This window comes from Trichogramma pretiosum, unplaced genomic scaffold (genome assembly GCF_000599845.2).
Source record: "Trichogramma pretiosum strain Unisexual culture from Peru unplaced genomic scaffold, Tpre_2.0 scaffold53, whole genome shotgun sequence".
In the NCBI taxonomy this organism is placed as follows: Eukaryota; Metazoa; Arthropoda; class Insecta; order Hymenoptera; family Trichogrammatidae; genus Trichogramma; species Trichogramma pretiosum.
In genome coordinates this window covers 466,599-538,687 of record NW_019641626.1, presented here as the reverse complement: position 1 = coordinate 538,687, position 72,089 = coordinate 466,599, and the positions used below count along the sequence as shown (strand labels likewise).

Here is a 72,089-nt window from a genome sequence, read left to right as displayed (position 1 = left end):
ATATCAAATTTACAGCAAATCGGTAAATTATTAATTTGATGACAATGAGGAATTGAATAATTTTCAAAAGGTACAATTATTAATTATTAATTAATTGTCAAGCTTTTGAACTGATTGGAGAGGTTAGTGAAGATGTTTTAAAAAGTGAAGCAGTCTAACATAGCAGCACACGTATAGCTCTATGAAGCGCTCGATTACTAAGGAAACAGAACTAATCTTGAATTCGCTTATCCAAGTTATCCACTCTTTAGATAAACTTGCTTTCGGCGCGAAACATCAAACGTAAGCGCAGAACTATATACCGAGGAGCAGAGAGCTAAGTTTCACCGTGACTCGAGCTTTTTGAGGTGTAATTCAATTTGCTGCCAAGCGTGTACAGCACCGAACCTTTCAAAAACATCACTAGTAGCCCAACTACTTGCACTTAATTCATCGCGCAACTGTATAGGCGAGCTCCAAGTATAAGCGTCGGAAAAATCTCGTGGGGAAAAGAAATACGCTGGGTAAAAAATATAGGTTTATGGTGTAATTCGGTGGTATGCATTTAATCATTGTTACGAAGCAATTAAGCAAGGACATTCTCTCTGAGTCTGTGTGCAGCTCTCCCGTTCTGTGGCATCGGACTTTCCGTTCAATATTTATCCGACCACCGCGAACAAGTGGCTTGGCCCCGCTCGATGCAGAAAGCAGCAGCAGCAGCAGCAGCAGCAGCAAACGCTGTTACGGCCGCTGCACCAGTGCAAGAGATAGAAGCGTGGCCTTTTGCTCCTCTATCTGTATAGCAAGAGCTACCTGTCCGTGTGCTAGCCCCCCGTGCCTTGTCTGTGTAAGCTCTTGTTGTTTGTTTCCAGCGATTGTTTCCGAGCAAATAGTTGCCTCTGTCCACGCGCACAGCCCCCGTTCACATACACACGGACACACAGACACACACACACATTCGCGCGCAGTGCAGTGTGTTTGCCTGTTTATCCTTGCACAAGGAGGCCAAGTCCTCGTTATGTACACTGCACCCACGCAACATATACATCGGTTTAGTATTGCGGTGCTCGAGATGGCCTATGAAAGTCGTACCATTCATTAATCAGACACAATATGTGCGAGAGCTGCAATGCGTTTTATTTATCAACGAGCCAAATCCAATTAGGTAAAAAAGTTTCGCTGATTAATTTTAGACAATCAACCCCACCCGATCATTGTGATTGCGAGTTATTATTCGGAAAATAAACTGTAGTTGAATTTCAAAGCGCCAACAAACGACTTGGATCGACGAGTATTAAGTCGGGAGTCTGTATTGCACAAGCTCCTGAAACAAGGTGTAACTACATCGCGTCTACGTACTTGGGGCCAAGTCCGATCGGCTTGAATAGCCTCTGTATCCTCTTCCAATAAGAGCAAACATTCCTTTGGTTCTGACCCAGCAGAAAAGGATAAAGAGAAAGAAAAAAAATGTAAAGTTCGTTTAAACACTCTTATCTCCTCCACGCGAGCGCAAGACTGGAGTGAGCCAAATAAGAGTTACGCCCCTACTACCATACGGACTTTTCCAAATTTTTAGCTCTAGTCCACCAGAGCTGCTCTTGCTGGGCTGATTTGACGTGAAAACTTTAGTGGTAGAGACTGCATAAACATATATACAGCGCTACACGTACACCTGGAGTTATGTATAGGTATGTACAAAGCTAGATAAGACATTCAAACTGTATACCGTGGCTTAAGTCCGTAGGCGGATAGCAGCTGGAAGCTTGCGGCTACTTGCACCGCTTCTCTCTCTCTCTCTCTCTCTCTCTCTCTATCCCTCACTCACTTTCTGCTTTGCCTGGTCCTATCTATCTTTTACGAGGCTTTTCTTATTGGTACGTTGCATGGCTCAGCCTAGACCAGGGTACGTGTGTGTGTATATATGGCTGAATTTATGTCAAATCTAATTAAATCCGCAATTATTTAGTTATATGATAAACATTTTGTTAAACACGTTAGAAAAGATCCCAAGTACCAGAATAAAAAATATTTTAGCTGATGTTTTAAATAATTTCGAAAACATAACAGAAATACAAAATTAAAACAAAACAGAAAAAATTAGCTTTTATTTGTAGAATTTTTACTGCATTTGAATTTTTTTAAGGCTTTTGTCTCATCCTCGATTGAAAAATGATGAGAAATACCTCATGACATAAATACAAAATTAAAACAAAATAGAAAAAATTAGCTTTTCTCTCTAGAATTTTTATTGCGTTTGAATTTTTTTAATGCTTTTTATCTTATCCCGAATTGAAAAATGATGAGAAATACCTCATGACCATAAAAGGGAATGTTTCAATTATTTTAATGATGAACGCTTGAATCGAATTATGTTGAATTAAAAAATTTATTGTCCTTTTAAACTTTAGCAAAATTTGAGAATAAAGTTGCTAGACTTGGACTTGTTAAAATGATTATATGAGTATCTGAAATTCTCCTAAAAATAGCGATTTTCTAATGCTACAAACAACATGCTTATGAAATATCATCTAAAAAGGTTTGAGCTTTGATATAAAATTGTCCATATACATACCAAACTTAGACACATATACACCTATGTGCACACTTTGTAACTACGTACATACATACATCCGTACGTACGTACACAAACACAGAGAGAAGCTTCAAGCCTCGAATTTCGGACGCGTATCGTCTTAAGAGCTCAATTTTACCTCACAACTCGCTTCCCCTTCGTTTTCTTCATCTTCTTCTTCCTCTTCTTCGTCTAGCTTCCACTCTGCTTTTACTTCTTTCACTCACCCGTATATATATTTTTTTTCGTTTTTTTTTTCAACTTCGCATTCTGTACGGCCTGGCCTCCTTTCTTTAGTAGCGAAATCTTCACCTTAAGCTCTCGCTCATTTTCAAGTGTGTTTTTGCGTGCATGTATGTGTGAGCTTTAACATATATATATGTACACACGCACTCACGTAAAAGCTCGCGCGCCGGACTTAGCCATCCAAAGGTGTGTGAGGTATAATATCTTGGACGCGTGTGTGAGTAGAGATAGAAGAGAAGAGAAGAGAGAGAGAGAGAGAGAGAGAGCGTGCATCGCAACAGCTATTTAAAGTGCAGGTCTTAAATTTTTAACGATGAAACTTTAAGGGCTGCTTTGCTGTTCGCTACTGCCTTCTTTCTCTCTCTCTCTCTCTCTCTCTCTCTCTCTCACCAATGCAGCTTAAATGTAAATTAATGTTATTTACTCTCTGACGCTAGCATGAATGCGTTACACCTTTAACTGTCGCTATATACTGCCTGTAGTTAGTGTTCCCTTATTTTGTTGTTGTTTTATCATTCAAATTTTAGATTTTACCTCGAGTTGCTAATACTAATCTAGAAACTTATATTGTACACGTACTAATTATATACGCATTGTAACCGTATAATGACCTCTTTTTTCATTATTAGACGAGCGATTTTCTTACTTAATGTGTAGAGCCGGGATAATACATCCCTACTTTGACGCGCAAGTCATATAAATTGTGATTGTCTGAGACCTTGAGGACTGCTTTTATACATACAAAATTTATATGTATGGAGGAGTAAGGAGACACTAAAGGATCGGGAGATTGTTTGCATAATATAATTCAAACTTTGAACGATCCATTAGCATATGCATACATCCGCACGTGGATGCAAGAATAAGTTGTTGAATAGACGCGTCGCTAAAATATCAAGACAAAGAGTTACTTAATCGCGATTTCTATAAACTTTGTTAATCTTGAGACATCTTTTTTACGTATTAAAAAAATGTAGAAAAATCTGAATGAAAAAAGAAAAAAAAATTGGACTGCATTGAAAGTGGTTCAGACAATTTTTTAACGCGTTGACTTTTTAATATCTTGGTTGACGATTTGAAATATGGCGTAGGAAGGAGATTCGACCAAGATCATAGAAAACATTTCAAAATCAAAATTTATTTCACTATATCAACTATATGTAAAAGGTCAGACATTATCTATTTCGAAATTTACGTTTTTGTTTATACTATTTCTGTGATTTTGAAATATCGAAAGAGGAGAAAAATTAAACTGTCGTAATAAGCGTCGGTGGTCCAGCCCGCCATGAGAAAAATCGAACTGGGCGATCATGATACTCGGTAAAAAATCATCTACTTATTGCAGCATTTTTCATTTGTTCAAGCACACTTAAAATATATCCTTTAGCCAGTATAAAAAATGAGGAAAAATTCGTGTAATCCCTGCGCGTATCTTCTCACGAGTACATCTTTATGACTGATTACGTGAAAAACTTGAGCACGGCCACTCGGTGGAGAAAAAATTATTTTCCTTGTCGAGGCAATAGTTTTAAAAAAGCACAACGTAGGCGATAAAAAAAAAGTGAAGACAAGTATCAACGAGCTGGGCAGGGAAAAATAAATTTAAAAAATGCGAACAATGAATTCCCGCAAATAAAGAAACTTTGGAGTTTCTGCCTAAGTACTGACCTGCTGTGTTATACATCGCGACGAACAGCCTGCGCGCGCGCGCGCCCCAAAAGAATAACGAAGTTTATCCTCGGTACTTTTAAAAATGTGTAAATAAAACGTGTCTCTTGGACCAGTGTACTTGCGCTTGTATGCCTCGCACGCACGTACACATACGTACGCTTTTTTACTTATCTCTCTTTCTCTCTCTCTCTCTCTCTCTTTTTCTCTCGTTCAAAAGCTACGCGAAGAACCGCGTATACGCGCACAAATGATTCTGCCACTCTCTATTTCTGCAGTGGAGAGGACGAACGACCATTAGGAACTATATAAATGTGTATGTGTATGTGTTGAACGTATATGTCCAAACGACCTGGTTCTCGTGCGAAGCGCGAAAAATCACGAGGCACGTACCCTTATACACATTAAGTAACGCTTCGTTCCCTTTTTCTTCTTCTTCTTCTTCTTTTTCTTCTTCTTCTTTGCTCCCTATAACGTATATCAGCTCCGTTCTGCGTCTTGATGACTTTGTTTAGCGGAAACACTTTTATTGCTATCTGTTTGAATTTTTTTCTTCTCTGGTTTGTTTGCTGGCTTGCTTACATAGAAAAAAAAACGAGAGGAAAGGATAAAGAATATTTTTCATTGGGATAAGAGTCGTGTAAATTCACGTGTACTTTATGTGTATTTGAAGAGACGTGATCATTTGTTCAGAGGGATCGAGACGCTGGCAATGACCGCACAACGGATATATCCCAGCAAGTCGTCTTGAATGAATCAGTGAGGATGAGGTGTGATCTTATTTAAGAACGCGAAACTCTTTAGTCGATCTATGGCGGTACAAAGACGGACGCAGGTTTTATCGTTACGCTCCGTATGCTCCGTCGTCGGAATGAGACATGTGTAATTGTTATCAATTTTTACCCTTGCGGCTGAGGTAAAGTGATAATTAAATTGGATTTTGTGACGCACGCATACTCATTTTCGTACTGTTTGTGTTCTTTCTGCTTGAAGTCGTTGACTGCTTGCATTGACCCTTCGCTGGTTCACGTCTTGATGAAGGCTGGATCGTGTAGAAACACTTGTGCAGTTACAGTAAATTATTCGCCCATCACGCTCGTAAAATAACACAATCTTTCGAGTTCCATTGCTGACTATCTACCTGAGCAAAAGTACAGCCTTGGACAAGACTTTTTGTTGAAGAACTATAAGCATTCGTATTTCTAAAGAGTCAAAATCAAAGAGTATTCTAAGTTTCTACTGGTAGCAAAGAATGAACGAATGGCAAGATGAGTCCTTTCTGCTATTCTTTTTCAAGAGGTTTTATACACCTCAACTTCACCCCCACCTAAGCAGTAGCTGCATTCATCGCAAAGTTGATAATTGACACGTGTCTTGGACTACTGACCTCGTGTTTCTCTTTTCCTGAAATCTGCAAATTTGCCTCGGTTACCGTAGTTTTATGGCTTTTCTCGCATGCTCATTCGTGCTCGCGGCAATGCGCCATCATTCCACAGCCGTGGGAATGATATTTTCGCAATAGTTTTATTAGCAAAAGCCGAAAGAAAATTGATGAATATTGGCCAATCAATTCCATATTGTTTTCACTGGCCACGCGAGTCAGCGATATTATGTTGTTTTCCACCTGTTGTTCACACTATATCCTAATAAATGCATAGTGGCTCGCGAGCTGCTTCTCGCAGTTTTATTAGTTTTTATCGTCATTGCAGGAGCAGTCCAAAGTTCAAATTTTTCCTCTGGCTGCAATTGGAATAATTTATTATTATTGCCAGCAAGCAGCTGCCAGAAAGAAGCGACCTGTCTCTTTTAGTTTCTAAAATAATAATTAGGCAATCATCTGTATACGGAGCGCGAGTAAAGTGTCATTTTAGCGAAACGTTCTCCTCTTTCCCTCAATAAGACTTAACTGGGGCATAACAGAATAGCGAGTGAAACGGAACAGTTGCTGTAACTCGCTTCCTAAGTGGCGCTATTTCGCAATACTACATATCGGTGGCACCCATCCTTCGCCCCAACTACTTCCAGTTAGGTCGAGAGTTAATTTCCTTTGTCTTACTTGATGCGTTGCTAAGGAAGAAATTGAAAGTAATTTAAACTTCCAGATGTATAGATTCTTGGTGGAAAAGAGCGAGAGAGAAAGACAAATCTTCCACGATCAATCGGGTTTCTCCACTTCTCAATTTTTTATTCAATTAAGAAAGTTTTTATATGCCCCGGGAAAAATGAGGGAAATTATACCACCGGTGAAATGATTCGCGGAAAAATAATTTACGACTGCCCAACAAAAATAAAGTTGTAGCAAAACAAAAGGGAAGAAAATTAGAGTGGGCAAGTTTTGCGAAATTATATACCAGAGAAATTCATCGATAAACATATTCTCGTTTGACTATGTACACAACGTCTGAAGCTATTACTTTCCAGCAGAGAGAGTATGTGCTTTAAAAAATAAAGCCGCAATTCTCTTCGATTATTATCTCGACTGAGTTTAACAAACTTTACGTGGGAGAGAAAATTCGTAAATACACTCGTATCAGTTATGAATATTTTTACATCTTTTACATCTGTATTGCTGCTTTTTTCTCTGTTTCGCGGAAAAGTTTCTTGATTCCGTGACGAAATAGTTCAAGAGAAAAGTTTACACTGGCGTCTTATATAACTTAAAATGCGCAGCACGCACTCTAACTGAAATGGTCACACGACAAGTGTATATGCAGATATAGGTACAAAAACACGTACATGCATGCATGTATAAAGTACGCATTTGTTTAAGTAAGGCCTCATCTTGCTCGAACAAAACAGGGGAAATTTTCAAAACGAGATTAAAAAACTCAACTATTTTCAAACTTTAATTTTACCTTATGCTCTATTCTAGATACATTGTGGCTTTGAACTGATTTACTTTTTTCTCTGCCTCTCTTGTACACACACAAACTTTTTTCACATGCAGCTCACGTGTCATGTTGCATATTCGTTAAATTTTGTTGTTGTTACTTTTTATCACACTAAAAGCTCTTACACTTCGCGCGCACTTTGTTAAGTAAACTGCTAGTGCACACGAAGAAAAAAAAATACCACCTTTAAAATTGCTGTTTATAAAGATTTTGAAGCGAGAAAAAAAATACAGGTTTGTAATAGATTTGTTGGAAGTAATTTCAGTCAAAAGCTAAACTTTGTTATATTTAATAAACAGAGAACGGATGTCGATAATTTCTTCATTTGTAAATCTTCACGTGCGAATTTCATCGCCGTGAACGCGATGCTGAATATAAAGTACCATCTTCAGGTAATCGAATTGAGATATCATAATAATATTATAAGATATTATTGATTTACGTTAACACGATCGATGCGTACGAAACCTTTCAACGTGGAAAATTGACGAATTTCAAAGATTATCGTGTCAGTCAGGTGCACTGAACTAGGTCATATTTCCGGATAAGCTCTCTGCAATGAAATAAAAAGTTCATTAAAGCGATCTTGGATTCACGAAACGAAAGCTATGCTCTGCATATTAAATGAAATATTTTTACGGTCATATAGTACACGCACGAACCTTTGACGTAAATATTTAGAAAGCCAGATAGATAGAGAGAAAGAGTGCGAGAAAAAGAATGAGAGCTTTTCAAGCAAAAGAAAGCCCGCAACGCTTACCTTGCAATGCTCCATTTTTGTTTTTTTTTTTTTTGCTTCTTACTTTGTCTAAAAAGTTAAGTTTTTTTCTCCACCCGGAGCTTGTCCCGAAAAAAATTTCGGTTTGTATACGTACATAAACACATGCACACATATTTTACACGAGCAAGTATGAGTACATACCGAAGTAGAAAAAAAACATTTAAACAGGGAAATACACAGATGTGCCGTCGTTGCATCTACTTTATCTACTAGCATACATGTATAGTTATCTGCGTAAAACACGGGCCAAGCTACTAACACGGTGAAAGAGCAGCACTACGTGTACGCTCGTAGTCACTTTGCTCGAGCTTTAATTTTTGTTAAGTTGACGCGTACACAACGCTCCAAATGAGGCAGTAATTTACTTTTATTCGAGTATGTAATTTTTTTGTCCTACGCTCCACTACCGGAAAGATCCACGAATCTTGTGTTTTTGTCAGCGAGCTAATTTGAATCAAGGGTCCTCCAAAGCAATACATTTTCTTTTTTCGGGAAAATTGATTTAAATTGTTGCTTTTGACACGTAGCGTAGTATTCCGTAATATACGGGTAAATACATATTTAGCACGATCGATGCAGTGTTGTAATTCTATTATACATACACAGAGAACACAGCTCTGCTATATAGCTTGCCGTGGCGATTTATCGTTTTAACAGCAAAGCAAAATTGTCATCGTTGGCTATCTATAATGCGTTAAATCGTCAGTTCAACAGCTGAAACTGTTTGCCACCTTACCTGGAGTGAAGGTAGGATCCTAGCAAGGAATTAAAAAATCTGTTATACCTGCTGCATCGGCTTTTTCTTTCTCGAAGTAATAGCTTCTTTCATAATATGTTGCTTAAAGCCAGAGAAATAAAAAGAAATTCATCGAAATGAAAGCAGTAGTAGCAATAGCAGCACATACCAAGCGAGTCGCTCGCGCGCGCGCGCGATAATGGAAAAAAGTTAAGAGTGAGATGAAACGAGCGTCAGAGCAGAGCCGAGCAGAGCAGAGCAGAACAAGGAAAGAGAGGAAGAAGAGAATAGAGCAAGGGAATGAGAGAGGAACGTGATTTGACCGTAAATTTGACCCACAAACTTGCAGGGAAGCTTTAAACGTGCAGTGGAAATAGAATGCCTCGTTTTCCAAGGCCTCTTTCTCTCTCTCGCTCTTTCTCCTCTCCTTTTCTCGACAGCAGCAGCAGCAGCAGCAGTACCTATGCGAGTCCTTTTGCGCGAGGGCAGACAGACAAATACGCGCGTATACACCACTGCAGTCACGGTAAACTATGCCCTCCGCGCATAGAGCACACGAGGAGCCAAGAGCAAAGTCACATGGAAAAATCACGAGCTCGGGCTTTGTTCTCGCAACGGGATACTACTCGAGAGTGCATATAGCGCGAATTGCGAGCGTCGGGCGCGAATATAATTTCTCTCCCCTTTCGCAGCTAAAGCCCCTCTCCATCGCCTCTTTGTTCGGCGCGGCATGAGTGTTGCTCGGGCGCATATTTACACGCAGGCAGCTCCAGTTGGCTTTATATAGATAAGATGCCTCGAGCACGTTTCATTTGTTTATCGTTTGCAGGACAGCAGCGCATATGCCCTCCGATTATACCGAGGTTGAGAGAGGGAACGAGAGAGTTGGATTTTTGTCACCCAACGGTGCTTCGTTCTCCAGCTATAACCTATACCTATGCTCACTGTAAAATGTATATATACATCGTGTGTGTATGTATGTATACGCCAGAGTTTGTCTCTGCGCACGTTGTGAAATGGCTTTTGTCCTGTGGCGCATGTGGTGCTGCTGCCCTTACCGCAAAGCTGCTGCTACTGCTGCTACTCGCTTCTCTTTCTCTTTCCAGCGCTTCCTACGCCACTGATGAAGAACAAAAAGTACTGGACACACGCATACACACACCCACACTTGCGCAGGCTCTGTCGAGATTTGTCTGCGAAGCTTCACTTCTCACTTTTCGATATTTATCGTTTGGAAACTCTTTGGCGGCTAGCGGTTCGGCTGTTTTGTAATTTATTAGTTGACCTTTTTGCGATCGGACATAGCTGTCATATTTTCTCCACTGAAGATGACAAAGTTATTCTAGCACGCCGAGCGGGTCATTAAAACGCCACTTGCTTTCGTTCTAATTTCCTCGGGGTGAAAACTACTTTTTTTCATGCAACGTGTTTGTGCGCGTGCACACAAGTGAATTAGATCAATATAGAGTCAGACGCGCGCACGAGTTAGCGTCGATCGATTCTTTAATCAAACTGAAATATTGAACGGCCATTTAACGATTCTGTGAGCTTTGAATCATGCAAAGCTCTAGTTCGTGTAAGCCAAATTAACACGTAATTGCAAGTGCATGTAATAACTATTTAAAGGCTAAATAAATGAGTTAAAAGTTGTATCGTATTACCACACCAAGAGTTGCACTACTTTTTTTTCAAATTTTTTTTATTCATGTCCACAATTAAAGTGATATAGTAACATTAGCTACTGTAAAATAATTTATAGAAATGAACATGAAAACGAATGCAAGTCTGGATAAAATGGAGTGAAAGAGGGTACAGCGATGCCAGGCCAAAAATCAAAATTTCATACCCTGTTTTCTGTAACTTACACTGTATACTTCTTCACCATTCTCCGTGGTATCCTTCTCTTAATAAAAAAATATTTTCTTCAAGTCAATTTTATTACGTGACTATCAATAGCAAATAGGTGTAACGCGATTTTCAAAAGCAATTACAAATGCTTGAAAGAAAAAAAAAAACGTAACTGCATGAAAAGTACAACTAAAGACAGTACTTTCCATCAAAAAGAATAGATGAATCTGGCCAGATATTGCAAATAATTTGACTTCTACCAGCTTTAATAATTTTCTTTGTGCAATATGTGTAAATGTCAGTCGCGTGCTCGCGGAGCTCGTCGGACAAAGGGATAAAGGTTGAGCGAGTGTCAAGCGACAGCACGGGACGTTGCTGATGCGAAGTGGGAGGAAAAGCTCGGGCTTTCACGCGGTTTCGGTATCGGGCCGACAGGACGCTTGTCGCCGAGTATACGAATCGCGGATAAAGATAATACTTTTTGACAGAGGCACACGCATAAACCTTTGCTGTACACTTATATTTGTATAAATACGTCATGATACACGTACAGCTACTCGTAGACTTTCGAAACAGCTTTGAAAATTTAGCATTCAGCGCGGAAGTTGGCGGAGCTTGCCTAGTGCACGCGGCGCAGCGTGTAGATTCATTATCCGATTAGATAATCCAGGCGCGCTCGGCAATTTGTCCTTATCCGCGCCTTTCGCGCAGCCGCCGAGCTTCTACTGTTACGCGCGCCCGTAACAAGCCGCTAATGAAAGTGCATAATTAGTACGTCGTCGACGTCGTCGTCATCGCCTCCTCGTCACAAGTATAAGATGAACTTTCCAAAGGCGCGCTCGGGCGGCCATATAAGCCATAATTGCACCATTCCCAAACCAGCCCCGGGCGAGCGACTACAATGATGCGCGTAAATAAATCAAGCGGCCCGCGCTTTCAGCCAGTTGCTTATCCCACCGATTACGGATGCTGTTATTCTGCCGATTCGCTTTGTGTGTGCATTACGATTGTGCGTCGCTCGAAGGAATCTCGATTTTCGTTGCCGCAAGCCTTGATTCGATACGCAACTTTTTCATTCGCCCGACGAGTTACGTCGAGCCGTAAGTCTGAGCGCGTTTGGGAAATATTTGTCGAGAAGCAAAAATAAGAGGAGCAAAAAGTTCACCCTGTGAGCACGGCTCCTTCTTTTTACATTGAGATATGTGGTGTGCGCGTGTGAGCTCGGCCAATAATTTTTTTTTTTCTTTCTTAGTCGTCATCGCGTCAACGTCGACGGCAAAGGGTTTATTTAAAGAACAGAGCAGCTGTGAGCTGCACATCATCTGCTTCCGAGTACACTGTTGTATATGCTACACCTATACCCTGCCTGAATGCCTCATGTACCTTTTTGTCAGCTTTTTTCCCTCTTTTCTCTCTCTCTCTCTCTCTCTCTCTCTCTCTCTCTCTCTCTCTCTCTCTTTCTTTTTCCACCCTATCTTCGTTTTTTCTTATATGCTTGACTATACGTGCGTCGTAGAAAGTGTAAATGCGCCTTTGACACATCCTACAGACCGATGTATCGTATGTATCGAGGTCGTACGACCAAACTATTTTTGTATTTTTATTTGGCAATTTTTTTTTTGCTCAGTCGCGCACTTTTCGCATTGACAAAACTTTAGCCATTCTTCGCTTGCAGTACACCTTGCGCCGAACATGTTTTTTTCGCAGCGTGAGCAATACTGCCTGAAACCGTCGAAAACAACCAATAATATTATTTACCGTAACATTTTTATTCTTCGAACGTGTCGAATAACTGAATGCGTTTATATGCTTCTGAGAGCGAAAGGGAGACAGGTATTAATTGCATTCAACGGTTTCAATTATATTAAAAAAAAATAACAAATCTGAAAATAAGAACAAAAAAAAAACGACGAATGCAATTATAACGACGACAAAAGATGATTTATTGCTTAAAATAATGTGAATGAAAAAGCGGGAGAGAAAACAGCATTTATTGCTGAAAAAACAACGCGAGATGTTAACAAGATCAACTTTCGAAAGTAAATCTCCGAGTCTCAAACGACAAGTTGATCGTAATTCAAACAAGAATGACAACTAGGATGTTACGTTTGATACTCGAATCATTTTAGTCGAACGATATTAGATCTTTGTGAGCTTTTGTATGATTTTTGAAAGCAGCTAGTCCTGCTCGTAGATTTGGAATAAATTACTTTTCATTTAGATCATCGATATTGTCCCGATCATCCAGATTCAAACAGTCGGATGAGCAGTCAAAGACCCACACACACACATACACACACGTATTTAGCACTAACACTCGTAATTTTCTGGTTTGTTGAGGGCTTGCGCATAGTGTGCTCTGGCTGAGCGTGGAAGCCAACAATCACGGGCGCCAAGTCGAAATATCACTCGGGCGACGTCATACAAGTTAACGGCGCGTCCAAGCCGTCGAAACCAGCTGCTCGGCCGCTGATGCGGTACGTCAACGAAGAGCCGCCAAGTCATTAATTCGTTTGATCATATCTACTGCACAGTGAGTGTATATAGCGAACAGTAGTGCGACTGATTCTCCATGTTCTCTCTACTCTACATTTGACCTCCCTATCTTGTTACCTGTATTCCAAATCCTGTTCAATTTTTACTCACGTTGACCAATGTTTTTATACAATTCGGGCATTTTATTTATTATGAACAGAAGCTGCTAAACGTTCATAAATGTAGGGGAAGGAAAAATTGTTTAATCTACTTTTAGTCTATTAGTGTCGACAAAAGTGTGACTTTTTGACGCGAGCTGGGTATAAAATTCGATGCTCAAGTTTTTGACTAGTATCTTGAATGGACTCGATTTTCGAATATTATACTTTTAGCACGTATCGCGTGCAGTCTACTCTATCAATCTACACACATACACACACACACACACACACACACACACACACACACACACACACACACACACACACACACACACACACACACACACACACACACACACACACACACACACACACACACACACACACACACACACACACACACACACACACACACACACACACACACACACACACACACACACACACACACACACACACACACACACACACACACACACACACACACACACACACACACACACACACACACACACACACACACACACACACACACACACACACACACACACACACACACACACACACACACACACACACACACACACACACACACACACAGAAATTTATATGAAAGCCAAAGATCTTTCGATTATTCATCGTATCCATTAATTATCTCGGGCTGGCGGCTTGGTCGGAGTCGGCGCACGTGCGGGGCAATCGAGTTCGTCTATCTCTGTCTAGCGCTGCACTTTGCGGCCGTACATATACTTGGGCGCGTTGTTGTTGATCAGTAATGGCGCGCGCGCGGCGGCGGCGGCGGCCTTGTGTGATTTATGTTCTATGAGTATACACTCGGCCACGCATACACACCCACACACACACACATCACGAGGACTGCAAGCTCACAGGAGAATTTAAGTCGCTTCGCGCGATCGCGCTAATTGATTTAACCACCTCTCTCTCCCTATACTTCTGTCCCGCTTCGCCGTTATAATGCATAACGCGACCAAGTTTTCGTGCGCAAATTCCTCGTGTAATAAATGAATTCAATGCGATATTTACAGGCAAAAAATATTTTCAACCCCTCCGGGCGTCGTGATTTATATATCCGTGCGCGATCCCTTGTTCTCGTGCGAACTCGGCAATTTATCATAATTCGTTATTTGTGTACACGTGTCATTGTTGTTGTATGTTTACTCAAGGCCATTTTATTAATCAGAGTAATTGCCATGGCCCGCCGAGAGCTTCGATACTGGTGTCGCTGCGTAACAGCTACTACATCATTCGGAATTTCGTCTCGTTCAGTTTTGCTCAGGTCAATGCGCGACAGTCGTCGATAGCATCGAACTCGACTGCATCCATTTTTTGGTCACAAGCAAAATAACGTATACAACATGCGTATCGAACATATACAATATACGGTCGAAGTAGCTCGAAACACGAGACTATTCTTTTACGACGACGATGAGGCAGCAATCGAGGTGCAGTAGTCATGAACGGCCAGGCTCGTCACGCCGAAGAATAGCCGACCTACTTAGACTGCTCCTGAGACTATGATATTAAATTTATGTCTACAATATAAGGCTCACGCTGTACTAGCGCGTGGCTGAACAGCGCGGAGCTGTCGAGGAGGGGGGGTGGGTTGGAGGCGCCGCAGCAAAGTGAGAGAGAGACTCGGGAAAATTAATATTCCGCACGAAGCGGGCGAAAACTTGAACTGCAAGGCATTTCCAACACGTGTAAAAGCCATTACAAAATAACAACGAGAAAACATCGTGCGCGCGTCGGTTCAAGTTCGGGTGTGCGTGTGGCTCTGCGTATAACGTGTATACGTATATAAGTGCAGTGCAGCACTTTTGGCCTCGCACTGCAGCTTAATGATGGATATTTTATCATAAGCGCGTGTGCGCGCATTATTATATTCATTATAATACGTAGAGAGAGAGAGAGAGAGAAAAGTACATGGAATTTTACAGTGCTAAGCCGCCTTATGGCCATATAGAGGCCTGCAGTTGGTGTAAATTTTTGTCAACGTTATGTATACACGCAGAGCTAATACACGTGCACGTTTGAATGCGAGCGAAAATTCAAAAGATGTAACGTAGGAAATGTAAGAGCAGATAATACGGGGAGCTAGCCTAATCAGTATTCGCGTTTACGTATGAAATAGACGTGGACAGTCATACACGAGTCACAGTCGTATACGTATATAAATAAATAATATGTGCCGTTGGCGCGAGCTGTACGTAGCCATATATAATGCATGGCCGACACGGGGAAATAATTAGGGCGATAGGGCCAGCTCGGCAGCATTGTGGCGCATACATACGCATCCAGGATCATAAATTTGGCGAAAAGTTGCGGCTGCCACGAGCTCGTCCAAGGGCAGTTTTCTGCGCATTAAATACGTTTCTAGCTGGACGCGCGCGTGGGTTTATAATACGCGCATAAAAGCTCGGGCCGTGGCTCGCTTTCGCACACATTCAGCAAATATAAATATAGCCCGCCGCGAAGGTATTCATATACGGACGAGGCCAGTTGAAAATGTCGCTCGCAAACGTATGCACACCTATATGCAGCAGCTATATATATATATGGACGCGAGTATAAGGTGATCGCATGTAAGCCAGGCAAGGGTCCAGGCATTTTCACTCGGCGTGTGTTGCTGTAGTACGCAAACTGCAGACTGTATATAAAGTGTCACACTCGAGTTTGGCGCATCTCTTGTTTCTCATTGAGGGAGCTGCTGCTGCTGCTGCTGCTGGCGCCGATGCTGCCAGTGCAGTGGCGCTATGTGAAGCGTAACTGATGCTGCTGGTAACGGCACACACACACACATACGCAGCTGTGCAGAGACTAGCTCTGAGCACTATGAGCAGGCGCATTTATACAAAAAGAAAAGTGCCGGAGGGACTAATACGATCGGAATCTCGATAGTGTAGACGCGGTGGCAGTCGAGGAGAAAGAGAGAGAGAGAGAGAGAGCTCGACTGCATACCCGTGCAGTACTCCACATAAGCTACCTTTGCTCTCTCTCCCTCTACTCCTCTTCTACCTTATACACAGCAACGTATACTACGGCTGCTGGAACGAAGGTAGCCAAGCTCCACTGCTATACTGCTATCTGAAAATTAATGTTCTGCTTCATTCCACTCTTGGCTCTCTCTCTCTCTCTCTCTCTCTGCGTGCATGCGCGCCACCGTCTATTGGGAACTAAACTTTCATATATATGTATACAAAATATTCGGGCACCTTCTCATAATATATATGATCGTTTCTCTGAGAAATGGAGTGGCCCAGAAAAAATTTTTTATGACGTGAAAAACAAGTTTTTTTACCTGCCTAAAGGTAATGCTTACTAGCCGATTAAATCATCTACAAGGGTAAAATTTTTTATTACTTTTTGATTTTTTTTTTTAGTCTTTTCAGTCTTTCAATATTCAATGGTGAATTTCATAGTTCCATTTCATTATGAGAATGTTGTTTGATTAGAACCATACAGCCTGTGTCGCAATTTTTGTAAGCAGCGACAGACGGAGAATGTTGCTTTGAATACAATAAATCCGCTTCACTCTTCCTGATTTGCTTCTTCGACGATGCAAACCGTTAAATTAAAAAAAATGTTTTTTTCGAAGACAGTCCAATGACATATTTAAAAAAAAAACTTCACGATCGACTCTTCTATCTAAATCCAATAATCCATGAAAAGATTGGATACGACGCAAAAAATATCAATACATGAACCGAATTTTGATGTAACCTGGTCAAAGAACGAGTAAAAATTATTTGTTCTATATAGGATGATTCGCTTCTACAAATGAAAAGCGGAAATTTGCAAATATATAGCAATTTTCACAAATTTTACAAGCAAGAGAAATAGATGAATTAAGACGTTTCCATTCTGATTCTCCCTCGCTGAACTTTTGACGTCGTAATTTTTGATGACGACCAACTTTTCGTTTGTTTCGAGTCTCATAAAAAATTTTCCTATTAAAATGTTACGTGATTCATAGTTTTGGAATTTCACGCCTTCTTGGATTTCTTTGCGTGTAAAACTGAAAAGAGCCTCGAAGCTGAGGCACGACTGCGTGACCTATCTTGGTGGGCTACAGATACTGCTGTTGTACCAGTAGACAAAAATAGAGGTAAGGGAACATTTTTTAAAAATTAAACTACTCCTGCAAGAATGACGAAGATAACAAAAAATGTAAAAAGAATTCTGAAACTTTTTGTTTCTGGCATAGTCCTATGCGATTTTTTCCTAATTTCATTTTTTTCATATAAAAATCGCAAATGCTTTTAAAAGAAAAGAAAATCTTTTTCAAAACAATTTTTAATAATTTGTAATAAAGTATAAATTTCGAAATATGTCAACTTCGAGCCTCAGAAAATGAATGATGGACGGTTTCAGAAATCCTAATAAAATTTGGGAAAATTTATGGAATTAACAAGAACAAGCTACTCATGACATCGCAGAGAATCCCTGTGCCCCTCGCCTGGACGTCTTCTGTACATTACGAAAGCTATAGTTCAACCTTCGCAGGAAATAAAATTCTCATTTCACAACGAAACCTTTATGCAATACTATATTGCTTTGGTATGGCTTTTTATATTGCATCTCTGAATTTCAATGGAAGTTTTTTTCTTTCTCCATATCTATGTAAATATATTTGTACAAAGGTTCATGAACGCTTCTTCGTTTATGATTTTTCCAGTAAAATATTGAAATCCATGACGCCTTTTGATTATATTTTAATTCACTATGTCTCAGTCATTGTCAACTTATTTTTCAGAAAGTTCGAGTTATGCAGCTTCGGATTTTATCAGGGACAAGTCGAATTTTATAAAATTTAAGCGAGAAATCGGTTTTTTTGTACTAGAGTTCATGCCTATTTGAATGAAGGCACGAGCGTGTTATACAACTAGAGTTCAAGTAAATTAGCAATCAATAGACAGAATTTGTCGAAAAGTCTTTTCCATCAAAATAATTTGCTCGACTAAATTTTTACGTGCATTCAAATGTGCCTGAAATATTTAGCTGTCGAAACAAAAGAAGCATAAGCTATATTGTAGAAACCGGATCGGTCTCATTCGTGTGATTTATCGATCGAGCTCGGTACTTATTCAATGAAGGTAATCGAGGAGGAGGACGCGCTAATATAGCTAGCTAGAGCTACAGAATGGGTCAGCTGCTCGAAATCGAATAAGCGAAACAACGACGGAGACGATCAATCCGTCAAGCATCAAAACGCGATCATAAGTATCGCTCGGCACTGAAACTGAATAGTCGCAGCTGCGTTCGCTAACTTTCCCACCGGAAAACTGTCCCAGTGGAAATTAGTAAACAAGATGTACACACATCTACATAGAGTTCAAGAGAGCAATATACGTGTACGGGGAGTGTGTATTAGTGGGAGCTTGAGAGAGAAAGCTCCGACTTAGCTGCTGAAAGCTGTCGCTCTCGAGGGACTCTATACGTGAAGCGAAGATACAAATAAACACGCATACATCCGTACGTCTCAGGAATCAATAGGTATATTCATACACTCGGTGGCTACAGTTGGTAAAAAAATGTCCAGCTGCCTATATGCACGCGTGCAAATAAACAAGTATACAATAAGCAAGACAAACATGAATTATCGAACTTGAGAAATAATTAAAGGTGCCGCAAAGTGAGGACAATTTCCATCAGTTGACTCGGAGCGCGTCGAGTGCACATAGAGCGAGCGCAAACTGCAAATCATTTGCTTGGGCAAGTTTGCTGCACAACTAGCCACCTAGCTCATACTCCCCCTGCTCCTTTGGCCTCCTTGCAACTTTTCCCGGCCTCTGATTCCTCTCCTCTCTCTCTCTCTCTCTCTTTCTCTTGCGCGAGCAGTGCTGCATGTACCGAACGAACTTGAACAAACTCTCTCGAGTTGGCGAGCTCGGCAAAAGGAGCCGGAGAGAGAAACTCTCCGAGTGTAGGACGAGTTGAGAATCTTATCCCGCGGGGAGGATCGCCAACGACTTTTCCTTTATATACCTTTCGTGTTTTGAAATATAGCGAAAGTCAATGCTCGGCTGCTGTTTGTTAATAGAATAAGCCGAGTACGCTATATAGCCACTATATGCCAGTCGAGTGTTTAAGCAAATGCAACTTGCCAGCCACTTGGTAGCGATCGATCCAATTGGCCGGTATTTTTACACTCGATTCGTACAAGGCATATACAATTGTCCCAGAATCGAAATGACCAGATCGGAGCCGCGGACCGGCCTAAAACAGCTGGCGACACTCGCGGCTAGTTGGGAGTTGCGGGCGTGGTCGAGTCACTTTCGCCTCGGTGACTCGAAGCTCGAGTGTCTGGCCGACGATTTTGTCTGCAGTCTAGATAGAGGCGTCGCACCGAGCAGCACGCATCGCGCCCTTCCTCGAGCAGCCGATGGAGAGCCGGCCTCGCACACAACTATATATATATTTACTCATTTACTCATTTGCATATCAGCGAAGAATAGCGAGGGAATTTTGTCATTTGCTTGCAATTAAAATTCCAAATAGGCAAGCTCGATGCGCTGCCTGCAAGCTCTATATGTACATGGATGTTTTCTCGCGCTCGTGCATAGTTGCTTTAATTACTGCCAGAACTGCGCTACGCTATTATCCTTGTATATTATATTCGAGTTAAATATTTTCGACTGCGCGCAAAATGTACCTTATGGTACATAGCGTGTACTCGTCGCGAGATTTACCTACGGGTATGCTTTTTTTTTTATCTTTTTGTCTTTGCTTTGCCTCGTGCGCGTACCTGTCGATACTTTTACATAGCTTTACTCGTGTATACAGCGCGATGAGAATATGTTCTAATGCATCGACAATAGTTTATTTACGACGCAGCTCGCGTGGACCAAGATGCGAAATTCAATAAATGCAACTTTTAAAACTTGTATATTCACGCGGTGCCCGCGATCTTTTATGTTTTTTTCTGCTCTCTTTCTTTCTTTCATTCTTGCTTCTTTTATTTATTTTTTTTTATTTTTTTTTATTCTGCCGTGCGCAATGTATAATGTCATGCGGATAGTACTACTTCGAGGCCAACGCGGCAATAAGCATTGAAATTCAAGGCATTTCGTTGAAAATTCATTGTGGAAAACTTTTCTACGAGATTTTCGCCTCTCTCTTTTCTCTCGCTCTGTAAACTGCTGGAAAATACGCGGTTCTTTCTCATATAATTCGACTATTTTCAATCGATGCCTGGGCAAGTTGCGCAAGTATACGTGTACATCGGTGGAGGCTCGAATCTAATTTGCTTTCGTTCGCCGCGCTCGCAGCTTATAGTGTACCGTGCTATCCATGATTGCTCGACGATGATGCTCAAAAGCTAAACAAAGACAGAGAGAGAGAGAAAGGCAGTTGGAACCGTAGCGAGACTTGTTTAAATCGCGTCATTTTATAGACAAGTTGGGGATGAAGTGCGTATATCAATCGAATTTTATAAAGTTGATTGGCTTTTGCTAGGCTTTGCTTTGGATGCAAAAAAGTACCGCAAACTCGGCAGCAGAAGCGAAAGCTGGTCGCGCATACAGCGACTCGGTGCTATGGATATCGAGTAAAAAAAACACGTCGAAATTTCAGCGTAAAAACTTTCCAGACTTTACCAGCTTACAACTTGCTTCTGGCTCTTAATTGTTATCAAGTTCGAGCTTGGCTTAGACGCGAGGCTTTTTATTGAATTTTCTTTGTTATTAGCTTCGATCTGGGCCGCAGCTAGCCCGGCCTCGCTGCCACGATGCAAATATAATAAATGCGCGTACAGATAGAGTCGCTGGGATACGCGTATACACATAGATGATGGGTGAATGCGGCACACTCGGGCCGCGCTTCCGCCTCTGCGGATGGATATAAGAAATGTATCGTTTACCGATACAGAGCGTATTATATGCGCCTGTGCATGTCGCTACATCCGCAAAATGTAGCCCGTGGAAAAATATCAAACGACTAATAAATAAAAGTAAGAGTAAAAATAGCAAAGGATATATTTCATAAAATACCATATCCGATACACGGGCGTCTATATAGAATAGCAAGCCCGCAAGTAATTACGAGCGCAGGTATAGATATATGTATACATAACTGGCCTTGCTGCACAAAAGTCTCTGGATGCAGGATCTTTTATAAAAACTCATGAATTACTCTATAATCCGCCAGGATTCTCTGTAAAGCATATATACGGGGGGCTGGTGCAGTCGTGTGCGCTGCGTAGCGACTGCTCTGTGCTTGTCGAAAAAGAAAAAAAGAGGACGAAAAACGAAAAGGGAAACAAAAACAGAAACGAAAACAAAACAAGAGCATCGCAAAACAGCGCGTAAATTAAAGCCCCTTCACAATTTAACGTTGCTCCTTTTTTTCTCCAGCCATAAATGCGTCTCTGCTGCTCTTCAGGTCAAGTGCTGGGGATATATATTCGCGCGCGTACGTTTTATATACATATAATAGCAATAGAAGTGATAAATGCATAAAAGAGTTTCACTCTCGCGGCCGGTCTCGCGGCGCACACATATTTTATCGGGGCCGAATCCGTGGCCTCGCGCGCTGCTGCAGGACGGCCCGGAGCTCTCGAGTATTTCGAAAAAATATTTTCATGCAAATGTCGTTGCAGACGCTACGCGACACGCGCGCAAAATCCTTTCGGCTCCCAACCCAGTAGCTCGCTCAGCGGCAGCGTCGCGATATAGAGAGAGAGAGGGAAAAAAGCTCCGCGCGCAGAGACGAGACACGCCTCGCGCGTATTTTCGTGTAACACCAGCAGCATCGACCTGCCCTTACACCTATAGTGGTAGCGTCTACGCCAGCGCTATCGTTGCGCTTTACTCGCTGTGTATTTTCTCTTGATGGCTACATTTTTTTTTGGCTTCTTGTCTTTTTTTTTTCTTTTTCCACCTTACAAAAGTAACAGGCCATCTCGGGCGTACTGCTGTTGTTTATGCGACTCCTTTCGAGAGCCCGCGGCTTTTCTCCTTAGCCCCCCATCCGAGCTTTGAATTATTTAATCGCGAGAAATGATAATACGCGCAGCTAATGCCCCCGCGACTGACACCTAGGAATTTGCTATAATATGCGCCTCTCTCTCTCTCTTGAGATATATGGGCATACGCGTATTATGAACATTTGGACGAATGAAGCCAAGTTTTGCGACTCTGCAATGGTATATAGTAGGGGATATAGCCACATTTTTCACTCAAGTATTTATGGTCGTCCGGCAATACAGCTATTTATATCCGTCTCTCGCGCTCGCGTCCCTATTTTCAAAAACCTTTTTTTGTTCTATCCATCCTCTCTCTCTCTGTCCTGCCTTTATTGCTGTTTATTGTGCCTCGTATTTTCACGTTACTCTCCTCCTCCTTCTCCGCTCTCCCGTACCTTCGCTTTTCGGTCTCTCTCTCTCTCTATTTTCGTGCTGTCGTCTCGCGTAAAGAGAGCTTTGAGCTTTTATTTATCTAACGGAATTAAACATTTTTTTTAAACATTACGCCGACACAGCCGTCTCGATACAATCGATCTCGTACTCGTCCCGGGAATACGAAAAAAAAAAGAAGGAAATATATTTACGTGGGAAAATTATAAGCTGCTTTGAATTGGAAATGTAAGGCAATAAAAATCACGACACGCAAAAACGGAACAGCCCCTATTTCTTATAGCGCTCTTTCCTCTTTTTACCTTGAAAAATCAAGCTTCACATATAGAGCCAGCAATTTTATATACATAAGTTATATATACATATAACGTCGAACAACCGCAATAATGCTGTTTCAGGAGGCGAATCACGCTCCGCGGCGACGGTTTCGAGCGTCTACTTGTCGATACCCCTGCTGCTGCTGCTTCTGCTACGTCTTGGCACCCGATAATACGAAGACGACCGACGAAAAAAGAAGAAAAAAAAAGAAGAAGAGCAGGAGAAAGAAAATATCTAAAGAACTCGCAGTAGCTCCAATGTATGTATGTACTCTTTGCTGGCACAAGAGGGACTAGCAGCGGCACTGCGGCGCGGGGATGATTAGGAAGAACGAACCAAGTATATATCGTGTGAGGACTACCTGGCTGGAATATCAAGTTTTTGCTCTTTGCTATAGCGGCTGCAGCTATGTATATAGTAGCACACAGCCAGACACCCAGCACGGACACGTAGAGTCAGGTACATAATCGTGTATCTGTCTTTACACGAGCCTCGCCGCCACTCCCAAATGTATATATATATAACGTCCATCTCACTTATATACTCTCAATCTCTCCATCTCTCTTTCTTCGCGGCATTACGTAGAGCTCCGAAATGTACCTTCGGAGGCTTCATGCCAAATCGACCATTTACCGATGTTGAGAGTCTCTTGTAGTCAATGCGTATCTATATAAACCAGTTTTGGTTTTTTATTGCGCTTGGCTCGGCATCTAATATCCACATATTTTATACGCTAATCACCGAGACCGAATGAAGCTCGGAGGAATAAACTCGCGAAGAAAAGCCAAAAATTAATTATTTTTCGCGTTAATTGGCTGCGAGATGAACATTCGTTGGATTTCAAGGTAGCAGAGGTCCAGATTAAGCACACATACCTGACTCTCGCTCTCTCTCTTTTCCCTCCTTTTTTTCACCGAAGCCAACTCGTTTATTGGATTAAGTGATAATCTTTTGTGGCTTTCCAACGAGCTGCCGCGTGCATATATACTTACTCCCCCTTGCAAGTTTGCTTCAACCAGCCGACTACTGCCGAGTCCGCCTGTATCCGCATCTGCGAGTGTGTATACGTACATGTTTATATCCGTGTGTGCGTGTGTGCGTGTCTGTGTATTTCTACTTTCACGCTGAAAAACGAAATGAGATGAAAACATCAGCATAGCCGTGTAGCATAGCCGACGTAGTTTAATTTAATTTGGGTTATAAACGGATTTGCAGCTGAAATCTGCCAACTGTAGCTCGAACGAGCGCGTGAAAGAAGGATTCTTTTTTTTTCTCTCCTGTCGAGTGAATAACAAAAATAACACTTTTATACCAGCACATGTATTTGGAGTTGATAATTTTTTTTTCTTTTTTTTTTACGGAACACATGCGCAGAAAGAGAGAAATACGTGCCGTTAATGAATTTGTGACGTGGCGTGACTCCGCATGATGCTCCCTCTACTGTATGACCGAGTTATATAAGAAGAAGATGAGGTAGGTTGAGAAAAAAAAAATGAGAATGAGGCGCAAAAAAATGATAAGGATTTGGGCGTGATTATATACGACAGCTGCGGCGATAAAAGACGCGTCTATCAAATGTCACTACAGAGCCATTTCGAAAAAGTCTCATGCATGACGGCAACGATATAGCACGGCGGATACTAGGACTCGAACTCGAGGTCTAATTGTATTATAAATGTATTCTTGTATTATAATTCAGGGCCAAAGAGTGGTATACATGTATTCATTTATGCAAGTGAAGCAGCCAAGGCTCGCAAGACAAACGACAAAAGTTAATTAAATTAATTAGGCTAGAGGCGCGTAATGGCTCCTCGTTACTAACTGCGGCTAGATATGACATTAGTATTTAATATAATGTTTCTTGCTCGTGCCGCGCGCTACTCTGGCCTATGCAGGTATGCACAAGCTCGGCAGTGGCAAAAACACACAAACCTACTAATCTGGCCTTTTGCACAAGTTTACCCCCGTCCACTGGGGGGGTGAGACCACCGCTGCACGCATAAGAAAGGTGCGAGAGCCGCGCGTGTATAGCAACGGCACATTTGAATCAATGAGCTTGCGAGACGGCCTCGCGATGAAAAAGTCAGTTTCCGCAGGCTTTTTTATAAACTTGTCTGGACATTTTACTCGACTAAAAAGCTTCGATAAAAACAATGTGTTGTCATACCAGGGATTAAAGGTATGTATACTATTGGAGAGAGCTTCCAAGTGTTGCAAAAATTAAGATCGTGGCTCGAGGAAACTCGACGCAAACTAAGATTGAAAAGGCTCAAAGCGATTGACGCGAGAGACGAGCAGATGCTTAAAATGTGCAAAATACACAGTGCACGATGCAAATAACTGTGCGCGATAAAATTTCGCGCCTTTTCCTCGAATCAGGCTTTCCATCCTTCTACACACACACACACATATATTTGTATTATACATATAGCCAGGTAGTCTTGGGAGTTCCTGCAAATGTGTCAGACATCAACTCACGGGAAATCTTCAAACGACTTTCCCTAATCGAATCATCGCAAGCCCCGTACAAAAGAGAAACGAGAAAAAAAAACGACCCATTGACTATATCTACGTAAACAAACCGTGAGAAGCCAACGGCGTGGAAAATTCGCAACGCTTCTCTCCTCTCTGGCACAAAGAGCCAAAAAGAACAAGAAAAGTAGCTAGTCTGCGTTTTATATAGACATAGGTGAGAATGAACTCTTGGCAACGCGTGCGTTTATACGCATTCGATTATTTTTGCAAAAGACATCGTGATAAAAATATCACGAGTGTCGATAAAGTTATGGGAATATCGATAAAAGTTTCAAGAAACCCATCAAATTACACATATACGAGTCGTTTTGAAAATGAGTCGAATGGTTTAGCCTTAAATAATTCTCGTGCATTGTTCGATCCCAGACTGTTAGGCCTGTACAGTTGTGGTATAAAAAATTAATTAAAAACTGTCCAATGTCGCGTAGAGGCAAAAGTTCGAGTATCCGTGTTGTATATGACGTATGTACAGATACAGATGCATTAGGCCAACTAGCATCAGTCGTACACGCAGAGAGATCGGCCGGCCGATCACCTGTACGAATAATAATAGCCATTCGGCGACATTTCCCACGAGGCCGCTGCAACTAATGAACTAATCCTTCTTGGATAAAAGTATCCCTCTCTGCAATATATGACTGCGCGTATACACGTTTATGTACGTTTACTGTTGCGCAGTAAATATAACCACCGCTATACAGAATCCAAGTCGAAACTACTAGGCTAGACCGACTGAATAAATACGAAAAAAGAGGTAAATAAATAAAATAAAATAAAATAAATATAAATATAAAAAATGTGTGTCCGAGGCTCTACGCATCGAAAGCACAGGCAGAGGCACGAAACCATCGATTTATTTAGCGCAACAACGGCGCCCGACGCAGTACAGCGGCTGCTGCTGCGGGGTCAACCGCGAAAATCTCACGGGACTTTTCTTCGACATTTGCAGGCTGGAAAATATTCTATAATTATATACCTCATACCGTAAAAAGCGTCTAGATACAAGTATTTTTACACTTGAACCGATGCGCGGCAAATGTGATTTTGCGCGACCGACTTATTTTCAGCGGCAATTTTTCTTTCTCGTCGATTCCAAGAGAGCATTCCGTTGCATTTTTGTAAATTTATACCGAGCGAATAGAAATGTTTGACTCTCGCCAGCCAAGGGCAACCGGGACATTTTTTTGCGGATCGGATGGAAATTATTAGTCAAATAATGAATTTCAAGAAAATTCAATGATAAGTGGATTTATTTGAGTGTATCGATAGGATTGCTGGTAATTACTAATTGCACTGCTTTTTCAATAAAAATATGCTACTGGTCTAGCTGATCTAGCTGATCACAAAGAAAAAGATACAAAGTAGTCAAAGTTCATTTCATTTTTTATGATTAGTTTAAACAAAACTCCCCATGAACTGCGACAATTTAAAATCATCGAATCAAAGTCAACAAGTTTACCAACGAGCTCGTTCAAACTTTTCAAATCCTTTGATTTTAATAACCGATTTAGAAACATCTTTTAATCATTCTAAGATCATTATTCGTATTACTTATATAATGAGCTGAAAAATGTTGAAATGTAAATCGGTCGAATGTAAATATCATACTATTGTCAGAGGTGCTCGAAGCTAGCAAGCCGAGCATAGCAGAGCAAGCATGCAAATATTTGTCGACTTTTTTATTTCGCGCGGTTAGATAGGCACACCCCTTGGTCCTGAGAGTCTCGATTATTTTATTGTGGAGTAGGCTGAGGAACGGTAGGTAAAAGCGGGACGCGCGCCAATCCCGCGCACCGCAGTCCGCATCGATTCGCACACACACACTCGTCGACTTTCGTCGGATCCCGATTACCGAGTTCGGAGCTGCTGCTGCTCGACAATTTTGAGGGGAGTTTTCAAAATTTAAACTCGTTTAACGTATAATTCAGTGCCAAGTCTCTCGACACCTCTATCACTGGCTAGGCCATTCTCTGCAATCTCGACAACTTTATCCATCTTTTTTCATCAAGAGTGAGTATTTTTTTAAATTGTCATTTCTTTACTTTCATTCATCATTATTTTAACCAAACTGTTGTGTTTTCTCACATGATTTGTCTAGCTAGATATACATCTCATTCTAAAGTTAGCATTTTTTTTGAATGGATACATAACCTTAATATCATAACATTGTTTACATAAACTATGTAATTATTTGGAGTTTAACTTATTGATTTAATTTCATTCTCCCAGATGGAACCAATGAGTCTAGGATCACCCATTGGTAGTCCAGCCCAACCAGCTAACAGTCCAGGGCCTGGATCAAACTTTCTTCCTGGATTTCTATTAGGTGATACTAATCCAGTAAGTTAATGATCGTTAACATTTAAAAGTGTCTCTACTCTTTTCATTAATTAATTTAACAAATACTGTAACGTATCTATATTTACTCTCACTAGAGAATTGGTGTCATGTCTCCTGAATCCAATAGATACTCACATATGCATGGAACTCCAAGCACTCCGCTTGGAGGGTACGCTACACCCGAGCTAAGAATGAACCGACAGAAAGCCATGTTTGCAAGCGGTAGCAATCCAAGTTTATCTCAAATTGCACCAGAAAATCATGCGAATGGACCACCTACAAAATCTTTATACGATAGTTTAGATACAAAGCAAACAATGAGTACTCCTCAAAGTGTTACACTTAATAATCAGAGCTTTAATCACTCCAGAGTCCTTGGATCAGGATTTGGTAATTGTGCTAAAAACAAAAAATTCATTATTATAAGTCAATCTAAAATTAGATAAATTTTATTTCAGCAAATACTACGGTCAATGCCCCATATTGTGAAACTCCAATTAACCAAACACAAAATGAATCAACTCAAGGTCTGCTACAGTGGATCACTGTATTTGGTTTTCCGATGGCTGCTCTAAACATAGTATTGTCGCATATTTCCAGCAGAGTGAGAATAATTGATAAGCATCCAGCTCCTCATTCTCAGAGCAATTGGATTCATCTCAAGTGTTCTAGTGATCAAGAAGCTCAAAGGGCATTAGCGTGCAATGGTAATATTGTTTCAGGATCAGTTATGATAGGTGTTATTCCTTGTACTGATGAAGGCGTAATACTTGGAACCGACAAAGAAAACAGATCAAAACTAAGTGAAAGTATGAGAATGTTTTCAACACCTGTTAAAGCAGGTCACATGACTGGAGTTGGCGCGAATAAAACACCAGTCAGAATACCAAATGCTCGACCACTGGTTTCTGGTTATAACCAACATATGAGCCCTCAAGCTGTTAGATCACCCGATAATGTTCCACACAAATCAACTGGATTAGTTACAAAAGCCATGGAGTATGTTTTTGGATGGTGATTCATTGTGTACTCATTGCCTGACAATTGCTCAACGAGCAATAATAATTTTATATTTGTAATTAGTGGATCTTAACTCAAATCTGATTCAACTAGTATTTTTACGAATGAAATATGGACATGAATATTTTAATATTGTTGCTTGTTTTGTGGTAAAAGTAAATAAAATTTCATGTGTTGATATAGGGTAAATATTGAGTGCTATTTTTTGAATTCTCATGGATAGCAAGATTGTTTTCGATGAAATGAATTTCATAGATGCTATTGCAACAATTATTTTTAAAAAATAATTAGCTTACAATCTAAATTGCTCTTTTAATATTTTGTAAAAAGTTTTTCTGATTCTGTATTGAATGTTGTTTATTAATTGAGGCTAGTTTTTTGATTTTTGCACCAACAAAGTAGATAATGCAATTGAAAAATCATAGATTACTAGAAAAAACCAGCGAATAAATACTTGTAAATGCTAATGAAATAAAACCTTTATTTTTACTTCTTTAAAAAAAGTGTTTGACATCAATATTTATTACACTTATAATTATAATATTACCTTGTAGAACTTTTAATTCTCTAAACAAATGATGTATCAAGATTACATTTAACATTAACCGTTCAAGTTCAAACTTTTCAGGTTACAATCGTAATTATAATGCTCTCTATAAGTAGCCTTTTTTACAAAATATATTATTTGGGTCCATCAATGGTGGCATTTGCCAAGTCTGTCATTTTTGGATATTTAACTTTTTTCTTGTCTAATTCATCTTGGGCCCACAAAATCATTTTTAATAAATTATTCAATCTTGGAGTTGTTGACTCTTGATGTTCCATTTTCAATATTGCAGCATTCAATTCACTGGCAATCTATTGTAATTAATTAATAATCATTTTAGTTACTTTCTAAATAATCAATAGTACATATGTAAGATAATGTGAGATTTACCTTCTGTCTGTGAGTAGGTTGCAATAAATCACTAAAAGGACTTCTCTGAGGCTCATCAAAAGCTAGTAATGCTAAAGTTCGCTCCAATTCACCTAAAATATTTTCATCCGATTCCCCTGCTTCACTCAACTGCTCTTGCGCAAACTGCAACGCCTCTTCAATTTTTCCAGTTCGTATAAGTTCAATCAGATGAAGTTGTTGCAGATGAAAATGCAAATATCTATCATTGTCCAATAATTCAGGATGTAATTGATTGACCAGAACTTTGGCTTCCTCGATACGACCGTTTTGAATTGCATCCCGAATGCGAATTCTATCATCTAAAGAATCCAAGTCTACAGAAGGAGCTACTCCAGATTCCTGCTGAAATTTTTCAGCTGCTTCTTTGAACCCTTCTGAATAATCAATCAATCAGTCATTTAGAATATTTTTGTTTATTTAAAATGACGCAATAAACATTTGTCAGCAATCAAATTACCAGTAACTAAATAGTTCATTATAAGGTTATTCATTTGAGTACGCTGTATATGAGATCTGCCTTCCAACCGAGCCATCCATTCTTCTTTGGTAATACCCTCTTTCTCATTGTAACTCATGGCTTTTCACAAATCTGGAGAACAAAACATAAGTTTTATTAACAAAAAGACAAAGTTGTATTTTTGAATCTAAACAAAGCCAATAATATATCATATTTTACTAGTCAACATTTAGATAAAATCGAAAATACCTAAGGCTATAAAATGTAAACGCCCGCAATTCAATAAATTACAAACAAGATATTAGTTGATTGCTATTCGAATCAAGTTCGTGTGTCAGATTTTGAATGATGTTTATTCATCATTCTGTAACGTGAGCTTACCATTGGATTCAGCTGTCAAAAAACCTGCTCACGAACAATAACTGCTCGTGAAAACTGAAGAATTGTTTATTAGTTAGGCACACTGTTAATGTATCAGCACTGTACTGTTCTCGATGTAATTTTAAACTATTTAACTCGCTAACATACAGTAAATATTGAAATTCTGGCAATTTTTCTCTGATTATGTACACTTATGTGATCTATACTGCTGGTTCACCGTGACGTTAGCGTGGCAATAACAAAGTTGCAGCTGAAGCAGAGATATAATTTTATTTTCTGATGATACACAAACGCCAATAGCTACGACTGTTACTTTGGCGTGACGTCTGCAATGTTATGCGAGAAGGATTACTTATCCACCGCCACTGCAGTATGAGTGACAATGGAGTGAGAGCCGGACGACAGGATAACATAGTCATATGTGGCGTTGCAGAGTCGGTGTCAGCATTTCCAAGTCGCACATATTTTGAGAGCGCGAAATTTAAAGTACAGTAAAAATTGAATAGAAAAATTTTTATGCTATTTACTAATTTTATGACTTCAATTAAGTTATAATTTTTGTACATTTTAGTAGAATGAAGCTGTAATTGAATAAATTTGTTTTTATATAAGAATTCAAAACATTTACATGCCGCGTTGCAAGTATTATTCATTTAAATATATTTATTTTCGTAAAACGACAGGATGCTTATTTTTGAATCACTAGTTATCGCTTAGCGCGAAATTATAAGTAAGTTTTAAGAAAATGATAAGCCCTTTTTCAATTGTTTTTTGATGAATCAATATAAACGAAGATACAACATTTTTAAAATGATCGTGTCGTCATTTTCCTTCTTATAAATTCCATAAATATAAAGCGAATTTGATGTCTGTTTGTCTTTTATGATCTCAAATCTATTTGTCCGATCAGCTTCAAATTTTTACCCCCCCNAAATTTTTCCCCCCCCCCCCCCCTGCAAAAATACGCGCGCGTGCCGCCCGGCGTTTCGAATGAGGATTGCGTATCGCGATGTATCGCGCCCACAGTATTGTTAGCCGACTTCTGCGTACATGCATTATATATTTCAGGAAGGACTGAACAGCCGATAAGGCATACGATGGAGCGTTTAAACTTTTTATTTTCATATTTCTCCATTTATTTTTTTGCCCTGTACTCCCGATGTGTAGAAGAGATTTATAATTCAATGCCTTTACTGCAGTTGAGGCTTCGAGTGCATTATAGGCTCGTATTATATATACTGTATAATTCCGATGACGATAGGAAGAAAAATTATTTTTCTTCGATACCGTACCTACTAAAATGACTACCTGTCAGAAAATTTATATAGAGAAAGGGAGTACGTTTTCATGCGTACACTCGATCGTCGATAATTTTGAGAATTACATCGTATGTAGGTAGTATACCTATTGAAATGAGGAGAGAAAAAAATCATTAGAAGCGTTAAACTGTATACCTCACACGTGCGTTGCATTCTCCCATGTGGTTGTGTATACCTTGATTTGATAGTCTCCATCCTCCATTGACCATCCGTGCGGTCAATTTCTTTCGAATGAAATATTTGAAACAGTACACCGATACTTGGCCGCCAATTATGGCCAATTATGACGCGTCGAACAATGATGAACCATCGTCTCAAAATATGATCGATGGTCATTTGATGGAACAATCGAGGATTTCCAAAAGCTTATCGTGCGGAGATCTACCACACACGTGTGGTGGTCTCTACATCATTTTCAATAATTCCTCTTAATGAAGGAACATCCGAATTGGAAAACAAAAAGTCGGTTACGGCATACTGGATCCATTAGAACGGCATCGCGGGGTGCGCGCGACCAAAACAAGTGCGCGACACAATATGTATTCATATCCATACCACGTGTGAACTGCTGTAATACAAGAAGATCACAGAGAAAAATGCGCGCGAGACCACGGGAAATCCGAGTTGATTGTGTGAACCATGTAGCACTCAAAAGGAATTTTAAGTTTTTGACGTGCACTAACGAGCCCGTGTAGCCATTTTCACCTTGGTATATATAGCTTGGAGCTTGCCCACTACGAGGTTTTATTATTTATTGTTCGATGCGTTCTCGTTAATAACTGCCGAATATGAAATTCAGCGTGTGTTAGAATAATTTTATCAACACGTTCTCGGTTCCGAAACTATCAATTCATCATTCCGTCAATGAACACATCCGACGTGTCTTTCCTTGGAGATACAAAGATGTGCTATCAGAATAGAAAAGTGGGTAATAAAGCAAAATTGAATTTTAGTTCATTTCCAGGCGTTATGGGTTACAGCGATGAGAGCGAAGCCATGTAATGATGAATGAAATGGCATAAAGTGAAATATCATTGACATACTTTCGCTAATACGAAGTTGTACCAATAAAGCCTTTGGCAGACCATATACAATAAACTCCAGAACGCATAAACTTGCACCAAAAATACTCTTGATTCGTACGCGAAACACGACGAGTGGGAGAAAGAAATTAAGAGAGATGAAGGGAAAAAGCTCAATCAAGCTGTTCGCAAAGTACGTTAGTCTTTAGTTTACGTTTGCGAATCACAGACTATATATTGAACGCAGGCTGCGCTGGGAAATTTGACTTTCGAGAATTTTGTTTGTTCGAGCTTGGCTGTTTCGGGAAAAACTCGTGAAATTATTTTAGTGTTATTTTGAAAGTGCAAGTTGTTTTTGACAGTAGATCAAATTCACAACATGTGGGAAGATATGGTGAATAATTTTTATATCGTATATTTTAAGATAATTGTAATATTTTTATAATTTATAATAAAATCCGAAGAATAATATTTATTTATACATATAATTAGTTTAATCGTGCCAATTTAACAATTATAGAAAACAATAAAATACTCGTTTTGAATATAAATAATTGTACAATTCAGTAAAACATTCAATTGATAAATTAAACTAGTCTTAAATAAAAATAAGTAAGTAAATATTTCTGTTGGTGCACCCGAACATCCAACGTAGTTTTTAATTTTATATGTAAAATTTAATTTTAAAATTGTAATCAATAATTTTAGGATTCTTCGATCAGTAGTTTTGAAGAATATATCGACAGCCCTCGATGTAATCAATCAAAGAAGTCTCAAGAATCAGGAATCAGGATATTTTTCAAAAAAGGTAGCAACAAATAATTGATATAATTATGATTAGTAAAATTCATCAACATTTTTTATTGACTATTTAAATTTTTAAAAAGCATAAATCTCTGAATGTTATGTATTTTTGAACTGCATGATTATTTTTCTTTTGCAGTGTGGTGTAAATTTAAATCGAACAGTGACGAGGACTTACCATCTGAAGATGTAGATCGCGCTTTTTACCGTGAGTAGAAATTATATTCTATGATCATGAATTTTCTTCCATACCGACAGTAGCAGTATTGGTGACTTAACGGATAATTTTTTTCCCGAAAAGCCTACTTATCATTAATAGGCATTTAAATTACTTTGGACGTGAGGCTTTCCAAATGTAATAATGATTGATTTAAACTTTTGGTAGTAATAAAAAAGAGTTGATAAATTTTGAATTCAAATCAATTATATCATTAAAGTTATATATTTATTTTTATGCTCGATTTTCGTTGGAAATAAAATATTATCATTACAGAATTATTTCAACATGTGCAGTGACACCTAATGTAATAAATATTTTACATGAATTCAACACAATATATCCAGCTCAGTACGGCCGATTACTTACACTTACCATATACATTTTTATATCTATATATAATTTATTGCATCTACCTTTGTGGTCTCGACTTATTTCGAACAAATAATTCAACGAACTCGAATTTTTCGCAATTGTTAAAAATTATTTCTTCTAATTCCATAGGTAAAAGTTTCAGTCAGCATTCGTAGAGACTGAATTGCACACGCGAGATATCCGCCCATATGTAAGTCGTTTCTTTAATTGAGAGCAAAATTTCAACTCGAATAATAGCCCGAACGTGAGGATATGATTTTCAAAAAGAATATTCCACTCTCGTCTCTGAGGAATGAACATGGAAACGTATGCTCTCGCAGTCGTAATAATTTAGTTCTCATCTGAATTTCCTCTCTTGCGGGTAAAATGTTTTCTCCATAGTGTATGAGTAATTCTATAAAAAAGCCTGAAAATTAGAGACTAAAATCGCGATTAAAATTTTTGTTACTTGTCGCATGTGGACTTTGATGATTGTTCATTGAGGTCCCAAAAATTTGGGGAAATTAAGAAAAAAAGGAAATTTTGATAGGTAATTATTCAGCTTTCTAATATTAGCATGAAAAATAGTATTTTTCCTGAAATGTGATTATTTATTCGATGTTTGACATTGCTGAAATCGCTTAGACGCGTTGCTGAACGTTTATTCCGTGAAAACTTTTTTCCACATTTGGAAGTGATACCTTTACGCGACGCTTTGACATGCTGAATGAGGTTCGATCGGATTAAATATATTTTTTCGCAAATGTTACATGTATGGCGATAAATGCGAATTTTGAGATAAAGCTTATCAAAACATTTCTTTTCGAATACATCACAGTCATGTGTTACACCATTGTGCATGGAGTCTGTGTATTATTTGAGATAACTTAGAAGGTGAGTTACTTTTTTATTCATAATTTTTGTACACAATTTGTTCAGTGCCACTTCGGTGCCACTAAATCACATGTAGTATCAATAAAATGGAATGACGCCACGCGGTACCAAGGATGTCACCGAATATCTGGACGCCATGTTTACTGAACTCTGGATCCCTGATAAAAATGCAACATTTTTTCAACATTGGTGTAACGCTTTTTCTCACAAAAATTGGCCATTTAATGGCAATTCATGACAAATGAACATTAAATAGTCATTTTTTATGAGAAAAAGCGTTACAACAATGGTGAAAAAATGTTGCATTTCTACCAGGGATCGACAACAGGGCTTCAGGCAGTAGACAATGGCCATCATTTTCAGCGGTCCAAATCTCGATTGGCTCAGGCCGAAACATTTCAAATATTCCAAAATTAATTATATTTTGAGAATGCGATTGAAAAAAGGATTACACAAGTTCTAACGAAAATAAACGAACAACACATAAGCGTACATAACGCTCACCTAGTGGGAAAATTTGAAATTTTTTTAATATTTACTTTATTGTTAATATTATCGCTTCGTTAATTAGGTTATATACCAATTAAGTAACCGAAAATTATGTGCCAAGAAAAATTTCAAGTGATGAAGATAAAGAGGAGTACGATGTTTTGGACGAACCGGTGGAATATTGTATAGTCAGCCGTCCAAAATGTCACGAAGAAATATGGGATTTCCCGGACTGCGAGGAAATTTGTGAACATTGCGGCAAAACTCGTGGTGATCCTCCCACCGAGTTATAGCAGTCCGGGACAATAAATGATTCGTGATCCTGAACGGTACGTACATTAAATTTATAAATCACGAAGCATAAAACCTTTTTTTAGTTCTAATTTCGAATAAAAATTTTTTATGCTGCTTAATAGGGGTGTGCGAGTACCCGAATTTTCGGGTACCCGAGTTATTTTCGGGTACTCGAGTTTTTTCGGGTACCCGATTATTTTCGAGTACTCGAGTTTTTTTCGAGTTTTCGACTATTTGTTCGTCTGTCATAAATAATCAGAGAATATTAAAAAAGAATAAATCTAGTTATAACAATATCTACTACATGATATACAGTTAATACTATTAAGAAATGAATATGCGGCTCAAAACTCCCAGCACGGTCACGCACGGTATCTTTAGTCAAATCACTAAATATCTAACTCACCGTAAAAGTACTTAAATGCATCACGAAGAAAAAAGTAACGCGTTATCTCTATGGTAAATTTCCTCAGATTTCCACTGGCCAGGTCAGATTCCCTGGAAAGTTTAATTTTCCCGGAAAAATATCTTGAAAGCTTTTAAAGCCGATTTTCTCAGAAATTTCATTTTCAAGATTTTGTTCATTAGTCTTCATCGAAAGATTAGGAAATTTTCAATCGGAGTAGCTTCTCTCCAGAGTGTGAAAAACAAATTTTCACGAGTTACAACGAGACAAATACAAAAAAACGTGGTATTCGTGCGAGCTGTGCAGTTCGGACATGCAAAAACCATGAATAAAACACGTTTTTTCTTATTTGTCTCGCTGTAACTTGAGAAAATTTGTTTTTCACACTCTGAAAAGTAGCTACTACGTTGGAAAATTTCCTGTTCTTTTAATATATACTATTTTAAAAAATCTTAAAAATAAAGTATTCAAGATAATTGACTTGAAAGGGTTTTCCGATGATTTTCCCGGAGAAAATGAAATATTTCGGGAAATCTAACCTCACCAATAGAAAGTTGAGCCAATTTTGCATCGAAATCGTGTATTGCTTTTTTCTTTTAGATTCAATTACGTACTTCTACACCGTGTTAGAAATGAAGCAAATCGACTCCGGAGCTTTATCGTGAAATGTCCTATTTAAATTATGCTTAAAAAATATTGTTTATATAATACACTTTACGTATATAGTATAACTACTATGACGGGATTATGTAGCCACCACCTCAGGATTAGCTATGCCACTTCCACCCTCTTCGTTTCCTCTACTGCTCCGATTTTGAAAATACCCAGTTCGTACAGATTCGAATGTGATTCCATGTCACAAAGTATAGTATATACGTATATACACTATACAGTATACACTAAATAGACCTCAAGGCATAAAATATAAAGATGTATGTTTGTGAGTGTGCATACAATATACATTACATATACTAGTATACATATACGTAGTGACGTTATATTAGTGTATAAGCTACAACGAGAGCTTGCGGTTTGTTTACATACTTTGTTGACATACTCACTCCCATAACTTAACTCCCCCGCGACAGTCTGACGCGACAGCTACAGTACTGTGTTGACATTTTTATACTGTGCCTGATCGAACGCGAATTAAAATTTTTGTATTTACAAATCAGTTGACTACACTAGAAATGGATTCGGGGAAATGACCGTGAATCACAGCTGGTAACCGCCCATTCCCCCGAATCCATTCCCCCGAATACCATTCCCCCGAATAAAGAAATCCCCGAAGACGCTTTCCCCGATGCCATTTCCCCGAATATACATTTCCCCGAATATACATTTCCCTGGATATACATTTCCCCGAATATATATTTCCCCGAATATACAACCCTGCATGTAGCATATATCGATATATCGATCGAGCTTTTTTTTCCTCAATTGTTAATGAACAATTAGCCTCTAAATTTTGTAGCCTATGCGTAGTCTAGATTTAGTTCCTCCAAATTTCCTCTAAATTTCGCTTTTAAAACGTGGACTTTAAATTAAGCCAACTACGAATAACGCTAGTGAGGGGTGGCACAATCGTTTTTTTTATTAGTTGGTAAGAGCCATCCAGATCTCTACTCCCTCATACGCGAATTCCAAAAGGAGCAAGGAGATACCGAGATTGGGTTGATCGAATTGAGCAACCAGCGAAGGATAAAATCAGCCCCAAAGAAGAAGTGGGTTGATGCACAACATCGTTTAAGAGCTTTGGTCGAAACTTACGACACGTATGGTTTACCACGTGTGCTCGATTACTTGCACTTGATACGCGAAAACATTTCCCTAAATTAATTATGTATTGTAGTATAAAACAATAAAATAAAATTAAAAAAAAAAAAAAATTCGGGGGTTGTGCTTTCGGGGAAAAAGACATCGGGGAAATTATCATTCGGGGAAATGGTATTCGGGGAAATGGATTCGGGGAAATGACCGTGAATCGTTACAGCTAGTCAGTTGCAATAAGTCAGTCGCAAGTTGTTAGTCGCAACAAGTCAGTCGCAAGTTGTTAGTCGCAACGAGTCAGTCGCAAGTTGTTAGTCGCAACGAGTCAGTCGCAGCTGCACAGTTACAGAAGTGATTTATTTGTGCCGAATTCTCGAGATTTTGTGTGTTTCGAGTGCGTAAAAATATTACATAATGTCATCGTCAACATGTGCATCGAATAGTACTGCAGGTTTGTAAAAATTTATACTTTTATATTGTTTATGCACGTGAGTTATTAGTCTCGAAATGATACTATGCGATTTCAACATTGTTTACTCTCATTGTAAAAAGTGTATGTAGTTGTGTGTCTCTGTGTACTTTTAAGGGACTATTTTGCACACGTTTCGAGAAAGGCTTTCACAATTTTCACTCCGATTTTTAATTTAAATTTTTAATAGTCTTTTTAATAGTAAAATCATTTTTTGATGCCTTTTGCGTACTCTATAGCTTGATATTTTCTTTTTCATTAATTCTTTATAAATTTTTTTCGATCGTCACAAAATTCAGGAATTCAAGAAACGCTTGTTTCATCGAGTCAAGAGGTAGTAATACAAGAAGAACAGGAGACATTAAACTTAAATGATCCATTGCAAATCGATGAACCAGTCCAAAAAAAATTGAAAAGCAGTGTTTGGCAGAAATTTCAAAGAATAAGTCGACTTAAAGCTAGTTGCCTGATTTGCGAAAAAGAAATTATTATTTCACAAGGAAGTACGTCCGCTTTGCAACGGCACTACGATCGAAAACATGGATCTTCTGACGACACTCAAGTAAATAAAACTCCAAGAGTACAAGTTCAACCACTTCCAAAAGATTCTACCAGAAGTAAGCTAATTACAAACGCTATTGCTTTTATGATGAGTCGAGATTTGCAACCTTTTAGCATCGTCGAAGACGATGGATTTAAAAATCTAATCCAAACGTTAGAACCTCGCTATGAGCTACCTGCAAGAACGACATTCTCAAGAAATGTAATCCCCAAAATCGCCAAGGAGCAAGAAGTTTTTTTACGTACTAAATTAGAATTGGGCCTACGAGGTATTTAATATTGATTTGGAAAATCGTCGTTATAAAATTTATTTATTTTTCTTAACTTTATTTTTTATTATTGTGTAGATTTGCGAACTCTATCGTTCACGATGGATGGTTGGACGACTCGAGCTACCGACGTTTATATGTCACTGACTATGCACTACTTGGACAAAAATTTCTGCCTCCAAAATATTTGTTTCGGGGTAAAATTATTGTGTAGTACACATACTGCTACCAATATCCACCCAAGTAGAAAAATTTTATACATTTTGTATACATTTTGTATATTGCCGATGTATACAGTTTGTATACATTTTGTATACATTTAATTTTTACAAAAATTAAATACAAACTTCAAATATTTTATTTAATTTTTCAAAAATAACGTAGAACGTGGAAGATAACATGAAATTACGTAAAATAACATGATATAACGTGAAACATCGTGAAATAACTTTGAGGAAAGGGAATGCGTCTATTTGCCCGTATTTTTTTTTTCAATCGTTTTTTGTCTCATGGTGTGTTTAAGAGATTGTTGGTCCATGTGAGGCCATCCTTTCAATTGCGCCCAAGCAAGCGTATAGTCTACAAATAAATATTATTTTTACTACTTTTTCAATTAAAAAATTGAAATACTTAGAATACTTTGTACGGCGGCTTGATTCAAACCAGGTTTCTTATCGTCGCTATCGTTTTTCCCTTTACCTCCAACGGAGCAACTAGCTAACGCCGATGGCTTAAAAATCTTTCTATTATTAGCAAGAACAATATAGAAGGAATGGTGAAGTGCGAATTATGGTTGACGAGATTATCGGAGATGTCGTTCTGTGTCATTATGCACACAATGATGCTGACGAAGGTGCTCGATGTGGATTCTGCGGTCGTCTGTTGACTGAAGAATCTAATTTTTTTATTGACCCACGACAGTTGTAATGTTGTATTTTCTTATTATACAAAATATAATAAATTATGATATTTAAATAAAATATCCAGTCTAAATTGAAATTTATGTTAAAATTAAAAACAAATTAAATTTACACTCATCAGGGTTAGATTAATATATTTATAAACGCATTTTGTGAAGTTACAGATTAATATATTCAAATTACTTTTAGATAAAGAAAAAAAAATAAGGAAGCTACTTGCCAATAAATTGGCAGCGGTTTTTTTCATTCAACGAAGTAAATTAGTAAGTATGAAAAATAATCGAGCTAAAAACCTTAAAACTGTATAATTTATTTTCGAGATAATTAGTTTTACAATTACACAAAAGGACGTGTACAAACAATTACGCATAGATAACTTCACATTGATAATATTCATTCACGCAGCAACAGCAATCATTATTTGCAACTTAAAGAATCAAGTAAAAAGTTTAAATCGATTAAACTATTTATCAGACACTCTTGACATAAAACGTTATAAAAACCGTGAAGTCGAAGAATGAACGACTTCGCTACTCTCAATATTAATAATGTACCAATTGAAAATTAATTGTATTATAAATAGTTTCTTTTATTACTCTGATTCATTTTTTCAAACGTGAAACTAACGGGTCATTTCTTGCTCAAGCTCTTTGCCGATTCAAAGAGGCGGCCGCCTGTATATTTACGCGTATTAGCAAAAACCACGGATGCTTGAAAATCTCGAGGTTCTCGCTTTTAATTCGTATACACGCTGCAAGCCCCGCTCGAAAATAGCTATGGTAGAGTAACTGAAACCGCCAAGTGGCTGTATTCAGCAGCCGTAACTGCTACACCACGCGCGTAAATACACAGCCGTTACTTGTAAACTACCTCGTGCACACACAGACAAACTCGTGAACACAGACGCAGACTGTACGTGAGGTCAGAGTGCGGTGTTTTGCGTGTGTATCTACAAGGTGTAGAAAAAACCTGCAGCACTTCACGTTCTCAAAAAGAAATTAAAGCGTTAGAGGAAATCGTGCCTTAGCCACTCGTGCGTTTAAAAATCGTTAAGTGGAAAACCCAAGCGAGACTGTTTTTATTTATTTTTATTTTTTGTTTCCATTGTAAAGCGTTTAGCCACGGTATACAGGCAGAATCTGTATAGAGCAGACGTGCGACAAATTCAACATGTGATGTGAAATCACGAGTCCAAGGAGGCAGCGACGGCTTCTAATACTGGCTATACGATGTAGTTGGTTTGGTTTTCATAACCTCTGATTCCAAAAAATTTAATTTAAGTAAGCTTATAAGACAATTCCTTGAAAACAAGAGCACAAGCATAATTGTATCAATCTTCTGACCGTTACTTCGAAGTTTCAAGATGCTTGATTCATTATTCGTGGGGAAAATTGAGGACAAAATATCTCAGTACGTGGGTTACTTGCAGGTACTATCGCCAGCCCTTAACTATTTTTAGCCATATTTTGTTTAAGCGGGACGAGCTTTCGGCAAGCTCGCCTCCTAGCGGTTAGTTCATAAACTACTACTTGCGTATATTGAATGTTGTTGTTCAGACAACGCCGATATCATAACAAGGTATAAGAAGGCAGGGGTGGTCGAAAACAAAGCGCTCACGAATTTGAGTGACTACCTTTCGGTTAGTTTGAAAAAAGAAGCGATTTTTTCAAAGGCGCAGAAGCTATCGAGGTGGTAAATTTACCGAAATTTGAATAACTGATGCAAGTTATTCAAACCTGGCTGTGGATTGGATGTCATGCGGCGATTACATGCGTCGTACTTTGTAAAAAAATTCCAAAACTTCTCGCTGATTTTGGGGGCCATACACGGGCCACATATATCCGTGATATGGAACATGTTTCGATCAAACTTCACATAATTTTATTAGAAGACTGGCGCAGAGCAGTCTCATTTGTAACGTTCGGGCCTACTTCGGTCACAAAATTTTTTTGTACGTGGGGTATCTTTGAGTTGTAAATGGAAAGTAGATGATTTATTATTACTTTTTAATTAGTCATACCGTTTATAGTTATTATAATAGTTATTATAAGATTTAACTTTTTGAATTAAGGAAAATGCATTTTTTATTGTTCTCAAATTTGACGAGCAAATTTTCAAAGAAATGATACATTTATATCAAAGACTTATACAATTATTTCAAACACTAATACAATTATTTTCATTTTGCCACTTGCTTATTTACAGATGAAGGAGTACTCACCATCTAGTGGTGAAGTCCAAAAGTGGTATTATATCGTATTTAAAGTGTTGGAAAACTGGAATACCTCAGAATCAAGACAGATTCGTTTGAAACCATCGAGTTGTATAGCTTGTGCGTAACCAGATCTACTACTTATGATATCATGTATTTTGTATTTCTATTAATAAAATACGTGCAGTAGAAAGATTTTCTCTGGCAACAAAGTTTATTATATAAACTTTATTATATAAATTATATAGTAAGTTTATCATATAAACTTTGTACATTCACTCCTTAGCATATTTTTATTTTATTTACAAACAAACCATTCAGTTCGCATTCATGAAAAATGCATTGAACCGTTGCAGCGAGAAAACAATTATAATATCAGAAATTGTTAATAAAAAAATCCAACCTCGCTTTTTTTCCATATTAAAAGTCTAAATGACAATCTAAAATTCTTTCCAGGAAAACTTTAACACTGCAAACATTAAGTTACTTCGCATTTATTATTCGTCCGCGTCAATCTAGCTCTGAAGCCACAGCAGCAACTCTTTTAAATGCGCCGAACTCTAGTCTCACACACTGATTTGACTACTTTTCATCTCGCAGCAAGAGACGAAATTGCGCGGACAAATGCAGAAGCGGCGGCAGCAGTCGCCGATCTCGTGTTCTCGCTCTCGGAACAGCCGAGGCTTTATTGTCCTTCGGGACGAACTTTGGCAATTAAGTAACGCGTACACGACGACGACACTTTTGCGTCCAACGCGCGCGTGCACACACGCACACACAAACAGACCTGGCGCGCAGTGCTCAAGGAATGTTTAATTCGATGAAAACTTCTGCGCGCAGCTTAGTGTGTACCTTTTCCCCCGTTGGAGCATTTGGACTATTATGTGCTTGCGCGAACTTTTCAATGAGTAAAGGCATCGACAGGTGTATTCTCTTTGCCTCGTCAAGATTTTACATTTAACAAACAATTTGTGAATCAGTAAAAAAGAATCGCGATTGCCAAGGTATAATAAGTCTTGTTAATTTATTAATATCAATAAAATATTCGTTATACTGTTGTGAAACTAATTCGTTCTTTTTAACATAACATATGAATCTATACTTGAGTTTTTATATGTATGGTTTTATTGAGCAACATCCCTCCCAGCGTATCACGTGAATTTATAATGCATGTTACTTTTACTGTCAACTGGTGTGCTGCAGAAAAGGGATCAATAACTCAAAATGAATTTTTTTATTGGTTTTTTCTAAAACAAGGAAGCAACTTTTGTAATATATCAGAAAATTTAGTTTTTAATTTTTTTCAGAGCTAAAGTTTTATGATGTGCAACATCTTGTAGATTGTTGAGTAAAAAAGAAAATTCGTGAAAAAAAATCAAACATTCACCTGAGAAAAAACAGTCGCAAGATGTAAAACTTGTTTACATTCCTGTAAAAATTCAGTAATAAATTACAAATAATCAAATAATCAAATTTAAAATGAAAAAAATAAGAAAATAAGTTCGAAATATAATCCAATAAAAACTTAAAGGTATTAGAATTTGCACTTATAGTGATCATGGATATTAGACAATGAAATTATCAGAATTATATATTCGTTTGAGATTGGTTATTTCACATATAGGGCACGTTGTGTAAAATAATCGTACGCCTGCATGTATGACATTTTCATTACAGTTTCACTGTAATTTTAATGTTGTACGAGCGATTGCTGTGTATAAGCAGTGTACGGTAGAGAGGGAAAATATCGCCAAGGAGCTGTCAACCGCGGGATCGACTCTCTAATATTACAAGTAACGAGTTCAATTGAAATGGTATCTTGGTGAGCGAGTGTTTACAAATTGAGGAGATCAAAGTACTTTGTTGACTATTTATGGTGTTTGACTTTTAACATTTTCTCAGTGTTCGAATATATTTTTTCAAAATTGACAGTTATTTTGTATAATCGAGCGAAAAATGAAAAGTCGCAGAGACGTAGTTAGGTATAAAATTTTTTGTGAATGTCACAGTATTTTCTGAATCGATCGTTTCATCGAAATTTGGTTTTTCTCAGTGTAAAGGAGGAACCGGAAGATAGTTAGTCAGATGCAGGTGACGATACTAATTTCGATTCCATGGACTTTTACCAAGTCAAAAACTATGGAACATCCCCACATGTTAACAGATCGGTCAGTTTAATGACTTTAATAACGTTACATTTTCCCCGATCAAAAAATACAACATAATTTTCATTTTAGGTAAATTACATGAATGAGGATATTGTCTCGAACCAGAAGTTGGATGAAAGTATATCCATTGAATTTGAATGCCAAGATGTAAAGCTTGAACCTCCATCTCCATTGAAAAGCATCTGCACATCTGATTATGAAAGTTGCTTACCTATCGTGAAATTAGAAAACGGAAATCAGACAGATGACACAAGTGGAAAAAAATATATTGATTTTAATAGCAAACATTTCGAAAATCAGAAGATGAGTCATTCACCTAGAGTGAACGCAGAAAACAAGAAACAAACGAATCACTTGAATGGGAAAAGCCTAATAATTTTGATTAAAAAAAATTTTGATTTTCGTAATAATTGTCTACTTCAAGAGAACTCTCAATTGCAACTTGACGAACTCAAGGATGTGAAAATAGTTGAAAAAAGAACACATACTAAATTATCGCATAATTATAAAGTATGTAAAAAAACGTACAACAAAGAAGCGAGTCTAAAAAGACACAGCAGTACAAAAAATAGTAGATGTAGACTATTCGAAAGTCGTAATGGTCACAAGTTATATGGTCAAAATACCCTCCGAAAGCACATGATGACGAATCGATTCGAATGTGATATTTGCCACAAATCATTTACAAGTAATCGTCATCTTAAAAATCACATAAATGAGGTACATAATCACAGCAAACCATACGAATGTAATATTTGTAGCAAGTCAATTTGGTCGCATTGCAACTCTCAAAAGGCGTACAATTACAGTACACGATCGCCAAAAACCATTCGAATGTGATATTTGTCACAAATCGTTTGCAAGTAATCGTCATCTTAAAAATCACATAAATGAGATACATAATCACAGAAAACCATACGAATGTAATATTTGTAGCAAGTCATTTGGTCGCATTGCAACTCTCAAAAGGCATACAATGTAACGTTGTGGCCGCGTAACGGCCCGCTGTGACATGCCGGGTCAATGCGGAGTCGAACTCACAATCGGAGCGACGCTCTCGCATGGATTCGGTAGTCTGCGGGCCGGACGGGCGGCTCGCGTGGGGGCCGCAGAGAGAGGGAAGTGTGAGCGGCCACGCGCGAGTTCGCGAGCCGAGTCGCGAGAGTAGTCGACCGATTGCGCAAGCGATCGGACTTGAGCCCTTTCTCAACCTTGGCTAAGAATCTTTCGGTATTTTCCCGAGCGAAGTAGCGTGTGTGAGAAGTTGAGCGTTTTGGTGAGTCGTCGTAATTGCAGTGTGATAGAGTGTGAGTGCTGACCACGCCGTGTGATACGTGTGTGTTTGCGAGGCGCCCGGGTGTGCCAGCAAATAGCCTCGTCGGGTGTGAGTCTGCACGACGTCGCACGTGCAAGTGTGGGAGTGTGAGCGTGAGTGAGTGTGTGAGAGCTAGAGAGGACGTGGTGGTTGACCTCGTCGTCTGGGTTCGGCGCGACGCGGCCTCAAGGCCCTCAGGCGACCCGTGCTTCGGCACGACCGGCCTCTTGGCCTCGCGAACGCGAGTGAGTTCGTCCGGAGCTAGGCGCGAGAAATATCGGGACGCGGAGATAGGCGCGATACATCGGCGCGAGCGAGCAGACCTAGCGCTGCATCGGATCCGCGGAGCCCTGAGCGAGTTGCGGAGTATCGGGGCTAGCCGGCCAGGTACTCGGGTAGAAGCGAGAGTTTGTGGCGCTCGTCGGCGACGACCTCGCGGTCGTCTGGCGCTCCGCACGTGCGGTAAAGCCGACGAGCACACCGAGACGCAAAAGCCAAAATTGCGGCGCATCTACGAGCGAGAAGCGAGGCGTACGTCGCCCGCGTGGATGCGTCGTCATAACAATTACAGTACACGATCGCCAAAAACCATTCGAGTGTGAGATTTGTCACAAATCATTTGGACTAAAAAATTACCTCAAACGTCACATAAATTTAGTACATGATTGCACCAAACCTTTTGAGTGTGACATTTGTCAAAAATCATTTGGACAAAAAAGTGACCTCAAGCGGCACGTAAGTGTGGTACATAATCGGAACAAACCTTTCGAATGTCATATTTGTCACAAATCGTTTGGACATAAAAGTCACCTCTATAAACACATAAATGCAGTACATAATCAGTGCCAATCCTTCAAATGTGAAATTGGTTACAAATCATTTGAAGAAAAGGGTAACTTCAATAGACACATAAATGCAGTACATGAACAGAGCAAACCCTTCCAATGTGATATTTGTAAAAAATCATTTACAAGTAATCGTCATCTTAAAAATCACATAAATAAGGTACATAATCACAGCAAACCATACGAATGTAATATTTGTAGCAAGTCATTTGGTCGCATTGCAACTCTCAAAAGGCATACAATTACAGTACACGATCGCCAAAAACCATTCGAATGTGATATTTGTCACAAGTCATTTGAACACCAGAATGCACTCAAAAATCATAGAGTGACTGCTCATAATCTTGGAAATCCCTTTAAATAATTTGGTGAACAGTATAAACTCAAGAGGTACGTGATGACAGTATATAATCCCTAACATTGCAAAATTTTACATATATCATTTGGACAGAAATATCACCTCCAATTTCACATACATGAAGTACACAATTCATGTAAATCTTAAAAGCGTAAGATGTTATAATGAATGAAGATGAATAAAGATTTCTGCAATTATGTGAAAATGTGAAGTGTTTTCGTAAAGTCAAATTTTTGTAAAGGAAAGTTAAATAGTTCAATGTATCATTCATTTTTCCATGATTGTGAAAAATATTTTATTCATTATTCGTACATAAATTCTAATTTTAATAATATTGTGTCAACTTCAAATTTTTTGTAGTATTGCTAAAGAACCGATCTTTCATTATATCCTCAAGTACCCGCTCCCTATCGGTATGTTACATTGATTGAAAATTCGAATATATTTCCAAGAACTCGCTCGCGTTTACGGTAATAATCGAATAATTTCGATATTGTTTTAGAGAACGTTAGCAGCGATACAGTAAATACTCTAAGTTGGTTGGCTGATGCTCCCATGAGTTATTAAACAGACTTATTACGGCGTATTTTAAGAAAAAAACGTGATTTAAAGAAAAAATTTAGTAGGAAATCCTCGTCTTGAAGTAATAATTTACTTGTACGAGATTCTCATGTAACGGGAGCCAAGTGACTGCAAGTTCTTCGTAATTCAAAAAAACAATTTTAATAATGATTGATTTGATACTTAATTTACACCATTCATATCGCTTCGCAAAAACAAGCTATTTACCACCACCCGCTGAAGGCGACTTGAAAACCATTAGCTTATTATATTCTTCCGATGTTCATGGATATTTTACAATCAAATCACCAGAAATGTATCTTCGAACGCCTCTTCATTTTGGTTCGATTCACAACTGAGCAATAAACAAAAATTCCGTTCGGAGTCACCGACGGTGTAAATTCTCAGACTCATTTTCCCGAGCTCATTTATAGCAGGCAGCTGGCAGCACTTATGTAATGCCTGCAGTACGAGATCTATACATCTGTGTGTGTATATATAAGCGACCTTGCCGGCCGATCGTGCAGCGAGCCCGCGCGCGCGCCCTAATTAATCGACTTTTATCGGGATTAAACGCTCGCTAATCGCCATACATTAAGCCATGAAGTTCGAGCATCGCATTAATTATCAGAGAGTTTTTTTTCCTCCCTCTAACTCCCTCATCCTCTCACTTTCTCTCGTAGCTACATCAGCTTTTCTCTCGCCGCTTGTAATGAATAGCGAGTATCCTGCGTAAATTGAATTTTTTTTTCACGCTATAGCACTCCTATTCTCGCGTCGCGATGTTGCATGGTATTACATCAACTGCATAACAAATCGCATTACACGCCTCGACTTTATCAAAGTGTATATCAATAACAATGTAAAATCATTTAGGTCATGCGTGCCACGAAGCTCGGTCCTGAAGAAAGTGAAAGAGAGTGAGTTAATTTGCGAAAATTTATCGATCGAGAAGCGCGTGACATGTCAAATAAAATAATAATCATAACAAAGACATCACCAGCAGCAACAACAACAATAATGATAAGAAGTACATAATAAAACGGAGCTACATCTAAATAGCGTGCGAGTCTTATCATCGCCCACACACACCCGTATAAGATGACCATCGTGTGTGTATGGGTGTAACCCCGGTGGTAATTAAGCTCGCGCTCAAACACGTACACGCAACACGCGTCTATTTCTATACACGCCGAAAGTTTTGCGCTCTATCCTCGAGTTCCGCTAGTTCTGTGCGCGACGTAATTTACCGTATAAGTGTGCATGAAAAGACAACGTACACCCATGGATGGCATCGAGCTCACTCTAGGTGTGTAAAGTGGTAGTAGTGATAGTGGTAGTAGTAGTAGTAGTAGTAATAAATTGAAACCTGTTTAATTCGAACCTTTTTATTTCGAAATCCTGGTTAATTCTAAGAAACACGCCGGTCCCGGCCAGCTCCGATTTAAGGACGTTGGGGACCTTTAGGTCAAGTTGGGCCACGAAGTTGATACTTCGGAATTTGATAGTTAATAACACTCATAATCCCCCGAAATTTTAGCATCGATTGTCTAATGAATTTTTGTATAATTTAATTTCAAAAGTACACTTTTTAACACGGAAATCATAGGAAAGCGCCGATTTCTCACATTATTTTAAGTGTAACTTTAGGTCAAAATGGGAGATCGGGACCAAATTTCGCATAATGAAAGATGAAATCATTACGTTTCAAATGGTATCGGTTATATGGTATATTCACGAGCATATTTCAAAGTAATTTTATAAAAATAAAAAAATTTCGTGTTTGTTCTACATGCAATCTAACTCGAGAGGTTATCAGCAGACAAAAATACGCGTGATAGCATATGTATTGGCTTTGAGCCTATGATACCACCGACCCACCTAGTCAAATCAAGTATCTACCTTCCGCTGTTTCTTGATAATTGCTGATTTGAACTCGGTTGCGTCCCCAACGTCCTTAAAACTTTTTTATTTCAAACGAAACCCTGGTTATTTCGAAAAATTTTTTCTGAATTTTTTCGAATTTTTCAGGTTTTTAATACAATATTTCGAAATATTAAGATTATAGTCAAGAAATCATTCATTATTACTTCATTTTGAATACACATACAAAATGTAAACAGATTTACACCCAAAAATATAAACGTAGAAAAGTGTCTTTTTAAATGGTTTGTGCAGCAGCGTGAAAAAAATACCACTTTCCGGACCAATCGTTTTGGCTAAAGCCAAAGAATTCGCTGACATGCACAAGTACAGTCCGGTCGAGCACGCCTGTAATTTCAATTAATAAAAACTCTTAACACGACGCGTATTTCTATAATGATATTCAAACAAGAAAAATTATCGAAGACCGTGAGAAATATTTAAAGAAACATAAATTAAATAAATCAGACATGGTAGCGAGCTTTTGATTGCTGATTCACACGAGCGCGTGTTAAAGAACGAAAATTGAATATACAGACAAAGATGCATAATATGTGGAGCATCGATTGAACGCAGCATACTGATTAAATACTTTTGCAGCGCTTGTGCTTCGTTGCACTCGCAATATAGACCTGGAGCGCGTATACACGTATATTCAGTAAAGAAAATATTCAATGAAAGCTCGATAAGTATATTGCTCCGAGTTCTTGTGATGCTCTCTCGAATATATATGAAAAACGATATAATTCTGCTTTGGAGTTGGGAGATCCAAACCTATCGCGGATACCTGCGGATTCTTACCAAGCCTGGAATTCAATTAGTGGATGATTTTAATAATAGGTGTGTCAATTTACATGTAATTTGTTGCAAATCAAAATAAATTAGGAACAAACTTAGTTCAAAGGTAGTCATTATTATTTAATTTATTGATTCACTTCTTACATAAAAAATAGTTGAAATATTCATTTTGTTCATCGGTGATTTTACGTCTGAATTGTCGTTAACTTCTTGCAACTCACCACTAGAACTCCTACACCAAGCTACGTAATGACCAGGTCGATTGGTGCCACATACAGTGAGTAATGATGGGATTTCTTCAAAACCAGTCAGTACTTGAGCCTCACCTGTTGGTACAATATAAGCTATTTCCGTTTGTATCCATAAATAAATTCCTAATTGTAAAATCCTCGTTGCAATTTTTTCTTTGCAAGTTTTACATGTATGTAGCTGTACTTTAGTGAACATATTTGTGAGTTCATCCTCTAATGTTGAATAATTTTTCTTCACAATGTCCTGGTTGGCAATAATAACCGCTGGAATATTTTCCGTAACAATCTTTTGACATTTTTCGCAAGTTATTACACTTTTCACAGTTGAATATATTTTCATGAGTTTGGAAAAGAGTTCTTCAATATTATAAAATGCATCAACCTTTTGCATTCTGTAATCTTTATCATAAGTTGGTGGATAAAGAGTGTTTAAAATATACGCTCTAAAAGTATAAATACTTCCTACCAGTCCTTTCTCTGCATAATTTAATAATGCCGATGCATAGCATAGATAATCTAAAGATAAGTCTTTATTTATACATGAACTGATGTATAATCTAAAATCAACTAAATTAATTATTGCTTGGCATACAATTTCGGTTATGGTGTGAAAGGCTACTACTATTTTTGTATTAACGCTGTTGATTTTTTTTGGTCCTAATTTAAAACCATTCATGAGTTTACCTCTTGTAGTTTTTGCAGGTGTTCATGAGTTTACCTCTTTTTTTTAATTTGCAGGTTTTTCAATCACTTTTCTTTTTTTATTACTAACATCATAACTGTTAATATCACTTGTTGTACTATTTGCACCATTGAAACCTTTAAAATCCATAAAAGGTACAATATCCTCATAGGCACTATTATTTATATATTTGCTATCTATACAAGTAAAAATGTTTTTTGCACCCCTGAAATCTTTTCCAAAATCCATTAAATGTATATTCGCTTCATTGCATTTATAATCTATATCCTTGCTATCCAAACACTTCACATTGTTTTCTGCATCACTGAAACTGCATTCCAAATCCATCAAGTGTGTATTGTCTTCAATGAGAATAATATTTAAATCATTGTTATTTACATTTTTTAAATTGTCTTTTGACGCACTTTTTTATTCTTTAATAATTTATTTTCGAACTGTAAATTTAAATATTCTTTTATGGAAGACATACACAAACTAACTTGTGCTTTTAAAATTAGTGAGTGCCACAAGACAAATTTATTAGCGTTGATTGGACTTTTGAATCCTAGATTTGTTTTCAAATCTTTTTTTATACGATTCGGATCTACCTGTTGTAGCCACATCACTAGATCTTGAAAAGTATTTTTGCATAACTAAACTGAATGAAGGGAACTGCGTGAATAAATCAACTAAGTTCGTTTTAACTTTTGGTAAATGGAAAGAATTTGGAATCATTGATATGCTGTCATTTTCATCCACTCGTTCCTTAGCATTTTCTTTAAGAGTATTTATGAAATTCATCATGCGATTACCATGCAGATGCTTTTTAACACTATGTCTTCAACACTATTATCTGATCCATTATCTTCTAAATGTACTGATGAGGTACTTGTATTATGTTCTTCTTCCCCTGTGAATTCTTTCATCACTGAGTCTATCATTTTATGAGTATAAGAATTTTCTCCATAAAGGTGCAAGTAGCAGCTATCAAAGCGCAATCTCGCTGTAGGCGACATAGTGCTCGTCAAGGATGAACTGACACCCTGTGCTCGTTGGCCGTTGGCCAAGATAATTGAGGTGCATCCTGGGCGCGACGGCCTGGTAAGAGTGGCAACGGTCGCCACAGCCAGAGGATCTTACAAGAGACCGGTCGTGAAATTAATCGGCCTCCTCGAGCAATAAATAGTTCGAACTTCGGTCACCAGATGTCGCCTGCCAATCCACAAGAGAATCTGTGAGTTTCATGCATATGAGGCGGCTAGTATTATACGCGTTTCAAAGAAGGGACAAAGCTTTTCAAGAACGATGCTCACCGCCGCACCGAACTTACAAGTCAACCATGCGTTTGCGCGAGCGACACGCAATGAGAGGCGAGCTGAGCGCTACTACCACTGGTTGGAGAGTCGAAAAAAAAAAGACGAGCCACATCGAGCCACAATTGACCGCCGACGACATCAGATCCAGACTACGCCACCGGGTCAAGGAGCCTTCGGAGCAAGTGCAAGTGAGTACATCAAGTGAGTTAAAGAATTGTGCCGCGCAAACCCCCGACTTTCCTTGTGACGACGCGAATAGTGAAATCGATAAATTAAAAATGCAACCAGTGCAAGTGAGTGTACCCAGTGATTTAAAAAATTGTGTAATGCAAACGTCCGGCTCTCTTTGTGACAACGAGGCTAGTGCGAGTGATAAAATAAGCGTGCCTCAAGTGCCGGTGAATTTGTGCTCAGTATTGCCAGCCCTCAATGCAGTCGCTGGTTCTGCTGTCGTCGCTCCGCCGCCACGCGTGCAGACGCCGAGCGAATGTCGAGACACCCTCTGCGAGGAATATCTGGTGGAAGCTTCAGTCGACAACGCCCCGGAGCAGCTGGGACGAGAGAGCTTGAAATTACGCGCAGCTCAGCAGCGGGCCCTGATGCGCCCTGCAGAGCCACTCAAGGACATCTTTCTGCCCGGCCTTCCAATCTCTGATGCGACTTACCAAGCTTGGCTGCAGCGTGCCGGTGATTTTCGTTTTTGAAATATCCTTTTTATATTCATTAATCAATCTTTTGTTTAATTTAATTTAACACTTCAATTTACTATATTCAATTTAATATTATTTAATTTATGATATCCACCTTTTAAAAGTTTGAAATGTAAAGATACATTTCAGTGGGTGGAATGATTACACACGACCTCGCGAGATGGCGCTTCACGCACTCGCAAGTGAAAGTGGCAAGTTGTCCACTTAACTGCGAGCTGCGTCGAGGCGTCATTCTTACATGTTACACTGCTCTTAGCGGGGTCTCTGTGTATACTTGTGTCACTGTCATTCGTGATAGTGAGGTTCGCAAGATTGTTGGTCGGGAAGTTCGCTTCCAAGTCGCCACTGTCCTCCGAACTCGTCTTGGTAGGGGAACCAGATTCCCGAGTCGCCAGACGCGCAAGTCAATGCACTGGTAGTTCTACGGTTATACAGTGTCGTGACGGCTCGATTTCGGATAAGCAGTTTCCGCATAATCGTGGCCTTGAAAGCCTAGAGCACGAGGAGAAGGCGCTAGTAGCCTATTACTAGGTCGAGCTTTTCTCCGCCGTGCTTACACAATTAATTCTAAGAGTTGAATTTAATCCTTTCCCACTTTATTGCAAACAATCAAAATTACCGCTTGTCGAAAAATAAAGACTTACGGACTTTGTTAAAATTCTCAATTTCTCATTAAATAATAATTGTTTAATCAGCGTCGTTTACAAAACGTAGCGACGTATGTAATATTCATATGTTTAATAAATAACTTTGCTTGTTACTGAAACTTTATTGCTTTATCATTTGCAGCACCCTTTCCCCATTACAACAGAACAAATACAAATATTACAGAGGTTTATGTTTTTACCTCTCATTGAAAAAAACAGTGCATATTCACTCTTTTTTATGTTTAATTGACTGTCTTCGAACCAAGATAATAACTGATAATCATTACGTGGCTGCTTTTGGTTTCATGTGAAATGATATTTTTAATGATACCATCAGTTGCATCGACTACAATGACAGGATTTACATCTGCTATTCTATCCCAAAGTTCATCCTGTTCATTGTGGTGATACTACGCTTGAAAAGGCCACGCAACAACTTTTTTCATAAATTCGCAGCGAGTGCTGAGATAAATTAAAGAATGTATGGGCTCTTTAGGCCCATCTAATTTAATAAAATCATCGATTGCTTCCTGTTTCATCTTTCTCAAAACTTCTAAGGATGGTATGTCTGGTGGTAAGTAATCGTTGAAGTGCATTTGGTCGTTTATCATCTGACATCTCAGTTGCTAGGCACTCACATGCTTCAATTCCCTCTTGGTTTTTCTTCGCCTTTCCCCTAAAACTGCTCTTTTTTTAATATGGACAATTCTATCAGTGTTCAAGGTGGTAATGTTGAATGTGAATGGTCTTTCCTTCACCGGTTATTTTTTCCATACACCATAAATAACATTAGAACAAACTGAGCATGTAACTTTAAAGTCAATGTACTTATGTGGCAGTAAAGTGTAAACTTGTCCTTTTTTAAATGAATAAGGACACTTGATTCTCATTTTCTCACTCAACATTCTAATAACTGCATCTGTCCATTGATTGACTGGTAAAGTTTTGCTCTCACCAGGTAGAATATCTTTGGAGTACACTTCTTCAACATATATTTCTCGCACTCTCGAACAAACCTTAAATCGCGGAGCAGACGTCATTAGACACGTGCGCGCTGAAGGCTTGAAGCTGGAGACTAATTAATTAATAATTAAGAAAGTGTCTATTCTACGGGAAAGATCACCGAGTTGCAGCCCGTCGTTATCGTGTATATGTTGATAATAAAAATTATCAAGAAAATCTACTTGATCCTATCGAACACCAGTACTCTAGCACTATTCATAGCCAGGTAAAAAATTATATTCTTTTAATTTACTTCACTGGTTTACTTAATTTATCATTTTTACACTATTTTATTTGTATATTATTTAATTATTTTGTTATCTTTCCTTTCGTTTTCTTTATCGTTTAGATTCATAGATGGTTCTTCACACAGGCTTGGAGAGACAGCGTCGTGCCACGACCAATTCAGCCCATAAGAACTGATGATGATTCAAGCGGTGGCCAAGTTCGACTTTGCACCACTGTTGCCAGCAAAACCTACTAAATCTGCAAGTATTGTGAATCAAAAAATCTTAAAGCACCCATTTACAATGATAGAAATTAACTAATTAAAATAACTTTCTAAATTATAGGTTGGATCTTTAAAACACTCGTCATATCCTTTAGAAACAAAATCAGCAGAAGAGGCACAAAAACTTGCAGCTCAAGCAGCTTTAAATGAATAAAGATGATGATCCCCTTGTGGTTAAGTTTAAGTGAAGAATATTATCAAAAATACTATGAAACACTTCCAACCAATTGGGTCAAGTTAGTTGAGCAAGCTGTTGCCGTTGATGTTGGAGCCAACAATATGATCATACTCAGTCCTCAGAACAGGTTCGCCTCTTCGAATTTTGTTTATTAGCTGAATTTGATCATCCAAACATAGTAAAATTACTAGGTGTTTGTGCTCTTGGTCGACCTATGTCAAATAGCTTCTGGGATGGTCTACCTATCTGACCACCGTGATCTTGCAACCCATAATTGCTTGATCAATGACGAAATGGTAGTGAAGATTGCTGATTTTGGACTATCACAAAAGATTTATCTCCAAGATTACTACAAAGGCGACGATCAAGATGCCATTCTTGTAAGATGGATGCCTCTTGAAAGTATACTTTATAATAAGTATACTGTTGAATCTGATATGTGGGCATTTGCTGTTTGTCTGTGGGAGATATTTAGCTTTGCTTTGCAACCTTACTATGGTATGACTCGCGAAGAAGTCGTCAAATACATTAAAGAGGGTAATGTGTTACAGTGTCCTAGGAAAATACACCCTACTCTGTTTACAACCTTATGAAACTTTGTTGGAATAGAAAACCATCAGATAGACTAACATTCAAGTTCATTCTTGATACGCTCAATAATATTAGGCATGAGCTCATGACTGAAAATAAATCGAATAGTGTACCATTACGTATAAACTTGTAAATCTTTATGTGTAGGCATTTAGTTGTAAAAAAGACAAATGTGAAGATGAACGTTTCTATTTGCTTTATGTACTTTCTGTACCACGTCAGCATTTTGATAAATGAAACATTTATACTCTCTTACTTTTTTGAGGTATAAATCTGTGAAACTTTTATACAATTTTATATATTGTAAGAACGCGACGAGTGTGAAATAATGTCGTAAAATCCTATGAATTTATTGAGGATTCTGTTACCAATGTAATAATAAAATTAGTACAAGTCTTACATGTATAACAGATCAAACTCACTGTTTGATAGGTTTTTTTCACCTTTCAAACGCCGTATTCAGATAGACAGAGAGCGCGAAAGAAATAGACAGAGAGAGACTTACTTCTTCGAGAATGACGGAGGTATAAAAATCCATCGTAGTGGAGATACGAGGTGCCGCCTTTATATATATAAGCTCAACCGTTGGTTGTTCAGCCATCACAAAATTTCAACACAAATTTTACACAACGGAAAACACACACGAAAGCGTAACGTAAAATTTAATACGAACGATCTTCGCTGTGGCAATCTCTCTGTCACGAGAGACTCACAAAGTAATGACAGAGTGCGCGGTAGAGAGGTTCGGGTGTCATGGAAACAAGATGTTGTAACGCGACGAATTCATTACGAATCATTACTCGTTAGTCGCTGAGCCACACTCACAGTACTTCAGCCATGTGAGTGTTCCAAAGGGTGATGCCCAAGCTATCAGTAAATGTATTTTTGATTATTTGATGAAGAAAGCTCCCTCTCAAAAAGAAGATTTCGTCGTGGCCGGATGTGATGGTACATCGGTCAATACAGGTGTCTCGAAATATTATTAGACAAGCCATTGCAAAGGGTTGTATGTTTGCTTCATTTTAATGAGTTACCGTTTCGCCATTTATTTGAAAAAATCAATGGACCAGCGACAGGCCCTCAAACTTACACCGAAAGCATTGGTAAAAGTCTGAAAAATTGTGAAGCCCGAAAGATAGTGAAATTCAAACGTATATCGTCTGCTGAAACTTTACCGATCTCCGATCTGTCTACATTAAGTAAATACCAGCACTACATGTATCGATGTTATGAGACCATCAAATCAGGAATTTATTCTGAAGACTTCGGTAATCGCAACCCAGGTGTTTTAAATTTATCGAGGTGGCTGACAACGATAAACAAAACACTGCTTACATGTCAACGAAGATACCTTCGACAAATTTGAAAACAATGGTTACGTATCTCATGAAGGTTTATATACTATTTTGGTTCAGAGTAAAAACTCAACCCTCCATCAAAGACGGATCACGGCATCTTCATGACTTTATTGTGCGCACAAGGTATCTCCCCCGCAAACATCGAAAAATCATGGATCCGGTGATTGCGCGAAATGGATTTTTTTCGTATTCTGAAAATATATTTTTAAGTATGCTTTCGGATGAAAACATGGAAGTACGACAGAAAGCTGTGACAGATATTATAAGCTTGTGTGCGAGTCCACAAGCCAATCAACTTCGAATTTTCCGTGTACCGAAAATTAATTTTAACGCTATCAATTATTATGAAATGATTGATTGGGAAACTGATACCCCTCCTCCAGTACTACGTTATGCTTCGTCGTCTGATTTACAAAAAATGATTGAAGCGTTAGAATTCGATTTCAAACAGTTTCCGGATTACATGCAAGCAGTTGAAAGAAATGTGAAGCTTTTTTTTATTACTGGACTTTTTTGGGGTTGGGCAAATTAACTTTGAATATGTATTTTGTAGGACATCAGATAATTGGATCTTTTGTACCTTTGGACATTTCTTTGAATTTTGGGTTTTGGATATTTTGGCATTGGAACTTTTGTTTTGGACAGTTGTCTCTCTACCCATTGGATGATATATCATTCCCAAAAAAAAAATTAAAAGATATGAACCTGATTGAAATGATGATTTTTCGTTAAAAGAGGCTTTTACAAAAGCAGCTTTTTTAGACAATTGCATTTGTTTTATATTTTCAGCAGATTCTTTCTCCACCTTTTTTCCCACGGATGCATCAGGTTCCATTGTTAATGCAGTTATGGAAGTCTTTAATAACTTGCATTTCTCTTCAGCTGTTTTATAGACAGCTGAAGCCAATTAATAATTTATCATATTATGGTTAGATTTTTAATTATGTATGTATATAATACTCATATATGCACAAAGCTATCACATAATCTAAAAAAAAAGAAATTACCTACTCACAAGCTTTTCCTTTAATTCTTGCATGGTAATCCTTCCAATCGGACATTGGGTCAAACATATTTTCTAGTGCTTGTTCGTAAAGAGTTGCACCATCTTCACTTCCAATTATATTGTTTTTATGCAAATTGTGATTTAAATATATTTCTAATCCTTCTAAAATGCTAATATAGGTAAATTTGCCTACACAATCATCACTACCTTTCATACATTCAATAACATATTTTGACTATAAAGTTTTTAAAAATGTTTTCGATGAGCTAGGTAATTGTGGCAGTAGTCTTCTATTCAAAATATTTAACAAGCCATTAAGAGTGACTTGATTTATATGATTTTCAACAGCACATTTTCGAAGCTGTCCAATTTCTACAGATTCTGCTTCTTCAGTCCCTTATCTACGTCATCTTGACTTTGCTCTGAAAATTCTTTGTTGCTTCTCTAAAATGTGCGATAAATCTTGCAAATCTGCCTCGAAAAGTGGTTGAGGAGTATCTGAGTCTGCATCTTCGATTGACGACATATCATCATTTACCATTATATTATCTTGATGAAAATTGGTTTCATGGTCACTTTGGTCTTCACATATTAAATCACACCGAAAATTTTTCCTTTCAAACCCTAATGCCCCACTTGCTATCAGATCTGCTTGCCTCATTTCTTTCATCTTTGGCTCACGTTCAAAAATACATTTAAATTGTTTCTGGATTTGTTTTTGTGCTCGATGCTTCCTTACTCTATTAATACTGTTACCACTAATTTTTGCATAAATTTTCTTCTGTAGTCACCTTTTTTACTATACTTTTCACAACACTACACTTCTCTCAAAATACATGCATCGATTAAATAAAACTAAAGAATATTTAGGTTACAATCGCATTAAATTATTAATATAAAAATAAGTAATATAATAATCATAAAAAGTCCAGTTAATATGGGAACTGGTCTACATTTGTCAAACAATTAAACTGTCATTTTTGGGTCTTTTAAAAGCGCTTTTTTATTTGTGACATAAATGTCATAGAAAAATCGCTAAATAAAAGCCAATTATGGTGTCGATTTTTACAACATTTAAAATGGCTTTTTTTTGATATTACGCCATTTTCGATGTTAGAATTTCTACCAGGGTAATGGTATTAGAATTATTGAATAATATATTAAAACGTGAAATATTAACAGGGGATAAAAAAGGCCAGATAATTTTTATAAATCGAATAACATTGTATTCATCAAATAATAATTATCCAAATACAGGCCTACCTCGTTATACGCGGAGGTTACTTTCCGGAAAAGTTCCGCGTATAACGAGGCAAAAAGCGAATCTTTAATAATCTGTTTCTTATAGTTCGAACAGTCTACTCATTGACCTCAAAGTGCCTAGCAATAGCTCAATACACTACTCTTCTCTGATTAAATTTAGAATTTTCAATTTTTCAGCCAAATTCATAACTATTCTTTTTTTTATTGGAGTTTTAGAAATTTTCGGAGTATTTGGAGCCATTTTCAAATTTGTCGAAAGGTTATAAAAAAAATTTTCAACCGTCTTGAACCCCGTATAACGTGAACTTATTCGCGTATAACGAGACATCGTTGCATTTGGCAATCCGCGTATAAGGGTAAACCGCGTATACAGAATCCGTGTATAAAGAGGTATGCCTGTACACCAGCGACGCTTCGGCTCGTCAGATGACAGAACAAGTCTGGCTGAAAAAGAAGCTCATGCTTAAAATTATAATTTTATATTTTCATTAATTGGTGGGAGAGAATATAACGAATATTATTTTTACATTTTTATATAAAACCTTAACTTTGCTTTGCAATCGGCTATCAACATGAAATTAAGGTAAGAGAGTAATGAAACAGATGATGCGTTTTAAGTAAATTGTAACAATTTATGAGTTGTAAGTAGTAAGAATTGAATAAATAATTTAAATATTACATAAATTTGTTGTTGAAAGTTTATAACAGTATTTTTTCATAGCAGGGCTCTCCCTATCTTCCTAGCTGTGGCTTCACCCCCTGGACCCGCCATCCAATGTATTCTTGATTCAAAAAGCTGGCATGTTTTTCGAACGCCGCAAGGATTAATAAAGCTGAGATGTGTATTTCATACATCCCGCTGTTTATGTTGCGAGTTCAAATTATTTTCTGTTGACTCGAGAGCTGCTATATCCTACGTACGCCAATGCGGTGCATGAACTTCACGACAGTTTTTCAAAATTCATCCCCCCACCCTTCCCTCAGCACTGCACGCAATCGTTCAATCTAAATTTGCAAGAGCTTCTCTGCGATGAAAAGAAAAATACAAGTTTTTTCCCTTTGACATGTTACTCTGCGGGCGCGGGCGATATCTCTGCAAATGTTCATTTCTCGATCATTATGTGAGTCAACTCAAGGAGAGCACGGTCGAGTCAATATGCTGCGTATAAATCGTAACGAAGATATTCTTTTTTGTAGATTTTTCAAAGTTTATTCGTGTTTGTTCTTAATGGTTGGTTTTGAGCAAAAAAGTCAGTTTTCTCTAATGTATTGCTTGCAAATTTTGAACGATGTGCTGCATCAGATGATCTTGAAAATGAAGTTGACCATCGCGTCGCATTGTACACGACAGAGGAAAAAAGGGAAGAAAAATATTAATTCAATTTAATGAGATTGTATGCATTGTACTCGGTACTCGAGCTCGCCAACCTTTATTTCCGTCAATCACAGACGTACACCGACTCGAGCTTTACAACATACATAGGTATATGATACGTCGCACACCCCACGTATATATGTTAATGGGATTTATTTGCATGTCAATCGCAAAATTAATAAAACAGATTGGACGGGATCGCAAATATGCGTTATCGCAAGTTTTTAATTAAAAAAGTCGTTTAAACTTTATTGTTCTACAGTGACGATTTCACATACGTATACAGGAATGAAAAATACATTTGTCCCATTCGACGCCCGCCAGAGAGAAAGAGAGAGAAAGAGAGAGAGAGAGATAGAAAAGAGAGCAGCTGTTACACTGCAACTATAAAACTACCTAAAAACTGTTGGCATTTTCGTGCCGCGCGCATCTCGCAGGGATTCGAGACGGGGAAAGATTTTTGCTTTCGAATAAGGGATTCTTTCGGAATAAGCTGCGCCCACGCTCACGTATATGCATACGGAAAAAATGCGACATCTTTTTGCACTTAACTTACGCGTAAGAAGAAGAAATTCATTCAAAGTCGTACGCGCGTCTTATGCAACGGATTTCATTTCTCTGGAGTCATTTCGATTGATGAAGAAAAAAAATTGAAGAAGAAGGATATAGAAACTTTTTGCATTCGAGCAATTCGGACGTCCATTAAAAAGTTCTTTTGAATTATTAATGATCGATGACACAGTTTATTAATTTCGTATCAAATACTTCAAAAAGCAGTGATAGAAAGAGAGACAAGTATTTAATTAATCTTACAAATTTCTCTTTGCAATCAATCATATCGACAAAAATAAAAATTGATTTGTCCTCGTATATAGTCGCTGCACGATAAATAATACCAGCTTACTTTTCCGAAACTTATTATCGCTTCTTCGCACGCGGAGAATCAAGCGAGGTTTTCTCGCTGCACCGCCGCCGCTGCCGTCATCGTCCTTTCAGTTGCAAATATAAAGCAAGCCAAAAAAAAAAAAAAAATGAAAAAAATGGTGCGACGAGAGCTGAGTAATAGCTGTTCAAGGGTAAGATTGAATAAGTTTCCTAACCGAGCTTCTTCTCGGGGCGTACACGACTTATTCTCCGCGCGCCCCGAACATTTCAATAACCAATTCAATTTTAAACTTTTCGGCAGAGCCGAGATTTTATTTAATATATTCTTAAGCCTGTCATGTTGCCCTTTAATATTGATGGGCTACAGATTTCTCATAGTTTTATTATGATTTTTTTCAATTTAATTTCGTAATGCAATGTCGGCCCTCTCTCATGAGAAATATCATTACCGAAAAAGAGAGTAAAAATCGAGGAATTGATAGCCATAGTAATTTTATTGAGGAAAGAGCAGCTCAAACATGAAAATAATAACGGTGTTTCGAGTTTACTGCAGCGCCACTCGAGCACCCGAAGCGATGCTAATTTTTCGTGTCAACTCTATCGAGTTGATTTCCTGGCAAAAAAATTTCTACTTTTTCTCGTTTTTCCGCTCCGCTCTCGCGAGTATTTTTTCGCAAACAATGGATCCAATAAAGATGAGCTCGGCGCGCTGGTACAGATATATCTATTTCCATTTCCATATATCGTTCGAGCGCTCGAACATTTATGAGAATCGACAGTTTATAACTTGAAAAAGAAACAGCACGAGAGAGATAAAGCGGGAGAGAGAGAGAGAGAGAGAGAGAAGAGGCCGAAGCGCACAGATCGCGGAAGAAAAATCGCTACACGCAAGTTTTGCTCTGTAAGATTTCGAGAGCGATCTGCATTATTTTATCAGAGGCGCATTCACTTGTATACGTGCGGCAACATGTGTGTATGTATATGGCAGTGATACGCCGCCAGCGATATATTGAAATCGAAATTCTTTCGAGCTGCTGCTGCTGCTGTTGCTACTGCTCGCTAGTTGATGCTCCACGAGTTCGTATTCGAAGCACAATGCATGTGTGTGTGTATGTGTGTTTCTGTGTGTTTCTGTATGTGGCCGTTTACATACGTGAGAGACATCGAGAAAATTGAAAATTATCGGAAAACTTTGGGGCGCTTGCATGGCAAAAGCAGTACGGATCTTGTCCCTTTTTGTTGGTTCATATATTCAAAACGCCTTGTCAGGCGAAGCATCTTTACTACGTGCAGTCACCATGAGGTGCTCGCCTATGCGTGATGGATTTGGCGATTGTACGAAACATAATGTGCAAGCGCAGATGCCCAGGATTTATCGATATCCGCTTCAATAGCGCTGTTTTCTTTGGGTTTTTCAGCGATCATATACTCATGTGATTTCCATGATTTATCTCAAATTGACATACATCTGCATTTATAAAATGTTTACTTTGCATTAGTTCTGAATTTTTTAACACTTCGCATATAGTTTTTTGTAATGAGAAAAAAATACTTATTTTTCGATGTGAATATCAGAATGAAAAAAATAAATTTTCCACTTAAATTGAAACAGTTTTATTAAAAATTAATGTTTTAATACTGATTTTTGATTTGTTTTCATTGTCAAAAAAATTCATGAAAATTAAAGTCAGCATCTACCACTAGATGGCGAGTACCTTTATTTGTAAATCTATAAGTGGCTAGGTAAAAATAAATGCATAATAACTGTTAGAGGATATTTTGTTTTTTAATTTCATTTTCCGGAATGGCTAGAACAAGAATGGCTTGAACATTTCAATGGTTTTGACGGGTCGAGTTTTGAAGACACCTTCTAGACTGCTATGATGATGGTGGCCAAACACGGGCTACAGTTGCTAACAAAAGACTAAAAATAAAAGGTACAAAATACATAGTAATTGCTAAAACTTTTATTATTTCGAACTTTCATGGAAAAATGTTTCATGGAAAATTTCATTCAAATCGTATTAATTTTAATTATTTTACATAAAATTAAATTCATCTATGAACAGGGAAAAAATGCCTCAATTTTTACATTAATTTTAATGTAAATACTTCATGCAGTGACAGCACACTAATATATAGGACAGAGCTTCATTCTTGTTTCACTATCACAAGGTGTGCATAGAATTACATTCACTATATCCATGAAAATCTCAGTTCCATCAGTTTGTAAGGACTCTTTTCTGCCGCTCGCATGCTTGGCAGCCGTAACAGCATCAGCAGTATATATACAGCAGCGTTAGAAGTGTCCGTGCGGCGGTCTTCCGTATATATTACGAGTTTCCGATGGCTTCGTGACACAAATGTAAATACCGAGAAGTGCATACGGCTCTCGATGCGACCCCGGACTATTTCCCCGGCCGCTATATATACATACGCTCGTGCGCGCATAAGCGCAGAGCTGAACCCTATGGGTGGAAAAGCTGATCTCTGCTTTCTCATCATGCAACTCGCGTCGAGATCGCTTTTCGCCGTCCCTTGGCTCGAGCGGCTCGCAAACTCGTGGACGCTTTTTCTAAAAACCCAAGCCGTGTATATATCGTTGCATTTGAATAATCGATCTGCATTTAGAGCTCACGCCAAATTTTATTAGCACATACAGAATAAAAATACAACCATTGATGTTCGTTATTATTTATCTTTTTAATTTTGTGATTCAGAGCTTGATTGGTACCACAATAATTCTTTTATAATTAAAGTAAGACTCTATTCAAACAGCAGTGATTTTATTGTAATTGAAATAAAGATAAATTTTTGTGCTTTCTTGATAAAAGACAATGTGAATTAGAAGTCATATGAGTCTTCGGCTGAGTCTATTATTATATTAGTATAGTCTCAAAAAATGGGAGCTCTAGCATCCTCACGCATGTTCTATAGATAAGCGTTATACGGTACGTATACTACTACTACCGTGAACGTATACTACTACTACCGTGAACACCAGATGGCGTATTAAAAACCCGCATATGGCAGAAATCAAATCAGCCTACATATAGAATTGAATCAACGTTCAGAAACAAAAATAAGATGGAAATATTTGTGATTGCCACATGAAAAAGGAAAAAAACTACTGTTTTTCATTCTACTAACCTTGTATGAATAAAATTGAGTGTGCTCTATCAATTTCATCGGATAAAATGTGTAAAACCAATTCCATGAACCGAATATGAGCATGAAGAACGGAAAATCCATACTTTTATTTCTATGGAACTTTATCATTTTTCCGTTCATTCCCCGACGGAAATTTTTGCGAAAATCTTGTGGGGACTCAATTTTTTATCAAAAATGTTTAGTTTTTTTTTCATTTTTTTTATTTTTTCTATATTGTTCATATAGTTGCTTGTATAGTTTTTCCACTATGACTTTGAGCGAGTGTGGATACCGATCAAAAAAGTCTTTAAAAATATTGAAAACTTTCATCAACACTATATAACGATTCCGGTACAAAAAGGTCAAAACAAAAAGGTCAGACCGAAAAGGTCAGACCCCAAGGTTCAAACCCCTGGAAGGTCAAACACCAAAAAGGTCAAAAGCCTAAAAATGTCAAAAGCCTAAAAATGTCAAAAGCCTAAAAATGTCAAAAAAAATATTCAATCATCGTCCAATCTAAAGGTGCATGTAATGTCCGAGATCCTTGAGGTATTTTAGAACGTTGTCGTCCTCGACGTATTCGTCGTAGTGCCTCACGATGTTAGATATCCTGTCTTCTACCTCTTGCAACTTGCCTTTTGGCAAGTCCCGAACTGCCTGACCCAAATCTATCTGATGCAAAATTGACGGGTACCCTATATAACTGCTCTTAATAACTTTTCATAACTCTTTATAAAAATTATTGTAACTTGTAAACATTTTTTTAATTTCAATCAGCGATTGCCTCACCCTGAATATTTCTATTGTCTGAATATTTCTATTTATATCAACATTTATAAGAATATTTAAGACTTATTTTTAAAAAGTTTTTAAGAGTTTTTAAGAATTAGAGTGGCGCTGAAATTTCCGTAGGGGTTGTTTGTTCAAAATACACTGGAAACCATGTTGAGCTAATAGAGCTCAATCTCGGGTTATACGAGCTCGATTCGATGTGTGCCAACGCAATTTTTTGAGTTGATACAGCTCAATTAATATTTTTCTATGACAACAAACGTGAACTGAGTCACGTCACGTCAATATCACGCATTTGTAAATGAACATAACTAGAATATTCATTAAAATGAACATAGCAACATCTGACAGTTCAACGTTTATAATATTGTAGCAATGATACAACATTTAGTTGTGACAACTATATTTTTGGGCTCATATAGCTCAACACAATTAGCTAAATTTGGTTGAGCTGCTGTCCCTCAACATGGTTTCCAGTGTTTACATGCTCAATAACGAGATTTGCATTATATGACAATTCCGTTTACATATTTGTTAACTAGATTCAATAATAATGAACTATTAGTAACTATAATTTTCTGTGACGAAACATTTTGCAAATTCATAGGCAGCGGTCTTTTTTAATTTATATAATATGTATTTAATAAATGTTATAATTATAATGTATTTATGTTTGATTAACTCAATATTCAATAACTCTCTAATAATCTCGTGAATACCACAATAACGAATTTTAAAACTTTTGATGTAATTATTGCAATTTGGTTTACACAATATGTATCAATTAAAATGAAAGTGACACAGAGAAAAATTTAAGTTTTATAGTTTATTGGTCTCTTTCTCTGTGCTCGCTCCAAAAAAGGTTTGGTCGCAAGCTGCAAACATCCGTTGCTCGCTCTCCGCCAACAAGCGTGTTGCTATAGAAACCCTTTTAAATCGCTGATAGAGATTCTTGATTCGATGTATTCAAAATTTAATTATTGAAATTTAAAGAATATCCTTTCAAGATCTCTTGCCACATTGTTTGACCGATAATGTCAACAATGCAGGTGCGCGTTACACAACTTATCAAGCGTATAAGTCTGTAACTGCACTTCTTGCTCGGTTCATAAACCTGCCCAATTGCCGTGCTCTGCCTTCACACCGTTTGCAAATATCACACCCTTTCGAAACATGACGTTTCCCGAAAGGCGACGGTATGGAGCAGTTTTAAGAGGCTTGAAAGGAAAATAAATTTAAATATTAAAGTGTGAACAAAAACATAAATCTATCCGTAACACAATATGTTGTAAGAGTTGGGAAAAGTAGTCTAAATTTTTTATTTGATATTTTGTCAATTCCGAATTTTAATTTTTCCAAAATTTTTTCATTCCGAAATTTTTTATTCCGAAATCTTGTTTTTCAATTTTTTCATGTTACATTTTTATCATTCCGAAATGTGAACATGTCTCATGTTGATGACCTGGTTTTACTACTGAATATCTCATCAGGGTACAGTTCATAAAGTAATTAATATATGTATATGTATTAGATGTAATTTACAATGTAGAAATCTCAATTTTTTACCTTTTTATACGTCCGAAATATCAATTTATTCTTAAGATCAAATCGGTAGTGTGACGCTGTATCCTTACCTTGATACCTACAAAGGCAAGGCCTGAAGTGCAGGATTATTTTTTATTTTAACCGCGATTGTTAGAAACTGTAATACGTATTCTCTTGGAAAACTCGTGAAAAATTATTTTTACAATGTAGAAATTTCAACTTTAAAAATAATAATAAAAATTAATAAAAATTTGCGGTATTTAAAATTCAAATTGATATCAGTCAAGGTGCACGTGAAAAGAGTGTCCGATCGTACTTGGATCCATTATACATCATCGTATCTCTTCCAGCCCAGGCTTCGAACCGCAAAATACCGACCGTATAGAGCAGCCCTTTGCACATCGGCAGCAGCAGCAGCTTTCCAGCATTAAGCGCGGAGTGCAGTGCGTAACGAAGCGCGAGCATATATATCGACGTAGCATAAGCTGAGCACAGTATAGGTAGCCTTACAGTAAATGTCGAAGCATGAATTTCTACGTGATTCGCTGCCATTGTTGAAAGTGGGTCGAATATTATCCTAATCGAAGCGATTTCATATGCGGCATCGAGCTTTGCCCGCGACTATATGCCGGCCTCATCAGCGAGAATCGGGTGCGCGACTATTCCTGAAATCCATTTATGTCGGAATTCTATCTTATACGTGTACGTGCAAATACGCTCGCACTTTTTCATAGCAACAGGTAGAGGCGTATTCACATTTTTCGAATTTTAATACACCGTGATTGGAAAGTAGTTTAACGCCCGAAACAGGCGTGTAGTCGGTGAATTATGGGACCAGGGAAAATTTTCAGAAAAATTCTATGTGCAATATTAAGCGAGAAAAAAAATAATTAAAAATGCAGCTTTATTGCTTCAAAAGGACGATTATAATCCTGGTTGCTATGGGGATCATGAAGACGCTCGGCTGCCACATGCGATCGATCGATATATAAACAAACAGCAAAAACACGTGTCTTGCTAGAATTGACAGGCGAAGGTTATGCCAGCGACTAACATTTCCGATGATTTAATGATCTTCCGAAATAGTCAACGACCAATTATGCTTGCCGTTATGCTAAAAAATACGTGAAACAGTTGTGTGTGCAGTGACAAAATAAAAGTTTCAAACTCGTTCGGGAATTGCCAAACGAAATTTTGACCCGCAATTTTTAAATTTGCACTCCCTTATACGTGCGATAAATGTCGTCTACTAATACTCATTACAAACTCGAATGATCCCGTCATCTAGCCTCATTTCAACGTGATCTAGAGGAGTTCGTAAAAGTGTACATCAGTAAAAAAGACTAACAAAGTTTTTATTCATATTATTCTGAGCTACACGAGACATCAGCTAAGTGCGGCGCATTGAAAACGAGTCAATTGACTCGAAGGTCCCGATATTTATAGCGCTTAATATCTACGTCTTACACATAAGTTCGCGAGATTCGACATCAGTGAAAAAGAATGACCAACGGTAAATTGATTTTTTTCTAAAATGCACAAGATAAGGGCTAGAGGCACAGTCTGCAAGATAAGGCGTTTGACATAAAAATCGCGATGTTAATGAGCTCAAATATCTACGAGCGTAGTTCAGCTCGTAAAATTTAGGAGCCAGTCGAAAAATCTGACTGATTTTCGATCGATTTTTTTCTGGGCAGCACGAGACATCGTTTGGAGCGTCGTCTTTCCAGAACGAGTCGTTTGACATAAAAATCGCGATGTTAATGAGCTCAAATATCTACGAGCATAGTTCAGCTCGTAAAATTTTTTTGCGCAGTTACTGTTGACTTCCAGCCCGGGCCAGTCGACGCTCAGAGCGTAGCGAAGCCGACAAAGATTCTCGCGTCTCGACTTACATGATCGTCAGAGTTTAGTCGATGTATATTTTAATTTTTTTTTGTAAAAGGCCTTACACAATATTGCTTCGGATAATAAAAATACGTTTTTATTTGTATTTTAAGGTCACAATAGAACTAAGTATGTATGGGTCCGTTTGTGTGAATGCACGTGTGTGTTAATGCGTATGTTTAAGTATCTGTACGAATAAGTGTGTATATCTGTGAGTAAATTTTTCGGCGATGCGTGGGCGTGTTTGTCGATGCGTTTATGTGTGCGTTTGTGTTATCATGTGTTTTATAATTATTTTAATTATCTAATTGTATCATTTACATAACTTTTATAATGATTATAAGAAATACAAATAATTCAACATTAATAGTTTCTACACTACATCAAATGCTCGAATGGTCCCCCTTCTTGCTCCACGCACATTTGCAATCTTCGTATAAAATTTTGCCTAACTCGAGCAAGCATTTCGCTTGTCACAGTTGCAGCTGCTCAGCGTATTCCATCTTCTAGATCATAACGACTTATAACCTCCGAATTATGTATTCTGTCTTGTATATTTTTCTAGTAAAAAAAACTGACGGGGTTCAAATCATTTGATCTAGCTGGCCAACAAACGAACGGCGTAGCATCTCTGCGTGGGGCACCAATCCATCGTTGCGGAAAATGACGCTCGAGAAGTCTCAATGTTGAATTTGCGGTGTGAACAGGCGCTCCATCGAGCTGAATGATCATGTTGTCAACATCAACATGATGTTCTTCGAGAATCACGGGGAGATCATTTTCCAGAAAATGATTATAAAATTCAGCAGTCAATCTTCGAGGGAAATCTATCGGCCCGATCTAAATAATTTCCAAAATGAATTAAAAATATACAGTATTAATGATAATTATACTTCAAATGATCTAATATTTCATCTTGATGAGCTTTGATAAAACTTCGTAATTGCTCTACTTGAGTCGTTGTTGTTGCTTCGCGGAAAAGGTGCTGATGAATAGCTCGAAATTGATCGGCGCGTAACTCCAGTACATTCCATTCTTTTCCCCTCAGAGAGAAAATGAAATCCTTATATTTTTGTGGATTGTGAATAATTTTTGAGGCAACGCATCGAGGCATTTTCAGTACGCTATACTATTCACATTAGGTTAATAAACGATAAAGAAGAATAATGCTGCCCAGAAAAAATCGATCGAAAATCAGTCAGATTTTTCGACTGGCTCCCAAATTTTACGAGCTGAACTACGCTGATGTACACTTTTACGAACTCCTCTAGATCACGTTGAAATGAGGCTAGATGACGGGATCATTCGAGTTTGTAATGAGTATTAGTAGACGACATTTATCGCACGTATAAGGGAGTGCAAATTTAAAAATTGCGGGTCAAAATTTCGTTTGGCAATTCCCGAACGAGTTTGAAACTTTTATTTTGTCACTGCACACACAACTGTTTCACGTATTTTTTAGCATAACGGCAAGCATAATTGGTCGTTGACTATTTCGGAAGATCATTAAATCATCGGAAATGTTGGTCGCTGGCATAACCTTCGCCTGTCAATTCTAGCAAGACACGTGTTTTTGCTGTTTGTTTATATATCGATCGATCGCATGTGGCAGCCGAGCGTCTTCATGATCCCCATAGCAACCAGGATTATAATCGTCCTTTTGAAGCAATAAAGCTGCATTTTTAATTATTTTTTTTCTCGCTTAATATTGCACATAGAATTTTTCTGAAAATTTTCCCTGGTCCCATAATTCACCGACTACACGCCTGTTTCGGGCGTTAAACTACTTTCCAATCACGGTGTATAAGTACCGGGTTATTTGTACGATTTCTGAAGCCGCTCACAGTATCAATAAAGATTTTCAATTTTTAAAATAAGTCTCATTAGTCCTGATGGACCATTGTCAGTGAAGACGAGCACGAAAATACCACGTGGATTCATTTACCTATGCAATGACAATACCAAAGGGGTGCTCGACATGAGCGAGGGCCACGAAGAAATTTTAAACGTAATAATGCTTCGGAGCAAGCCTTTACTAAAATTGTCAATCTGGCTAATCACATTGGTCAAATTTCTATTCATACTAAAAATTTTAAAAGAAATAGACCAAGAAGGACGTGTAATGGTGATAGTGTAGTTCCTTAATAATAACCTATAAATAAAAACTCACCTATTGTCCTTAGTTTACTATCTTTCATCTGCTATCCTGAATCCTATTCTTAAAAAATATTCA

The 72,089-nt window shown here is 38.1% G+C and overlaps 3 protein-coding genes across 3 annotated transcripts; 2 read left to right on the top strand and 1 right to left on the bottom strand.

Moving 5' to 3' along the window:
• The first annotated feature begins 27,393 nt into the window (after positions 1 to 27,393).
• Positions 27,394 to 29,446, top strand: LOC106651385 (nucleoporin NUP53). Its single transcript, XM_014369859.2, has 4 exons — positions 27,394 to 27,593; positions 27,813 to 27,923; positions 28,019 to 28,313; positions 28,382 to 29,446. The coding sequence occupies exons 2-4, from the start codon at positions 27,813 to 27,815 to the stop codon at positions 28,939 to 28,941; spliced, it is 966 nt and encodes a 321-aa protein (XP_014225345.1). The 5' UTR covers positions 27,394 to 27,593; the 3' UTR covers positions 28,942 to 29,446.
• Positions 29,447 to 29,503: 57 nt separating this feature from the next.
• LOC106651393 (glucose-induced degradation protein 8 homolog) lies at positions 29,504 to 31,122 on the bottom strand. The gene is made up of 4 exons (XM_014369871.2): positions 30,740 to 31,122; positions 30,359 to 30,490; positions 29,881 to 30,275; positions 29,504 to 29,801 (listed from the first exon to the last, which is right to left on the bottom strand). Exons 2-4 carry the CDS (start codon positions 30,474 to 30,476, stop codon positions 29,625 to 29,627), a joined length of 690 nt encoding a protein of 229 aa, XP_014225357.1. The 5' UTR covers positions 30,477 to 30,490; positions 30,740 to 31,122; the 3' UTR covers positions 29,504 to 29,624.
• A 13,423-nt stretch (positions 31,123 to 44,545) lies between these two features.
• LOC106651496 (zinc finger protein 62-like) lies at positions 44,546 to 45,876 on the top strand. Its single transcript, XM_014370023.2, has 3 exons — positions 44,546 to 44,721; positions 44,793 to 44,907; positions 44,977 to 45,876. The coding sequence occupies exons 2-3, from the start codon at positions 44,854 to 44,856 to the stop codon at positions 45,745 to 45,747; spliced, it is 825 nt and encodes a 274-aa protein (XP_014225509.2). The 5' UTR covers positions 44,546 to 44,721; positions 44,793 to 44,853; the 3' UTR covers positions 45,748 to 45,876.
• The last annotated feature ends 26,213 nt before the right edge of the window (positions 45,877 to 72,089 follow it).

Excerpts from the sequence above, each read along its gene's own strand:
- LOC106651496 (XM_014370023.2), top strand. The coding sequence starts at position 44,854 with ATGGACTTTTACCAAGTCAAAAACTATGGAACATCCCCACATGTTAAC. Across the intron at positions 44,908-44,976 it reads CCCCACATGTTAACAGATCG|GTAAATTACATGAATGAGGA; the intron begins GTCAGTTTAATG and ends TTTTCATTTTAG.
- LOC106651393 (XM_014369871.2), bottom strand. The coding sequence starts at position 30,476 with ATGAGTTACAATGAGAAAGAGGGTATTACCAAAGAAGAATGGATGGCT. Across the intron at positions 30,276-30,358 it reads AATGAACTATTTAGTTACTG|AAGGGTTCAAAGAAGCAGCT; the intron begins GTAATTTGATTG and ends TTGATTATTCAG. Across the intron at positions 29,802-29,880 it reads AACCTACTCACAGACAGAAG|ATTGCCAGTGAATTGAATGC; the intron begins GTAAATCTCACA and ends TAATTACAATAG.
- LOC106651385 (XM_014369859.2), top strand. The coding sequence starts at position 27,813 with ATGGAACCAATGAGTCTAGGATCACCCATTGGTAGTCCAGCCCAACCA. Across the intron at positions 27,924-28,018 it reads TATTAGGTGATACTAATCCA|AGAATTGGTGTCATGTCTCC; the intron begins GTAAGTTAATGA and ends TACTCTCACTAG. Across the intron at positions 28,314-28,381 it reads AGTCCTTGGATCAGGATTTG|CAAATACTACGGTCAATGCC; the intron begins GTAATTGTGCTA and ends ATTTTATTTCAG.